This window comes from Rattus norvegicus, chromosome 4, assembly GCF_021556685.1.
Source record: "Rattus norvegicus strain SHRSP/BbbUtx chromosome 4, alternate assembly SHRSP_T2T, whole genome shotgun sequence".
NCBI classification, from domain to species: Eukaryota; Metazoa; Chordata; class Mammalia; order Rodentia; family Muridae; genus Rattus; species Rattus norvegicus.
Window position 1 is genome coordinate 112,208,013 of NC_141537.1, and position 72,089 is coordinate 112,280,101.

At 38.8% G+C, this 72,089-nt stretch overlaps 1 long non-coding RNA gene and 1 pseudogene across 1 annotated transcript; both read left to right on the forward strand.

The window, feature by feature from the left end:
• Positions 1-8,524: 8,524 nt before the first annotated feature.
• Positions 8,525-29,101, forward strand: Stxbp3-ps1 (syntaxin binding protein 3, pseudogene 1; annotated as a pseudogene).
• A 15,704-nt stretch (positions 29,102-44,805) lies between these two features.
• LOC102556090 (uncharacterized) lies at positions 44,806-50,882 on the forward strand. Its single transcript, XR_015687240.1, has 4 exons — positions 44,806-44,896; positions 45,506-45,589; positions 49,319-49,368; positions 50,499-50,882. It is a non-coding gene; the product is annotated as an uncharacterized LOC102556090 (long non-coding RNA).
• Positions 50,883-72,089: the final 21,207 nt, after the last annotated feature.

Below are 72,089 nucleotides of genomic sequence, written 5' to 3' on the forward strand. Positions count from 1 at the left end.
TTCCTATTTAAAACAACTTCAGGGACAAAGATGGAGAAGAGACTGAAGGAAAGGAGTTCCAACGACTGGCCCAAATTGGGATCCAGCTCAAGGGGAGGCTCCAAGGCCTGACACTATTACTGATATTATGCTGTTCTTACAGTCAGGAGCATAGCATGGCTGTCTTCTGGGAGGCACAACAAGCATCTTAAAACTCAAATGCCAATAGTTGCACCCAACCAATGGACAGAATCTGGTAACTCCTAAGGTTCAATTAGGAAAAGGCTGGAAGAAGCTGAGGAGGAGGAAGGCAACCCCATAGGAAGACCAGAAGTCTCAACTAACCTGGACCCCCAAGATATCTCAGACACTGAGCTACCAACCAGACAGCATACACTAGCTGATATGAGAACCCCAACACATATATATGTGGCCTGGTCTGGCCTCAGTGAGAGCAGATGCACCTAACCCTGGAGAGACTTGTTATAGGGGGTAGAGAGGACTTGTGGGATGTGGGTGGGGACATCCTTTTGGAGAAAGGGGAGGAGGAATGGGATAGGGAACTAATGGAGGGCAGACTGGAACAAGGATAGAGACTGGATTGTAAAAAATATTAAGGAATAATAATTTTTTTTAAAAAAAAGATGAAGCAGAAACTGAAGAAATCACCAACAAATAACTGGTCCAACTAAAAATCCATCCTCTAGGGGAAACACCAGTCCCTAACATTGTTAATAATACTCTGTTATGCTTGGAGACAGGAGCCTAGCATAAGAATCTTTGAGAGGTTATATTGAGTAGCAGACACAGATATCCACAGTCAAACATTGGATGGAGGTCCACAGACTCTTATGGAAGAATTGGGAGAATCACTGTATCAGCAAATAGGGTGGGCGCATACCCCACTGCCCCCTGGGCTGGAATGAGGACACCCAGGACATACGCAACAGATGTGCAGCTCAGTCTCCATGTGTGTCCCACAACAACTTGATCAGAAGCTCTCCATAAAGTTGTAGCCTGTCCGTGGTGTAACTTCCGCAACAGGCTGTCTTATCTGGCCTCTGTGGGAGAGGATGTGCCTAATTTGGAATAGGCTTAATGAGCCAGGGTAGGGGGTATACCCAGGGTGGGGGGACCCTCTCAGAGGAGAAAGGGAGGAGGAATAGGATTGGGTCTCAGTGAGGGGTGTCCGGTAGGGAGGCAGTGCTTAGGATAAAAATTAATTTACTAATTAAATAATTTGGCCTCAGTGGGAAAGTGAGGTGCCTAATCTGGCAGACTTGATGTGACCAGCTGGGGCAGGGTCCCAGTGGGTCTCATTTACTCAGAAGAGAAGATGAAAAGGAATGGAGAAATGGGTCTCAGTGAGAAGGCACTGGCAGGAGAGTAGCTCTTGGGATATAAATTAATTAATTAAGGAAGGAAGTAATGAAAATACTGTTATGAGATAGCACATAGTTTTCTATTTTTATTTAACACTGTTATTGCTATATTACCTTAAATAAAATTTGAAAACCTAAAATTAAATTGCTAAATAATACAATATTTAAAAATCCTTGATATTCAATTTGCAAGAAACTAATTAAACTTTAACATGGACTGACCCATGGCGCCAGCTGCATTTGTAGCAGAGGATGGCCTTGTTGGACACCAATGGGAGGAGAAGCCCTTGGTCCTGACAAGGCTGGACCTCCCAGTGTAAGGGAATGTCAGGGAGGGAAAGGTGGGTGGTTGGGGAGTGGGAACACCCTCATAGAAGAAAGGGAGGGTTGGGACAGGGGGGTTTATGGACAAGATACCAGGAAAGGGACTAACATTTGAAATGTAAATAAAAAAATCTAATAAAAGAAATTAAAAATAAAGATATCCAGAGCCATCAACAATGAACGCTGCTAATATTGTCAGTCTAGGGATAGGGATGTTCATTAATATTAAAAACTTTATATTAAACTTTATATTAATAAAAAACTTATTAGTTTCGAGGTGATTGTGTATTTTATGATTTTTTTTTACAATTTGTTCTTTTGATTTCTATGAAGAAATTCTTTCTTTTAATTTTGCTTCATTTATGTTGCCCATTTTCAGCTTTTAGAGTTAATTTAAGATTTACTAAAACTTCATAGGAATTTATTATTTTTTTAAAAAATCACACACTATATCTTCCCAGTTTATTTTTAAATCATTATAAATTATTGAAGAGAAAAATGTTACCTAGTATTTTCAACGCTGCGAACATTTTTGCTCCTTTCCTGTTTGATTCTTTGGTTAGTCATTTCCCACTATGAGCAATCACACTACCATTTGCCTATTTATTTATTTATTTATTTATTTATTTATTTATTTATTTGTACTTTTTAGTGTAAGTACAAAATTCATTCTAAACCCTACTTTGGTTAAATAGTATGCCGTATATATGCCTGTTATTCTTAATGTTTAATTTAATTATAATTTACTGACATATACTTTACCAGGTCATGACACATTAGCTTCATCCTGTATTTAATTACTGCTTTATAATGGTGCTTTTGTGTGCCTTCTATTCTATGTCATTGATCTGTCTTTCTATTTTTGCATCAGATTTTAATATTTAGTCAGGGCCAATCATCTTAGTTTTCATTTAATTTCCAATATTTCTTTATTCATTTATTTATCTGTTCAGACATATTGTAGGGTAATTTTATTAGGCCCTTATTTGTCTTGCATTTTTACCTAGAGGCTTATAAGCTCTTTATATTGATCCTCAATATTCTAGAATATTAGAATGTAAATCCTTCAAATTAATTTAATTATCTTAACAAGTGCAATAAGAGAGTATACCTCATCTATACTTCTGAAAGGGGAGCTAAGGTCATCTGCATTAAAGGTAAATTGAATATATATGAGTTCTGCTCATAGTAAAGACAGAATACTATGGATAGCATGTTCCTCTTGCCTGGCAAACACAAAAATAGATAAAACATTTAAAACTACACTTAGAAAGAGGATATTAAGCATGATTAAAGCATATGAAGTATTTAAAACATTCAATGTTCTATCAGTAAAGTGTGTGTGTGTGTGTGTGTGTGTGTGTGTGTGTGTGTGTGTGTGTGTGTTTGTATACATGGAGATGCCCATTCAGGTTGAAGCCAGATGTCAACCTCATATGTCATTCTTCATGAGCAGATCACCAGTTTGCTGATACAGTGATTCTGGTTCACCTAGAACTTGTCATTTAATGTGGGCTAGTTGGCTAGCAAACCCTAACGAGCTTTGGATCTCTGCCTTTTCATGTTTTTCACAATGATAGCTTTATTGTAGGGCCTAAGGATCAAAATCAGTTCTCCATGATTTAATGCAAGTGCTTTTTTGACTCCCAAGGCCCCAAATAGGATCATAATTAATAACGGATTATATACTTAAGGAGAACTTACTATCTGGAAGTTTAATCTTAATTGACAGCCTGATGTCCTTTACAATGACCTACAGGAAAAACCCTACACGGGTGCTGATCAGGATGTCCCTAAGGAGACGTAAGTGAGGAAAACTTACCCTGAATAGGAGTTGTACCATTTAGTGGCCTAGTGTCTTGGGCTGAATAAAATGGAGAAAGGTTGTTGAATGACTACTGAGGACCAGGCTCAGTCATCTGTGCGTTCCAGACAATGAGAGGACTGGATCTGCGAGAAGTCAGGTTCAGGCAATGAAGCAAGTACAAGCTGACAAGTTACTCATTGCTCTCCTGAAGCTGCACTCAGAGACAGCTTGTAGCTTCACTTCTCTCCCCACCTCCCAGTTTCTCTTCCATTCCCTCTCAGGTTTTCTTTCTTGTTCTGAATTCTCCTCAGACTTTTATTGGTTACACATGTCTTTGGTACACAATAGTACACAATCCATCTACAAACCGCAAGCTTACCAATCCTCCTGCCCTCTCGTATCCCCCTTTTCTGAGGCATCAAGTTTCTACAGGGTTAGGCACATCCTCTCCCACTGAGGCCAGACAAGGCAGTCCTCTGCTACATATGTGCTGGGGAACCACAGACCTGCCCATGTATGCTCTTTGGTTGGTGGCTTAGTTTCTGTGAGCTCCCAAGGGTCTGGGTTAGTTGATACTGTTGGTCTTCCTATGGGATGCCATTCCCTTCAGTTTCTTCAATTCTTCTCCTAACTCTTCTACAGGGATTCCTGACCTTAGTCCAATGGTTTACTCTAAGCATCTGTCACAGTCTGCTGCTAGTAGAGTTTCTCAGGAGACAGCCATGCTAGGCTCCTGTCTGCAATAAAAACCTGGTATCAGTACTAATGTCCATATTTGTTGCCCATTCATGGGATAAATCCCAATTTGGCCAGTCACTAGATGGCCTTTTCTTAATCTCTGCACCATTTTTGTCCTTGTATTTCTTTTAGTCAGGTACAATTCTAACTCAAAAATCTTAAAGGTGAGTTGGTGACTCCTTTGTCTACTGGGGGCCCTGCCTATCTACTGGAGGTGGTCTCTTCAAGTTCTACCTCCACACTAATGGACTTCGGCTTAGGTCATCCACATTGATTACTGGGAGCCTCTCATATTCCAGTTCGCCTGAACTTTCTAGAAGTTTCCCCCACTCTCCACCCCCCACAGCTGCATATTTCCCTTCATTCTCCTGACCCCTCTGGGCTTCCTCCCTGTGTCTCCACCCATACCTTTTCCTGCCCTCCTTTTCTCTCCCTTTCCCACATAGGTCTCTCCTTCTCTCTGCCTCCCTTAGTTATTTTGTTACTCACTCTAAGTGGGATTGAAACACTTCTTATGGTCTGTGGGTTATATCATGAGTATTCTGTACTTTTGGACTAATATCCATTTATCAATAAATACATATCATGCATATCATTTTTGGTCTGGATTACTTCATTCAGGATGATATTTTTCAGTTCCATTCATTTGCCTTCAAAATTCATGATGCCCTCATTTTTAAAGGCTAAATATCATTTCTTTGTGTAAATGAACCACATTTTCTGTTGAATGACATCCACATTGTTTCTAGCTTTTGATTATTTTGAATAAGACTAAATGAGCATATTAAATTACATGACCTTGTGGTATGTTGGAGCAACTTTTGGGTATATGCACAGGGGCAGTGTAGCTGAGTCTTCAGATAAAATTATTTCCAAATTTCCCAGGAACTACCAGACTGACTTCCAGAGTCAATACCCCTCACCAGCAAAGGAGGGGTATTTCTCTTTCTCAGCATCCTTGCTAGCATGTGTTGTCACTTAAATTTTTGACCTCAGCCATTTTGATTGGTATAAAGTAGAATCTCAAGGTACTTTTGATTTCCATTACCCTGATGACTAAGGATGCTGAACATTTCTTTAAGTGCCTCTCAGCCATTCGGGAGTTCTCTGTTGAGAATCCTCTGTTTAGCTCTGTAGAAAAACTTGAAGTAATCCCACTACAATCAGGGACAAAACAATAGTACCCACTCTCTCCTTATCTATTTAATATGATACTTGAAGGTCTACCTAGAAAAATTAGTCAACAAAAGGAGATCAAGGGGATAAAGATTTGAAAGGAAAAAAATCAAGCTATCACTATTTTTGGATGATATGATAATATATATTTGTGACCCCCAAAATTGTTCCAGAAAACTACAGCTAATAAACAACTTCATGAAAATGAGTGGATAAAAGTCAACTCAATCAAATGAGTAACCTTCCTTTATATAAATGATAAATGGTCTGAGAAAGAAATTAGGGAAACAACTGCCTTCACAATAGCCACAAATAACACAAAATATCTTGGTGTAACTAACCAAGCAAATGAAATATCTGTATGACAAGAACTTCAAGTCTCTGAAGGAAGAACTTGAAGACCTCAGAAGATTGAAATGATCTCCCATGCTCATGGATTAGTAGGATTAACATAGTGAAAAGGGCTATCTTACCAAAATGATAATCTACAGATTCAAGGCAATCCCCATCAAAATTCAAACAGATTTTTCATAGACGTAGAAAGAACGGTTCTCAACTTCACATGGACAAACACAAACCAAAAACAGGATAGCCAAAACAGTCATCAAAAATAAAAGAACTTCTGGGAGAATTATTATAGCTGACCTCAAGCTATATTGCAGAGCAATAGTGATTAAACTCACATGGTATTGGTACAGAGACAGACAGGTTCATCAATGGACTCAAATCAAAGACCCAGAAATAAACCCCCATGCCTATTAACAAAGAAGCCAGAACCTTACAGTGGGGAAAAAAGAAAACATCTCCAATAAATGGTGCTGGTCTAACTAGCCATTTGTCTGTAGAAGAATGCAAACTGATCCACATCTATCACCTTGTACAAAGCTTAAGGTCAAGTGGATCAAGGACCTCAATATAAAACAAGGTACATTAAACTATTAAAAGAGAAAGTGGGGAAAAGCCTGAAATGCATTGGCACAGGGGAAATTTGCCTCAACAGACACAAGTGGCTCAGACTCTAAGATCAACAAGTGACAAATGGGATCTCATAAAACTAAAAATCTCCTGTATGGCAAAAAACACTGTCAATAGGACAAAATGGAATCCTACAAGTTGGAAAAAGATCTTCACAAACCCTACATCTGATAGAGGGATAATATCCAAAATATATAAAGAACTCAAGAAGTTAGACTCCAAGAAACAAGTAACCTAATTACACATTAACTTAAATCTCAGAGAAACCTCCAACTCACAGGTCAGAACGGTGCTAAACAAGTCAAGGTAATATTAACAGTTTTAACTTGTCTATGTTTGCAAAATCTTGAGTAAAATCATCCAAATATCTATTTCTACAATACTTTTTAAAGGTTTTCCCATATGCAATATTAATTCCTCTTGTAGCTTCTCCAAGGTCTCTTTCACAAGTTCAAATTCTATCTCTTAGAACTTGTTCTCCAATTTCCTTAGGCAGGCAATGACAGGGGGTCAAATCATTATGTTCCAACCTTTCCAGGAGGATCAGTTCAATTATCCAATAGACCTATTTCTTCCTCTATCTTGCCCCTTATATTTTCTATGGGTATCCCTGTCCTTAGTGACTAAGACCCAAAGTCTTGAATTCCATTAAATATGAAAACTTCAGGTTTCTCAAAAATATTTCCGCCTTCAAACATTTCCTGGTGCAACTTAATCATCATGAGTTGACTAAAATTTCTCATAAAACAAGTAAGGCAGTCAGTCTCCACAAGGCATCAGAACCCCTTGTCCCATTATGCCTGAGTTGACTGCAGTAATGGTCAGGACCAGTACAGTTTGTTCCTAATAGACATCAGAACACTTTTCTTTTCTATTAATGGCTCTACTCCCTTTTCCAGATAATAGAAAGACTCTACTAGCCATCTGTCTGTAGAAGAATACAAACTGATCCACATCTATCTCCTTTTACAAAGCTCAAGTTCAAGTGGATCAAGGACCTCAATATAAAACAAGATACATTAATCTATTAAAAGAGAAAGTGGGAAAAAGCCTGAAATACATTGGCACATTTTACCAGATTTATATTCGAAGACAAACATAGTATAGAAAAAGGCAAAACAAACAAGCATACAAGAAAGAACAATGCCATCTGGAAAAATCAGAAATTCATTAATCAGATTGATGATGCCCCTGCATCTGAAACTGTTACGCAGCCACATTCACAACCATGTTGCACCTAACATTTATTCTTCTCTACTTCTGGATTAGGACGAGCCACTCCATGTCCTTACCTGTAAGAGTGTCCTAGTGTAATGGATTGTGTTCCTATGAACTGTGAGCAGGAATAAACACTTCCCTCCTTAACTGCGTTCTTCTGAACTATGGGTAGGAATGACCCACCCCTGCCCTCCTTAATGTGCTATTCTCAAGTGTTTTAGTACAGCAGCTAGAGAAGTAATTAATAGCAGTACCAAACTTGAGATGGCATGGAAACTCTTCAAAATAAACACCCAGAGGAAAGAAATTAAATTTGGCAATGTTTCAAGTGCTGTGAGAAAATGTTGCCTGACAGTGAGTGCAGAATCGAAGTCTGTGAAGAACTGAGGACAGACACTTTTGTAGCTCAGTTCATTTTAAATATTAGCAAGACTATACTGATGCACTATACAATTACATTGCTTTAAAACTAGAAAGAAAAGAATTAAGCAACTAAAACCAACCAACCATCTAACCAACAAAACCAAATCAAAACCACAACTCAACATTAAATTACCCATTAGGCAACATATGTGTCTCTTTCCCTTAAGGGACTTTGGACAAATTATTTTTAGAAAACAATATGATTTTTTGATATTTAATGTCAACTCAGCATTGTTTTCTCATGAAATGCTTTACAATGTAAAGACTAGCAGAGGACCACAGTTTCAAATGCCTAAGGTTATGACATCTGCTGAAGCTTCTGATAGGCAATAAGTAAGACATCAGCTTCTGTTCCTTATGTCACTAGCATTTCACTCTGGTCTCCCTTAAGTTCCATAAGCCTTGTAGTGACCTTCAAAAAATTCAAATGAGACACAGAGCGAGTATTGTACCAAAGAGAGTTTACTGTACTGTACAACACTTAGTGGGGTAAAGTTGGGCGATGGCCTTTGGCTCCATTGTGCTGATTTGCATTTTGGGGAGGCTTTATTTGACTTCCAAACTTCTAGAACAGACAGCTTTATTTGAGGGAGGGTATGTTATTGTTCTCCAGGTGATTGACTGGCCCACATGGATTAACTGCTAAGGGGGTGATTGTATTTCTTATTCTTTACTAGAAAAGTTCTAGATAGACATTAATTTTATTATTTTTCTGGACAGTATAGAATACTATGTCTCCATTCAGACACCATTCTCTTGCTCAATAATTAACGTCCTACATTTCTGCTCCTGGATTTATAAGTGCTGAATGTGAAAAAGTGATCCATCCTCAGTGACCTCTAAAACTACTCAACTAGCTGCAAATCACTGATGCCTTTACAGACTGTTAAGCATATATTTAGTGTCAGAGGTAGGGAAGGCTTGTGCAAATTATTTTCTTCCGACTATCTTTAGAACATATCTTTTTGCAGTTTGTGTTAGACTGGAAGAAGGTGTTGCAAACTTGGCAGTTTGGGTAATTTTGGTAATAAGGTTTACGTTTATTTGGTCTTAAATGTGTTACGGAATAGACTTGTGAATTAAAAGCTTCTGGTTTAGGAACAGCTAAAGGCACACATTGTTAAGTGGACAATTTTTCCAGCTAATGATACTGCAGAATTACATGTTCACATGTGCAAGAATGATCCCTGTTACCATTTCTCACCAGTTATAAAATTTAACCAAAAATGAACTGAGGACATAACTCTGAGATGTGCAGTTCTGAATCTGTAGGGATCACATAGGGGAAATACTTCAACCCTTGCAAATGGGCAAGAATGTCTTTGGAAAAAATTCAAAACCATAGGATGCAAAAGGAAAAATAAAATAATGAAGTTATAAAAAATAAAGAAAAAAACTTTATTTTCATCAAGGGCAAGATTCAAAAGGAGGCTCAAATAACCTGTTTAATGGGAGAAAGTATTTGTAACCTATGCAGCTCAGAGTAGACTAATATTCAGAATCTATAAGAAATGCAAAGTTCAGTAGCAGAAAATATTTTAAGTATCTTGATTTCCAAAAAATTGGATGGTAGTTCTAAACAGACATTTCTAAAAAGAACAACTTGCAACTTCAAGACTCTGAAGAAAGAAATTGAAAAATCCTCAGAAGATGGAAAGATCTCCCATGCTCATGGATTGGCAGGATCAATATAGTAAAAATGGCCATTTTACCAAAAGCAATCTACAGATTCAATGCAATCCCCATCAAAATACCAATCCAATTCTTCAAAAAGTTAGACAGAACAATTTGCAAATTCATCTGGAATAACAAAAAACCCAGGATAGCTAAAACTATCCTCAACAATAAAAGGACTTCAGGGGGAATCACTATCCCTGAACTCAAGCAGTATTACAGAGCAATAGTGATAAAAACTGCATGGTATTGGTACAGAGACAGACAGATAGACCAATGGAATAGAATTGAAGACCCAGAAATGAACCCACACACCTATGGTCACTTGATTTTTGACAAAGGAGCCAAAACCATCCAATGGAAAAAAGATAGCATTTTCAGCAAATGGTGCTGGTTCAACTGGAGGTCAACATGTAGAAGAATGCAGATCGATCCATGCTTATCACCCTGTACAAAGCTTAAGTCCAAGTGGATCATGGACCTCCACATCAAACCAGATACACTCAAACTAATAGAAGAAAAACTAGGGAAGCATCTGGAACACATGGGCACTGGGAAAAATTTCCTGAACAAAACACCAATGGCTTATGCACTAAGATCAAGAATCGACAAATGGGATCTCATAAAACTGCAAAGCTTCTGTAAGGCAAGGACACTGTGGTTAGGACAAAACGGCAACCAACAGATTGGGAAAAGATCTTTACCAATCCTAAAACAGATAGAGGTCTTATATCCAAAATATACAAAGAACTCAAGAAGTTAGACCGCAGGGAGACAAATAACCCTATTAAAAAATGGGGTTCAGAGCTAAACAAAGAATTCACAGCTGAGGAATGCTGAATAGCTGAGAAACACCTAAAGAAATGTTCAACATCTTTAGTCATAAGGGAAATGCAAATCAAAACAACCCTGAGATTTCACCTCACACCAGTGAGAATGGCTAAGATCAAAAACTCAGGTGACAGCAGATGCTGGCGAGGATGTGGAGAAAGAGGAACACTCCTCCATTGTTGGTGGGATTGCAGACTGGTACAACCATTCTGGAAATAAATCTGGATGTTCCTCAGAAAATTGGACATTGAACTGCCTGAGGATCCAGCTATACCTCTCTTGGGCATATACTCAAAAGATGCCCCAACATATAAAAAAGACACGTGCTCCACTATGTTCATAGCAGCCTTATTTATAATAGCCAGAAGCTGGAAAAACCCAGATGCCCTTCAACAGAGGAATGGATACAGAAAATGTGGTACATCTACACAATGGAATATTACTCAGCTATCAAAAACAATGACTTTATGAAATTCGTAGGCAAATGGTTGGAACTGGAAAATATCATCCTGAGTGAGGTAACCCAATCACAGAGAAACACACATGGTATGCACTCATTGATAAGTGGCTATTAACCCAAATGCTTGAATTACCCTAGATGCCTAGAACAAATGAAACTCAAGACGGATGATCAAAATGTGAATGCCTCACTCCTTCTTTAAAAGGGGAACAAGAATACCCTTGGCAGGGAATAGAGAGGCAAAGATTAAAACAGACACAGAAGGAACACTCATTCAGAGCCTGCCCCACATGTGGCCCATACATATACAGACAAGATGGATGAAGCAAAGAAGTGCAGGCCGACAGGAGCCGGATGTAGATCGCTCCTGAGAGACACAGCCAGAATACAGCAAATACAGAGGTGAATGCCAGCAGCAAACCACTGATCTGAGAACGGGACCCCGTTGAAGGAATCAGAGAAAGAACTTGAAGAACTTGAAGGAGCTCGAGACCCCTTATGAACAACAATGACAAGCAACCAGAGCTTCCAGGGACTAAGCCACTACCTAAAGACTATACATGGACTGACCCTGGACTCTGGACTCTGACCTCATAGGTAGCAATGAATATCCTAGTAAGATCACCAGTGGAAGGGGAAGCCCTTGGTCCTCCTAAGACTGAACCCCCAGTGAACGTGATTGGTGGGGGGAGGGCGGCAATTGGGGGAGGATGGGGAGGGGAACACCCATAAAGAAGGGGAGGGGGAGGGATTAGGAGGATGATTGCCCGGAAACCGGGAAAGGGAATAACATTCGAAATGTAAATAAGAAATACTCAAGTTAATAAAAAAAGGAATAAATAGGTTTCAGATGTTTTCTGCTCAAAAAAAAAGAAGGCATAGAAATGACAAATAGGTTTACAAAGATGTTGAACATCAGTAGTCATCAGGAAATTGAAAATTTTGAGAAAGGAGATATAACAGTGAATAGGGAAGGAGGGACAGAAAGGACAATGTGGGGAATGGAGTTAAAATACTAGCTGTACTTGATGAGAATGTCATTGTGAAGCCTGCCATTTATACAGTGGATACCCTATTACAGTGTTTGCAAAAGGAAGGAGAGATTACTCAGGGGTTGAAAGTGATTAATGTTCTCTCAGAAGTTTATTTCCTAATACCCACGTTGGATGTCTCATAACCAAGTATAACTTTATCTCTATGGGAGCTTATGGGCTTTTCCACCATCCATAAGAAAAAACATACATGCAGCTCACCCATGAGACACAATGCCACATACACACAAGCACACTCAGGTAAAAATAATAAGAATGATACCTTAGAAAAATACCTTAAAACTCTACAATGTGGCACAGTAAGACGACTCAATAACTAAAGCCAGATGACCTGAGTTTAATCCCTGGATCGACATGTTGTAAAGAGAGAACTGAGTTTTAAAAAAATGTCTTCTGATATCTGTACATATACTGTATCAAGTGCACATGACAATGATGATGATCATGATGATGACAGCAACAACAATAATTTCGTAAAGATTTAAAATCCCATAATGAAATATTATTTTATCAAAGTGAGAATAGGCATTATCAAAAGGACTAAAAGTTATAAGTGCTGGTGAGATGTGAATAAAAAGGAATTCTTGTGCACCTAATGAGAATATGAATTACCACAGTCATGCAAAACATACTGAACTTCTTGAATAAAATGAGGAGTTGATCTATCTTATACTCCAGAAATCCCATGATTCTATTCAGTATGTATCCAAAGGACATACAATCATATCAAGAAGGCATTTGCAGTTCGGTATAATATATAATTACATTGAAATTAGCTAAGCAAGTATAAGTGGATAGGTTAATAAGGGAAAAGTGGTACATACGTACTGTGGAATACTATGTAGCCACAAAACAGAATGAAGTCCCATCACTATGACAGCATGGTTGCAGCAAGAAGATCCAACAGAAAAAAACCAATTATTTCAAAGAAACTGAGACTCTAGAGATGGTTGCCAGGAAGTGGGTAGAATCAGGTCTGGGAGTAGATGGCCAGCTGTTGACTAATGTGTGCTCATCAGTGGGTAGACAGAACTGGGAAGTTGTAGTATACTATTCCACCATAGGTAGAAATAGTTTGTAAATGTGCGTTTCCAAATTATAGGTGGAAGAGACCTGAAAGTTTTTGTTGATCCTCTGGTGTTCATCTAATCTGGGCTTGAAAGTGCATATTTCAATACTTTTCTGGAAGTTGTGAAATTCCTTGCTAAATATGCAATCGTGGGGCTAAAATGATGTCTCTGTGGTTAAGAGCACTTGACAACCATATCGGGTAGCTCACAACTCGCCGTAAACTCCAATTCAAGGGGATCCAACTCCTACTTCAAGTCTCCACAAGTGCCTTCACAGATGTAGCAGACGCTTGCTCACACATATAGATGAGTAAAAATATTTTTAAAACCTTTATAACATAAAGATGCATGTTTAAGTCATGTGCGTCCCTAAGGCCCAGTATGAACCAGAATATTCCAGCTGACTCAAAGTAGAGACAGAGTGATGATGATGATGATAACGATGTTGATGTTCTTGTTGTTGTTTTTGTTGTGGTTGTTGATGTTGATGATGATGATATTGATGATATATGTCTTTTAATCATGTGATTATATTTGGGTGATTTTGTCGGTTTTTGGATCCCACTCTGTGTGTAGTTGTTAGTCTGTTTCAATTAGTACACTTACAGATATCCCTACCGTCTTAGATTTAGGAAAGCAGAGATATTTCAGCTTGTGAAAGTCTCATGTGTTTCAGTGTGTTATCTTCTTAGTGAGATCCTAATGCTAGGAAGCCTTAGCTTCTAAGGTGGTAACAGAAATCAGGAGTTCCACAGGGAACACCCTCCTTTAGTGCCCAGAATTTCCACTCAGCAGCTGGATAAATTATGGTCACTTTGTATTCCTGTTTTATATAAAATGAAATAGCATTTTTATTTACATCCTGGTGCTCAACTGAGGATGTATAGACACAAATAAATACTAAGACCAGTGAGTGTCACTGGTAAGAAAAATGTCTTAGGGAATCTATGCTGTTAGTACAGATACCTGGACAGTTAGATAGAAAAAGACTTCTAAATCTCCCACAACGGTTTATACTTAATGCTTCCTACTGGGCAGACTCTCATGCCTCAGTCTCCATTGCTCTCCTATTGCTGTCTCAACATTGGCTGTGAAGGTGCTGCCAGGGTTCAGTGTTCTTGGTAACTTACCATAATTCTGTCTCTGTTTTTCTTTTATCCTTGTTTCCTTCTACAAGGAAAGTCTGGGTAGAGAAACAATAAGGATGGTATGCAAAAGGAAAGATGCAGGCGGTAAAAGAAACAATCCCATCCTGGCCAGACATTTACTCATTGAAAGTGATTTTAATCGGGTTATTTGAGAAGTAGCCTACAGTGGCCAGAAGACTTTCTTATTTTCTTCTAAATATGTGTCTAGTGGAGAATCGATTTGCTGAGAGTGAGGAAGTATAGTCTAGCAATGTAACCAATATGGAATGATTTCTCTGTACACTTAAAAATGATGTATCGTATACTTAGTTATGTGTATGTACCTGGGAGGTGGTGTCTCAGGTGTACTTGTGAGTGCAGGTATTTAAAGAGGCCAGAAGAGGCAATCGGGTCCCTTGGAGCTGGAACTATAAAAGGTTGGGAGTTACCTGACGTAGATACTAGAGACTGAATTCAGGTCCCCTGGAGAAGTAAGCGCAGCTGAGCTATGTCTGCAGCTCCTCTGTCCTCCTTTAAAACATCACGGGTAATAACAGCTCATGAAATGTATGGACATAGTATGCGTCTACATCTAAATCAATTTCGGTTTGTAACTCTGAATAATTAGAACACACTGAGAGTTCTGCTATTTGTTTGCCTTTGTATTTCAGCACTTACATATTTATTACCACAAAAGTGTGAAGGTTTTATTTTCTTAATTATAAGTGGTTCTTATGTTTGCCTATGTGTTGACACATTTGACCGTTTTTTATGATTACTACATTTGACTTGGAGGCAGCATGAATAGTGTGATGGGAGAATAGTAAATTAGGAAATAAGATGTGCAGCTTGGTCCTTTTCGTCACCTAGTGTCTGTTGACTGACAGTTTAATAGGAAATCCTGGCAGAGCCTGCCCTGGATCAGGAGACCGTGTCAGCTGCTTGGCTCTAACACCTGATATATAACTCCACAATGGAGATATTTATTTGTATGTGGGCAAAGCTCTAAAATTCCATTTTGTTTGGTTTTATTTAGTTCTCTTTTCTAACACGAAATCATACATGTGCACAATGGCACAATGTGTACATACAGAGCAAAAATGATACAGAATCTCTGTAGATGTGCAGGACCTAACAGCGATGTAAGGAAACATGCGTCACCAGGAATTCTGTTATAGTAGTTTGCATTTGTTATGTTTAGATTCATTAAGTCCTTATTAAAGATAAAATCTTGTAAAATTAGGGGAAATAACATTATTAACAATGCAAATTATCCTGTTTTTACAACACTAATATTTAGGTTGCTTTGGTTCTAGTTATCCATTCTACTTCTACCTCCTATTCTTTTGTAAATTTGATATTTGGCAAGAGTACCCTGTTTTCATGGTTCATAATTAAAAGCAGAAATCTTCTGTTCCATGAATAATTATTCTGTTTCAATTGAGAAAAAAATTAAAATGTCTCTGCCTTTTTATTTTAGAGTTTTCATTAGGATTTCCTTTTGTCTTTCAATTAAATGATAAAAATGTATTTCATCTTGAGCAACAATAGAATTTAGATGTTCTCTCAAACTTTGTGTGAGTATGATTGGCAGTTTAGGATTTTTATATTGTCAAATTTTCTTTCAATTTTCTCATTAGTTTAATAAGCATTCAGGTACACAGGAGCTAAATTACATTGTAGAAATTTTAACTCAACTTTTAATATCTTTATGACATGTTATTAGTAAAAGAAAATAAAAACCAAATAGCCAACGATATCTTAATATTAAATAGAAAAGAATTATCATCCATAATCTTACTACCTACAAAAGACTGCTGTCAAATTCTCTATGCAAATAATGCTCAGCATGGACACATGTACATACATACACACAGACACACACACACAGACACACAAAGACACACAGACACACATAGACACACACAGACACACAGACACACACACACACACACACACACACACACACACACACACACCATCTCCAAAATCTAACAGAGGTCTTTTCATGGATAGCTTGTAACTGAGGAATTCTGAAATATTCTATTACATAGAAACTCCATAACAATTTCTCCTCCTTTCTTATGTTTTGAAGAACAAAGTGTTCTCGTATTACCTCCAACAGTAGTAGTTGAGGGTACATTACATGTTTTAAAGACTTAATAACGGAGTGCTTTATTCAATCTTTAAACAGCAGGGCCTCTTTGATGGAGGGTGACAAGATTATCATAAGAGACATATGGAAAAAACTGTACTTGAGGAAAAGGAAATGAGACTGATTAGCTTATCACTAAGAATAAATGTTCCAGACACATGCCAAACTAGACAAGGATACAAGATCCATCTCCTGCCTGTGCCTTTGCTTTGTCCTGTTTGTGTTTCCCATAGTCAGCAAGAAGTAGAAGTATTAAGCCAGGCATGTTGGCTCACAGGGTTATTTCCCAGAAAATAGAAGTAGAGGCACAGACAGACAAATCTCTTTGAGTTTGAGGTCAGCCAGATCTACATAGCAAATTCTTGGCTAGTCATGGTTACAAAGTAAGGTTCTATCTAAAAAATGTAAATATAGTATAACAACATGTAAGTGCACTGAATGAGTGTGTGTATATAGCTCACATAAAATTGAATAGGCATATTTTAATTTTCTCCACTTTGCCATCATTATTCTTAATTTCCTAGAACTCCTAATTTTCAAACTAAACTAACTGGCAGATATGTGTATATGGCAACAGATATAACATTTATAAAGCCTAGTAGTCTGTGCACGTCCAAGTATCTGCTTACAGTCTGAGAAGGTATCTGTCATAGGTAGTAGGAGCAACTCTGAGTTCGATTCTATACATCATCAGGTTCCCTGGGTGATTCCATGAACTCTGGGCTTCCCTACCTACATAGCACACAGATTATTTTTCTCAAAACTAATTAGAACACAATTCTAGAGTTTTAAAATACAGTAAAATGCTTATATAATTCAATACTACTCTGTGACCACTGATTAACTAATATGACATTATATGGATTTTTGTGATTTCCTGTGTGAGATCCCTCTTCATCTCCAAGATTTAATCACACAATGGATTTCAGACTGCCATCTCCTTGCTCCTTTGTCTATATCTTAACACCTATATACTTGCTCCTGGACAATATATTATTTACGTTGTTTTAAATTTTACTAGTTTTAAAGTTCTGTGTGTGCATATTATTATAAGATCCACTCTTTAGTTTTACACTGCTTAAAACTCATTTACGAACACAATTTAAATGCAGGACGGTGAGCAAATGTACACGGTAATTATTACTTTCCTGTTGCTTAAGATGTAATTATCTCATGGTATTCTGGCTGTCTCACTTTAGGGAGGCTGGAATCCAGTAGAAGTTCATTCAATCCACAAGGATGGATATCGTGGCAGTTAGTTTCAACATGGATCTGAAGACCTAGGGTATTCTTGGAGGGTTTCTGGTCCTCAGTCTACAGTTAAAGCCCAGAAAACTAGGCAATATTGGCAAGCATTTCTTTCCTTCAAGACTTTTTATCTGAGCTGCCAGTAGAAGGTGCCACTCACATTTAGGGCAGGTCTTCCTGCTTCAACTAATCTAATCAAGAAAACCCTTCCGAAGAGTGCTCAGCAACTTTTGCTTTCAGTTGATTTCAGATACAGCCAGCATTAGTTGTCACACAGACCCGCTGCCCTAGCTACTCTTGTGATCACCACATAATGCACACAATATTTTTCCTAATGAATAGACAATTGACTCAAACTGTGTTTGTCTGTTTTTTGTAATTGCCTACCGTTGAAATACTAGTCTTTATAGGATATGCATATTCAATGTTCCTTAGTATTATCATATGTGTCTGAGTGTTTATTGTAATTTATACATTGATCATTAGTGTTTATCTTCCCATTGCTTTATGTTATTTGCTACCATTTAGCGTCTTGGGTGCTTAAACATTGCTCTATGGGTAGATCCACAGTGATTTGTCGTGTGTGCCTCATTTGGCAGTACTGGAGACATGGAGATATTGCAGCTTATTAGAGTATACATTTTGTGCTGCAGGTTCCAAATGCCAGGTATTGATCTGAAGGGATTAGAGGTTTTCCTCCTATGTTTCTTTTGGTTTAGTCCAGTCTTCACTGATATCCTCCTAATATTTCTTTTTTTTTTTTACTTTTTTATTAGATATATTTCTTTACTTACATTTCAAATGTTATTCCCTTTCCCGGTTTCCTGTCCATAAGCCTCCATCCTGCTTACCTGTATTCTCCACATACACCCCCCTTACTGCCTTCCCCCATATTCCCCTGCACTGGGGGTTCAACCTTGGCAGGACAAAGGCCTTCCCCTTCCACTGGGGCCCCATCAAGGCTATTCTCTGCTACATATGCAGTTGGAGCCCTGGGTCAGTCCATGTATAGTCTTTCAGTAGTGGTTTAGTCCCTGGAAGCTCTGGTTGGTTGGCATTGCTGTTTTTATGGGATTGCAAGCCCCTTCAACTCTTTCAATACTTCTTCCAATTCCCCCCAAAGGGCGTCCTATTCTCAGTTCAGTGGTTTGCTGCTGACATTGACCTCTGTATTGGAAATGCTCTAGAAGTGTCTCTCAGGAGAGATCTACATCCAGTCCTTTTCAGCATGCATTTCTCAGCTTCATCAATCTTATAAATTTTGGTGGCTGGGACAGGCTCTGAATGGCCATTCCTTGAGTCACTGCTCTAAACTTTGCTTCCATATCCCCTCCTATGGATATATTTTTCCCCTTTTAAAAAGGAGTAGGAGCATTCACATTTTGGTCATCATTCTTCTTGAGCTTCCTATAGTCTGTGGATTGCATCTTGGATAATTTGAGCTTTTTGGCTAATATCCACTTCTCAATGAATGCATACCAAGTGTGTTTTTCTTTGATTGAGTTACCTCCATCAGGATGATATTTTCTAGTTCATTCCAATTGTCTATGAATTTCACGAAGTCATTGTTTTTGATAGCTGAATAGTATTCCATTGTGTAGATGTACCACTTTTTTAAATCCATTCCTCTGTTGAAAGGCATCTGGGTTCTTTCCAGCTTCTGGCTATTATGAATAAGGCTGCTATGAGCATAGTGAAGCATGTGTCTTTGTTGTATGTTGGAGCATCATTTGGGTATATGCCCAGGAGGGCTATATTTGGGTCCTCAGGTAGTGTAATGTTCAATTTTCTGAAGAACCTCCAGACTGATTTCCAGAGTGGTTGTACCAGTTTGCAATACCACCAACATGGAGGACTGTCTCCATTCTCCACATTGTCACCAGTATCTGCTGTCACCTGAGTTTTTTATCTTAGTCATTCTGACTGGTATGAGGTGGAATCTCAGGGTTGTTTTGATTTTCATTTCCCTGATGATTAAGGATGGTCAACATTTCTTTTGGTGATTTTTGGCCATTAAATAATGCTCAGCTGAGAATGTTTTGTTTAATAGGGTTCTTTGGTTCTCTGGAGTCTAACTTCTTGAGTTCTGTGTCTATCTTAGATATTAGCCCTCTATCAGATGTAGGATTGGTAAAGATCTTTTCCCAATCTCTTGGTTGCTGTTTTGTCCTAATGACCATGTCTTTTGCCTTACAGAAGCTTTGCAGTTTTATGAGGTCTCATTTGTCGATTCTTGATCTTAGACCATAAGCCACTGGTGTTTTGTTTGGGATATTTTCCCCAGTGCTTGAGACTCTTCCCCACTCTTTCTTCTATTAGTTTGAGTGTACGTGGTTTGATGTGGAGGTCCTTGATCCACTTGGGCTTAAGCTTTGTACATGGTGATAAGAATGGATCGATTTCCATTCTTCTACATCCTGACCTTCAGTTCAACCAGCACCATTTGTAGAACATGCTATCTTTCTTCGATTGGATGGTTCTGGCTCCTTTGTCAAAAATCAAGTGACCATAGGTGTGTGGGTTCATTACTGGGTCTTCAATTCTGTTCCACTGATCTATCTGCCTATCTCTGTACCAATACCATACATCCAGTTTTTATGACTATTGCTCTGTAATACTGCTTGAACTCAGGGATGGTGATTTCCCCAGAAGTTCTTTTATTATTGAGTATAGTTTTCACTATCCTGGGTTTTTTGTTATTCCAAATGAATTTGCAAATTGCTCTTTCTATCTCTATAAAGAATTGAGATGGAATTTTGATGGGGATTCCATTGAATCTGTAGATTGCTTTTGGCAAAATGGCCATCTTTACTACATTAATTCTGCCAATACATGAGCAAGGAAGATCTTTCCATTTTCTGAGATCTTCTTCAATTTCTTTCTCCAGAGACTTGAAGTTCTTGTCATAAGATCTTTAACTTGCTTGGTTAAAGTCAGACTAAGATATTTTATATTATTTGGGACAATTGTAAAGGGTGTCATTTCCCTAATTTCTCTCTTGGCCTGTTTATCCTTTGAGAGGAAGGCTACTGATTTGTTTGAGTTAATTGTATACCCCGACACTTTGCTGAAGTTGTTGAACAGGAGAAGTAGTTCTCTGGTGGAACTTTTGGGGTCACTTATTTACACTATCATATCAACTGCAAATAGTGATATTTTGAATTTTTCCTTTCCAATTTGTATCCCTTTGACCTCCTTTATCTGTCCGATTACTCTGGATATGATGTCGAGTACTATATTGAATAAATAGGGAGAGAGTGGGCAGCCTTTTCTAGTCCCTGATTTTAGTGGGATTGCTTCAAATTTCTCTCCATTTATTTTGATGTTAGCTACTGATTTGCTGTATATTGACTTTACTTTGTTTAGATATAGGCCTTCAACTCCTGATCTCTCCAGGACTTTTATCATGAAGGGGTGCTTAATTTTGTCAAATGCTTTCTCAGTGTCTAATGAAATGACCATGTGGTTCTTATCTTTGTGTTTGTTTATATAGTGGATTACATAGATGGATTTCCGTATATTAAACCATCCCTGCATTCCTGGGATGAAGCCTATTTTATCATGATGGATGATCCTTTTCATGTGTTCTTGGATTCAGTTTGCAAGAATTTTATTGAGTATTTTTGTGTCAATGTTCAAAAGAGAAATTGGTTTGAAGTTCTATTTCTTTGTGGGTCTTTGTGTGGTTTCAATATAAGAGTAATTGTGGATTCATTGAAGGAATTCGGTAGTGCTCCATCTGTTTCAATTTTGTGAAATAGTTTAGACAGTATTGGTATGAGGTCTTCTGTGAAGGTCTGATAGAGTTCTGCAATAAACCTATCTGGTCCTGGGCTCTTTTTGGTTGGGAGAGTTTTAATAATTTCTTCTATTTCTTTAGGAGTTATGGGGTTGTTGGGATGGTTTATTTGTTCCTAATTTAACTTTGGTACCTTGTATCTGTCTAGAAAATTGTCTATTTCCTCCAGGTTTTCCAGTTTTGTTGAATATAGGCTTTTGTAGTAGGATCTGAAGATTTTTAAAAATTTCTTCAGATTCTTCAGATGTCTCGCTTTTCATTTCTGATTTTGTTAATTTGGAAACACTCTCTGTGACCTCTGGTTAGTGTGGCTAAAGGTTTATCTATCTTGTTGATTTTCTCAAAGAAACAGCTCCTGTTTTTGTTGATTCTATGTATAGCTCAGACACACTTGAAATCAGAGCACCTGGTCTCAGGAAAGGCTGAAAGAAGACAGGAAAACAGTTCTACAGGAGTGCTTACACAGAGGCCTACAGCAGGGGCAAGTCACTCTCAGAAACAGCAAGACAAGCAAACACCAGAGACAACCCAATGGCTAGAGGCAAGTGCAGGAACCTAATCAACAGACACCAAGACTAATTGGCATCATCAGAGCCCAGTTGTCCCACCAAAGAAAATACTGTATATCCATACATAGCAGAAAAGCAAGATTTAGATGCAAAATCACATTTTTTATTATGATGGAGGACTTTAAGAAAGACATATAGAACTTCCTTAAAGAAATGCAAGAAAACACAAGTAAAGAAGTAGAAGTCCTTAGAGAGAAAACATAAAAATTCCTGAAAGAATTACAGGAAAACACAACTAAAACAGTGAATGAATTGAAAATGGAAATAGCAACAAGACAGAAAGCACAAAGGGGGACAACCCTGGATATAGAAAACCTAAGGAAGAGACAATGCGCCATAGATACAAGCATCACCCACAGAATGCAAGAGTTAGAAGAGAGAATCTCAGGGGCCAAAGATACCATAGAAAACATAGACACAACTGTCAAAGGTAATGTAAAATGCAAAAAGCTCCTAGCCCAAAACATACAGGAAATCCAGGACACAAGGAGAAGATCAAACCTAAGGATAATAGGTATAGTAGAAAGTGAAGGCTCCCAACTTAAAGGGCCAGTAAATATCTTCAACAAAATTATAGAAGAAAACTTCCCTAACTTAAAGAAAGAGATGCCCATAAATATATAGGAAGTCTACAGAACTCCAAGTAGATTAGAGCAGAAGAGAAATTCATCCTGTCAAATAATAGTTAAAAGACCAAATGCACGAAGCATAGAAAGAATATTGCAAACAGTAAGGGCAAAAGGTCAAGTGACATATAAAGGCAGAACTATAAGAATTACACCAGACTTCTCACCAGAGACTGTGAAAGCCAGGTGATCCTGGACCAATATCACAGAGACTCCAAGAGTACACAAATGCTAGCCCAAGTTACTGTATCGAGTAAAACTCTCAATTAACATAAATGTAGAATTCAAGATATTCCATGACAAAACCAAATTTGCACAATATCTTTCTACAAATCCATCCCTACAAAGGATAATACATGGAAAACTCCAACACACAGAGAGAAACTACACCATATAGAAAGCAAGAATATAATTTCCTTCCACTGAAACCAAAGAGAGATAAACAAACATAATTCCATCTCTAACAATGAAAGTAACAGTAAGCAACAATCACTATTCCTTAATATCTCTCAACATCAATGGACTCAATTCTCCTATAAAAAGATATAGACTAACAGAAAGGATATGTAAGAGAACCCAGCATTTTGCTGCATGCAGGAAACATACCTCAGAAACAAAGGCAGACACTACCTCAGAGTAAATGGCTGGAAAACAACTTTCCAAGCAAATGGCCCAAAGAAACAGCTGGAATTGCCATTCTAATATCAAATAAAATTGACTTTCAATTAAAAGTCATTAAAAAAAGATAAGGAAGGACACTTTATATTCATCAAAGGAAAAATCCACCACATGAACTCTCAATCCTAAGTATCATTGCTCCAAATGCAAGGGCACCTACATTCATTAAAGAAACCTTACTAAAGCTCAAAGCACACATTCAACCTCACATGCTAATAGTAGATTTCAACACACCACTCTCATCAATGGACAGTTCATGGAAATAGAAATTAAACAGAGACACAGAGAAACTAACAGAAGTTATGAACCAAATGTATTTAACAGATATTTATAGAACATCCCATCCTAAATCAAAAGGAAATACCTTCTTCACAAGACTTCATGGAACCTTCTCCAAAATTGACAATATAATCAGTCACAAAAGAGTCCTCAACAGGTACAGGAAGATAGCAATAACCCCATGCATCTTATCAGATCACCATGCACTAAGTAAGACAGGTCTTCAATAACAACAATAATGACAGAAAGCCCACATATACATGGAAGTTGACCAATGTTCTACTCTACAACTTGGTCAAGGAAGGAATAAAGATAGAAATTAAATACTTCTTTGAATTTAATGAAAGTGAAGATACAACATTCCCAAATTTATGGGACACAATGAAAGTGTTACTAAGAGGAAAACTCATAGCTCTGAGTGTCTGCAAAAAGAAGTAGGAGAGAGCATATGTCAGTATCTTGACAGTAAACATAAAGCTCTAGAACAAGAAGAAATAAATAAACCTAAGAGGAGTAGAAAGCAGGAAATAAACTCAGGGCTGAAATCAACCAAGCAGAAACAATAAGAACTAATATTTCTTTGTAGAATGGGACTGCTAAATTGCTTTGGTGAGATACTTTCTCACAGCAATGACAAAAGTAACTGATGACTGATTAAGCCTCTTCTTCTGATTTTGCACACAAAGTGCCTATTATAAAATTCTTCATAATATTCTTGACAGACCTTCTCACTGTTTCCCCAAATCCAATATTCTAGTCTCATCCCAGTTCCACAGCAGAACACCCCTGACAGTCTTCTTTGCTCCCATCTCCTGTGAATCCTAAAGATTTTCTCATTATAACCTTCATCCTACCACACATCACTTGGTCAAAAACCCAACCCAAGCAGTCAACCCATGACAACATGAGTGACACTTTTTTTCAGAGCAGGTAAGCTGGAAGCAAATTAACACCTTTCCTGATGTTCCTGAACTCTAATCCCCTATTTTCATCCTGAGCTTTGTAGTAGTAAATCCTCTGTCATCTTCATTTTTTGTTTAACTCTATCCCCAGTGGTTGGGCAGTGAAATACACCCTGGTTCTTGGTTAAGCTGAGATTTGAAACCCTGGTGACCCTGAAAGGGATGATAAGTGTTTTCCTAAGCTGGCCCATAGCTCTCCATAGATTTGTGACCATAAAGAAGGAGATGCATATTAAAGTGCAAGAAGCACCAAGAACACCAAAGAGAATGAATCTGAAAAGAAATTCCTCTTACCACATAGTAATTAAAACACAAGCCATATAGAACAAAGAAAGAATATTAAAGGCTGCAAGGATAAAGATTAATTAACCTAAAGGCAGATCTATTTGAATTACATTAAACTTGTTGGTGAAGACATTAAAAGCCAAAAGGACTGATAAGATGACTTCAGATTCTAACAGATCACAGATGCTTTCCTATACTACTATACCCAACAAAACTTCCAATCACTATAAATGGAGAATACAAGATATTGCATAATAAAGTCAAATTACAACAATATCTGCATGCAGCCCCATAGAAGATACTTAAAAAGTCAATCTAAGGAGATTAACTATATCCATGAAAACACAGAAAATAAATACTTTCACACCAACCCCAGCAATATCAAAACAAAGGAAGTGGAAGCACATACTACAAACATCACCCCCTTCCTCACGTGTATCATCATAAACAAAATCACAGGAATTAACCATCATTGGTATTGATATCTCTCGATGTCAATGATCTCAATTTCCCAATAAAAAGACAAAAACTATCAGAATGTATGCAGAAACAGGATCCGTCCTTCTGCTGTTACCAAGAAACACACTACAAATTCAAGAACAATTATAATTTCAGGATAATGAGCTGAAAAAAAGATATTGCTAAAAATGGAGCTAAGAAGAAAGCTCTTGTAAATATTTTAATATCTACTATAATAGACTTCAAACCAAAACTAATCAATAGAGATATGGTAAGGACTCTACTTATTTATCAAAGAAAAAAAGTATCCAAGATGACATTTCAAATCTTTACATGGATGCCACAAACATAAGGGTACCCAAGATTGTAAGAAATACCACTATGTCTTACATGACATCTTGGTCCTCATACACTGATAGTGGGAGTCATAAATACCCAACTCTCACCAAACAGTTCATCCAGAAACAACAACAACAACAACAAAAACTAAACAGAGAAATACTGGAGTTAATAGAAGTGATAAACTGAATGGGCCTGACAGACATTTACAGGACATTTCAGTCAACTAAAAAGAATTTACCTATTTATATATAAAATGGAACTTTGCCCAAAGTTGACCACATGCTTGCACACAAAGCAACTCTAAACAGATCAAGAAAGAAAGAAAGAAAGAAAGAAAGTAAGAAAGAAACTCACTGAATCTTATCATATTACCATAGATTGAAACTAGATATCACCAGCAACAGAGAAAACGGGAACAACAGAAATCTTAAAAACTCATGGAACCTGGATAACTTTCTACTGAGTGAAAAATGGGTCAGGACAGAAATAAAGAAATTGAACACTTTCTAGAATTCAACAAAAGGAAACACACATCACAGTCAATCTTATGGCACACAATAAAAGTGATGCTAAGAGGAAAATTCATGGCTCTACGTACCTGCATTAAAAATAAATGCTAGCAACTTAACACACACCTAAAAGCTCTAGAACAAAAAGAAGTGATCATACCCAAGAGAAGAGCAGAAGACAGAAAAAAATCAAATTAAAGGCTGAGATCAATAAAATAGAAACAAGAGGGGAAGGGGCCTCACTGGGATGTGAGACGAAGGGCCCTCCCCTGAGAGCAGCTTTCAGGGCCAAAGTAGGTTGCAAGTGGGAGGTGGGCTAAAGAGCGTCAAGTGGAGGAAACTATAAACAACAGTGTTCAGTGACTGCAGGAGCCAAGGCAAATGGAAGATAATGTTATTGGATGAGTTCACTACCAAGCTTCTGTCTTTGTGCTGAAGAATAACAGACCCGATAGAAGAGGGTGTGGTGGTTATAGAGAATATAAGAATTGTGAACCTGTCAGACAAATAAAAGCTCTTTATCTCTCCAACACCAAAATCTAAATTGAGTTTCTTTCGTGATGTTGGAAGTAAATCTGAGAAAAAATACAAAGCATCATGTGTATACTTCACTGACTTTTGTCCTGTCAGTATCTTTAACACTATGTTCATAGCAGCCTTATTTATAATAGCCAGAAGGTGGAAACAACACAGATGTCCTTCAACAGAGGAATGGATACAGGAAATGTGGTACATTTCCACAATGGAGAACTACTCACCTATTAAAACCAATGACTTCATGATATTCATAGGCAAATGGATGGAACTAGAAAATATCATCCTGAGTGAGGTAACCCAATCACAACAAACCACACATGGTATTCACTCGCTGATAAGTGGATCTTAGCTCAAAAGCTTGTAATACCCAAGATACAATTCACAGACCACATGAAGCTCAAGAAGAAAGAAGACCAAGACCAAATTTTGGATGTTTCTTAGAAGGGGGAACAAAATACAGGAGGAAATATGGAGACAAAGAGTAGAGCAGAGACTGCAGGAAAAGCCAACATGAGACTGCCCCACCTGGGCATCCATCCCATATATGGTCACCAAATCCAGACAATATTGCAGATGCCAAGAAGTGCATGCTGATAAAAGCTGTCTCCTGAGAGGCTCAGACAGAGGATGACAAATACAGAGGCAGATGTTCACAGCTAACCATTGAACTGAGACCCGGGTCCCCAATGGAGGAGTTAAGACAGGACTGAGGTAGCTGAAGGGATTTGCAACACCATAGGAAGAACAACAGTATCAATCAACCAGACCCCCCAGAGCTCCCAGGGACTAAATCACCAACCAAAGAGTATATATGGAGCGACCCATGGCTACAGCTGCATATGTAGCAGTGATGGGCTTTGTCAAGCATTGGTGGGAGGAGAGGCTATTGGTCCTGTGAAGGCTTGAGGCATCAGCTAGGTGAATGTCAGGGCAGGGAGGTAGGAAGGAATGGGTGAGTGGGTAAGGGGAGCAACCTCACAGAAGCAGGTGGAAATAGAGGGTTTCTGGAGGAGAAAGAGGAAGGGGATAAAAATTGAAATGTAAATTAAAAAATCCAATAAAAAAGAATAAAAAATTGGTAAGGAAATAAGTATTTCCTTTATTCCACGTGAATCTCAGGTTTATACTCTTGACATATCAGATGCATTCTAGTACTGTTGCAGTCCAGACCCTAGTAATGCCAGCAGAAAAGAAGCAATCATGGAAGCAATGGCTGAGCAGATTGTGACAGTGTGTGCCACTCTGGATGGAAATCCTGGAATGGGGTAGAAGAGTAAGCCTTTAGATAACGTCAGTAAGCTTGCACAGCTGATTGAGAAAAAGTTTGAAGACTATTACAGAATTGATGATAAAGGCCTAATAAAGGGTAAAACTCAGTCACAGATCTTAATAATAATAATTGACCCTGTGTCCACTGTCCTGCATGAACTGATCTTTCAGGCAATGGCATATGACCTACTACCAATTGAGAATGACACATACAAGTACAAAACAGATGGCAAAGAGGAGGCAGTTCCTGAAGAAGATGCTGACCTCTGGGTGCTGCGGGTTCGGCACCAACACACCATGGTTTTGTTGGATGAAATTCTAAAGCTTATGAAGGGCATTTCCCAACAGAGAAACCTACAGAGGGGAAGACATCACTTTGCGCTCCTACTCAGCTGATGAAAAAGATGCTGCACTTCCGTAAACACATCTCAAAGCAAGTCGTCCATCTTAGCGTAGCTGAAGACCGCATGAATAAGTTTAAGCTGATTATTGAGAAGTTCTGCAAAACTGAGCAGGGCCTGGCACTTGCTCCTCCCAGAGCGGCTCAACAAAAACCATGACAACTGCAACTAAATATGGGCAGTCCTACTCTACATCTTCCATAGTAATGGAACCACTGAAGAAAATCTGGACAGACTGATCCACAATGTAAAGACAGAAGATGATGGTGATATGATTTGTAACTGGAGTCGCCTTGATGTTCTCATTGTTTCCCCATCCCAACAAGCCAAACCACTAAGAAAAGATTGGTCTGCAAAAGAGACTTTTTAGCTTTCTCTATGGACACATTTTATCAAAGATATCTTGGAGGATGCTATTGATAATAGATTAGATTCCAAAAAAAAAAAAAAAAGGCCATATTGTTCCCGAGGCCCAGCAGAATGGAATGGCCCTGGAGCTGCAAGTGCCTGCCAGAAACCCAGAGCTATTTAGAGGTGGACCAGGAAAATGGGTGGAGGCTGATTACTTTTGTAATAGGAGCAATTACATACTCTGAGATGAGTTGTGCTTACGAAGTTTCTCAGGCACATAAATCCTGTGAGGTTATTATTGGTTTCATACATATTTTAACACCTAGAAAGCTGCTGGATGATATAAATATGCTGAATAAATCAAAGGATAAAGTTTCCTTTCTTAAGGATGAGTAGCTTTTTTATTGTTTAAAGGTTTTGTTAACAGATTCAGCTAAAGAAGATGTTGCTGCTGTCATTTAAGCAGTGTAAATAGTGTATAGATGACGTGGTTTTCAAGTGAACATCTTAAGGAAGTTCACGTGTTATTGGGTTTGCCATTTCTAATAATTTAAATACTGTTGCTGCTTTGTACAAGATATGACATTAAAGGGCTTTGTAATCAGGATGTTTCTACCTTCGGACAGAATTTGTTACAAAGTATGGGTAGTTACTCACTGAAAACATGCTGAAATACAGTGTTGACTGCAAAATGATTTTGAATGAAGAAATTATAAAAGTAAAAACTGTAAACGTATGTATAATATAATTATTTCTTATAAATGCAGTTTCTTAAGACCAAAATTAATAATTTTATGTATAAAATAATTACAGTTATTAATATAATGATTTCATTGTGCATATTACTCACAAGATAATTCTAAAGAACACAGTTTTATATGTTTGAGATCATGTCTGTTTAAGTTTGAAACCAAAAATTATCATAAACATTCCGAGAGAAAATAAATATATTGTTCACTTATAGATAAATAAAATTAAACAAAACAATATAATGAATCAATGCAACAGAGTTGGTTCTTTGAGAATATCAACAAGACAAACACTTATCAAAATTAACTAAAATGTGGAGATAGAATATCTAACTTAACAAATCAACAACAAAAAGGGAGACATAACAAACACTGAAGTATCATAAGGATATACTTTAAAAATCTACACCTCACCAGATTGGAATATTGAAGAGAAATTAATAGTTCCTTCAATATGTATCACTTGCCAAAGTTAAACAAGATTAGACAAACAATTTATATCGGCCTATAATACCTAGTGCAATAGAAACAGTAAATAACGTCTTCCAACTGAAAAAATTACTGAGGTCTAAATGTAGATTTCTCCCAGAATTACAAAGAAGACTTAGCACAAATACTCGTCAAATTATTCCCCAAATTAGAAACAGCAGAAACATTGTCCAATTCAATTATTAAGGTCACAATTACCCTGATACCCAAACCACATAAGGACTCAACAAAGAAAGAGAATTACAGACCAATTCCCCTATGAACATGGAAGCCAAAAGGCTAAGTAAAATACTTGCAAAGCAAATCCAAGAACACATCAAGAAGATTTTGGTGGATACCAAGACCAGAAGGCTTAATCTCAGTGACTTGGGGATGGTTCAAAATACAAAACTCAATAACCATAATCCACAATAAAAACAATCTGAAAGAAAAAAGAACAATGATCATCACAACAGATGCAGAGAAGACATTTGCATGTGTCTTCTAGCACTTGATGATGACATCTACCAGAGACATATAAGATATAATGGGCATACCTAAACCCAAGAAAGGCACATTTCAGCAAATATGGTGAACATCAAATCAAATGAAGAGAAACTCAGAACAATTCTGTTAAACTCAAGAACAAGATAAGGTTCTGTGCTTTCCCTATCTATTAATATGGAATTAATTTTTAATAGGATTATTTTGTTCTCTGGCGTCTAACTCCTTGAGTTCTTTGTACATATTAGAGATATTAGCCCACTCTTGGATGTAGGATTGGTAAAGATCTTTTCCCACTCCGTTGGTTGCTGTTTTGTGCTATGACAGTGTCCTTTGCCTTACAGAAGCTTTTCCATATATGTTTAATATGATAGTTTAATTTTGCTGAAAGAGATCAAGGGGATACAAATTGTGAAGAAGTCAAAGTATCATTATTTTCTGATGATTTGTGAGTATACATAAGAACTCTAAAATTCCACCAGGGTATTCCGAAAGCTGATAAATGTCTTCAGCAATTCCAATTCTGAATATTTGGGGGAAAAGGAGCCTAGTGTATTTAGTCAGTTTTAGGGATTTCCTGAAGCTATTGATTTGTTTAACTTCTGAAAAAGTTGGATCCTCCCTGAAGAATGAAATATTCTTATCTTCTCCTAGAACATTGTATGTATTATAAAGTTTTTCTTCTCAGGGAAAATTACACTTGGCTACACAGTATGGCTATGTCTCAAGGGGAAAGAATGAAGGAAAGAAAAAGAAAGAAAGAAAGAAAGAAAGAAGGAAAGAAAGAAGGAAAGGAAGAGAGAAAGAAAGAAAGAAATGGCAACAAAATGTGGTTTTAACTGTGATTGTTTATGCTTATTCTCTTCTATTTTGCCATTTGTTTTATTAACTTCATTTTGCAGAAGCATATTTTCAATTTTTTAAAAGATTTATTTCATAGTTAAAATGGAATAAAGCATTTGGTCCTGAATAGTTGTGCTTATTTAGATAAATTTGTGTTTTTTCTCTTTGCTGGATTGCGTTTTGAAAAGTTCTTTAAAACTATTTACTTGTTAACCTGTTCAATATGGTTAATGCATTTTGATTTTAGAAAATCTGCATTGGTTTTCTTTAAACCAACTTATTCACCATATCATTTTTCTGACACTTCCAACTATTCATGGTATGCTATTACTTAGCATTTTACCTTTGACAGTCCTTCTTCCTGGCTCTATTTCTAGTCTTTCATCTGTACTTCTAGTTTGTATTCTAAGTTTACTGCTCTTGCCTGCTCGTGAGTTTGGAATTTTACCTCCAGTGGTGCTGCACTTTAATATTTAGAATTGAATTCATGTACACTTAACAGGATTAGCTGCTGTTTCTATTCCCTGGAAGCACTGCCTATTATGATGTCTTTAAATAAAATTGCCCATGTGAGATTTTTTTAATAGAATGCATAAATGTGATGAATTGGGACAAAATAAATGCTCCTATAAGATGAGTATGAATTTTTTAATTCTCAGGAGAGATTGATTTTATACAATTAAATGCCTAGATTTTTAAAAGCAATTTTCCTTATTGCACCTTTGTATTTATTGTTGTTTACACTATATTTAGCTCCAAAGGAAGATGTGTCTAAATGTTTCCTCAGGGAAGTCCTGTTACATTTCTTAATGTGACATATCTCCTGACAGTTTTCTTCCGTGTCCAATGCAACACTTAAAGGAAAACACAATGTTTAAGGTCTTAGATAAGTTCACAGGAAGGAAAGAACTTAAACTTGAAGGATTGTTTTAAGAGCCTGAACTAATAATGCTATCAACATGTAGTGAAAGATTAATAACACTCAGTATGGAGCAAATCAATATTAAAGACATATTTTATGTGTATAATTCAATGAAGGGTGATTCTGTTCATATGGGAATTTCTGTTTAGAAAGATAGGTGAGAGAATTAGTAACATTTCTCTTGGAATAAAAACAGCTGTGTATATATAACAAAACAAAACATGGCAAAAAAACAAACAAAATATGCTCTACCATACTACAAGGACACTTGATCCACTATGTGAACAGGGATTTTATTTGTAATAGTCAGAAGCTGAAAACAATCCAGATGTCCCTCAGCCAAAGAATAGATACAGAAAATTTCATTTACAGAATGGAATACTATTCAGCTATTAAGAACAAGGACTTCATGAATTTCACAGGCAAATGAAAATAGAAAATATAATCCTAAATGAGGTAACTCAGACCAAAAAGCACATGCCCTGTATTTTCTCACTGAGAAGTGGACATTAGACATAAATTACAGGATACCCATGACATACCCCCACAGACCCAAAGAAGCTAAACAAGAAGGAAGACCCCAGTGAGGAGGCTTCAATCTCACTTAGAAAGGGAAATAAAGTAGTCATAGGAGGCAAAGGGAGAAGTGTAACTGGATGGGGGAAGAAGGGGGTTGGTTAGGATCAGGTGTGGGGAGAGACAAGCGGGAGGGTCAGGGGCCAGGAGAATGAACAGAATTCTTCAGTTCATTCAGCTGGGGAGAGTCAGGGAGAAGATTTAGAAAGTCCCAGAGACCTGTAATGGGGGAGGCTTCCAGAAGTCAATGCAGGTGACCTTAGCCAAGATGCCCCATAGTAGGGATATGGAAATTGAAGAGACCTCCTGCAGCCAGGCAGGACCCTTAATGGATATCCACCCACTCACAAAACTTTGAGTCCAAAATTAATCCTGTCTTTAAAGAAAAGGAAAGAAAAACAGTGCAGGAACACAGATAGAACAGAGACTGGAGGAATGGTTCAGTTTGAGATCCACCCCATGGACAAATACCAGTCTCTGACACTATCAATGATACTCTGCTATGTCTACAGACAGGAGCCTAGCATAAGTGGGAGGCACTACCCAGCAGCTGAGTAAAACAGATAAAAGACTCACAGTCAAATATTTTATGGAGATCAGGGACACCTATGGAAGAGTTAGGGGAAGGATTAAAGGCCCTGAAAGAGATAGGAACTCCACAGGAAGACCAACAGAGCCAACTAACCCTTGGGAGCTCTCAGAGACTGAGCTACTAAGGAAAGAGCATACACAGGCGGCCTTCTCCTGCATCAGTGGGAGAGAATGTGCCTAACCCTGCAAAGACTTGCAGAGGTAGGAGATACTGGGGGCGGACACTATGAGGGGTAGGGGTAGGCAGAAGAATCCTGGGATGAGGGTACTGAGAGGGGCCTGCAGCTATTGAGATATAAATAAATAATAGAAAAAACAAAAACAATCAAAATTCCCAAACAAACCAGGAGCCTAAATTCAATAATCACAGAAATGACTCTTGTTATATTCTGGTAATGTTAGAAGCCAGTCCCAGATTCCTACTAAAGATGAAGGAATTTCACATTAGTATATGTACAGGAAGTAGATCGAATGAGGACTACATTAGAGTCTATTTGTCACAACCAATTCTGACTGATTCCATCATTGATTTTACTGAGAGTGTTTCATATGGCCCATCTGTAGTAAAACAAAACAAAACAAAACAAAACAACACCAAAAATAACCGGCAGAGAGAGACAGAGAGAGAGAGAGAGAGAGAGAGAGAGAGAGAGAGAGAGAGAGAGAGGATTTGAAGCAGTCTGTAAACGTTGGCTAAAATGGTAGAATGGGGATTTCCCCTTAACACACCATTATAAAACTTCAGCTTGATTTGCCTACATAGATGCCACAATAGTTACAGCTGTCTAGACACACTGGCCACAATGTGCTTGTCCCTTACTGTCCATAACCACACCTACTGCCATCTTCCCGGTTCTCCTCCTGGAATCTGCAGATTGATCCTATCCTTTCACTCCTGATTGCAACAAGATTAGCAAATTGTTAATCTCCTCTGTGTTCATAGAAAATAGGATAAAGCTCAAGTCCTCATTTCGTCTGTCACTGTCAGAGCGCTTTATCATGCATCAGCCTCCTGCTACCAGAGGAAACTGCATTTAGACTGATCATTCAAGCTACCCAGAGAAGCATGACCTGCACAAATCCTGGCCTCAGCCTTGAATGGTTTTAGCTAAGTAGTTTATAGTGGTCAAAATAACCCCAAATGCCTATTCATCTTTTGGCATATTTGCACAGCTTGAAAACAACACTACCAAAACCAGTAACTCTTTTGTCAATGGTCATGCCTCTAAAGGCAAGACTTTGACCTAGATTTCACAGTGAGACATCCTTGTTAAAATGATAAACACAAAAAACAGTGTTGTCTGGGTCCTTTCTGACAACCCAGAGCCTTGTTCTGTTTTCCCACTGTCACTTGCACAAACGGTATAAGCAGTCTAAACTTATTGCTCTCCCAATTGCAATTACTTAGAGGCTTAATTCTATTGGGATATTAGTTGAAGGTACAGTAAAGTGCTATTATTGCCAAATGACCTGCATTTAACTAGAATAAAGAAAAATCTGGTTGGCTGGAGATGTAGCACAGTTGATAAGGCTTGCTTAGCACACATAGGGATCTGTGCTCCATTTTTGGTAACATATTTGATATTATAAACTATAAAACAAACAAAAAACAAAAAAAACATGCTTTTAAAGCAAATAAACAAGTAAATAAATTGTACTGGCTGGTTTTGTTTGTCAGCTTGCACAAGCTGGAGTTATCACAGAGAAAAGAGCCTCCCATGAGGAAATGTCTCCACGAGATCAGTTGTAAGGCATTTTCTCAATTAGTGATCAGTGGTGGAGGGCCCAGTCCATTGCAGTTGGTGTCACTCCTGGACTGGTAGTCCTGCATTCTATAAGAAAGCAAGCTGAGCAATCTAGGGGAAGAAAGTCAGTAAATAACACCCCTCCATGGCCTCTGCACCAGCTCCTGCATTATGACCTGCTTGAGTTCCAGTCCTGACTTCCTTTGGTGACAAACAGCAATGTGAAAGTATAAGCTGGATAAACCTTTTCCTCCCCACACTTGCTTCTTCTCATAATGTTTTATGCAGGAATAGAAAACCTGACTAAGCCCGCAGCAGCTCTCTGCTCCCAGACCCGGTGAGAGAGAGACCCAACCGCCTGGTCAGGTGGGCACTCCTGAGGCTGCAGAGCGGAAGAGACCACCAACACTGCTCACCCCTGCCCACATCCCTGGCCCAAGAGGAAACTGTATAAGGCCTCTGGGCTCCCGTGGGGGAGGGCCCAGGAGCAGCAGGACCCCTGCCTGAGACACCAACGGAACCTGAAAGAAACAGACCGGATAAACAGTTCTCTGCACCCAAATCCCGTGGGAGGGAGAGCTAAACCTTCAGAGAGGCAGACAAGCCTGGGAAACCAGAAGAGACTGCACTCTGCACACACATCTCAGACGCCAGAGGAAAAAGCCAAAGACCATCTGGAACCCTGGTGCACTGAAGCACCCGGAAGGGGCGGCACAGGTCTTCCTGGTTGCTGCCGCTGCAGAGAGCCCGTGGGCAGCACCCCACGAGCGAACTTGAGCCTCAGGACCACAGGTAAGACCAAATTTTCTGCTGCAAGAAAGCTGCCTGGTGAACTCAAGACACAGGCCCACAGGAACAGCTGAAGACCTGTAGAGAGGAAAAACTACACGCCCGAAACAGAACACTCTGTCCCCATAACTGACTGAAAGAGAGGAAAACAGGTCTACAGCACTCCTGACACACAGGCTTATAGGACAGTCTAGCCACTGTCAGAAAATAGCAGAACAAAGTAACACTAGAGACAATCTGATGGCGAGAGGCAAGCACAGGAACACAAGCAACAGAAACCAAGACTACATGGCATCATCGGAGCCCAATTCTCCCACCAAAGCAAACACGGAATATCCAAACACACCAGAAAAGCAAGATCTAGTTTCAAAATCATATTTGATCATTTTGCTGGAGGACTTCAAGAAAGACATGAAGAACTCCCTTAGAGAACAAGTAGAAGCCTACAGAGAGGAATCGCAAAAATGCCGGAAAGAATCGCAAAAATCCCTGAAAGAATTCCAGGAAAACAAAAATAAACAAGTAGAAGCCCATAGAGAGGAGACACAAAAATCCCTGAAAGAATTCCAGGAAAACACAATCAAACAGTTGAAGGAATTAAAAATGGAAATAGAAGCAATCAAGAAAGAACACATGGAAACAACCCTAGATATAGAAAACCAAAAGAAGAGACAAGGAGCTGTAGATACAAGCTTCACCAACAGAATACAAGAGATGGAAGAGAGAATCTCAGGAGCAGAAGATTCCATAGAAATCATTGACTCAACTGTCAAAGATAATGTAAAGCGGAAAAAGCTACTGGTACAAAACATACAGGAAATCCAGGACTCAATGAGAAGATCAAACCTAAGGATAATAGGTATAGAAGAGAGTGAAGACTCCCAGCTCAAAGGACCAGTAAATATCTTCAACAAAATCATAGAAGAAAACTTCCCTAACCTAAAAAAAGAGATACCCATAGACATACAAGAAGCCTACAGAACTCCAAATAGATTGGACCAGAAAAGAAACACCTCCCGACACATAATTGTCAAAACACCAAACGCACAAAATAAAGAAAGAATATTAAAAGCAGTAAGGGAAAAAGGTCAAGTAACATATAAAGGGAGACCTATCAGAATCACACCAGACTTCTCGCCAGAAACTATGAAGGCCAGAAGATCCTGGACTGATGTCATACAGACCCTAAGAGAACACAAATGCCAGCCCAGGTTACTGTATCCAGCAAAACTCTAAATTAACATTGATGGAGAAACCAAGATATTCCATGACAAAACCAAATTTACACAATATCTTTCCACAAATCCAGCACTACAAAGGATAATAAATGGTAAAGCCCAACATAAGGAGGCAAGCTATACCCTAGAAGAAGCAAGAAACTAATCGTCTTGGCAACAAAACAAAGAGAATGAAAGCACACAAACATAACCTCACATCCAAATATGAATATAAAGGGAAACAATAATCACTATTCCTTAATATCTCTCAATATCAATGGCCTCAACTCCCCAATAAAAAGACATAGATTAACAAACTGGATACGCAACGAGGACCCTGCATTCTGCTGCCTACAGGAAACACACCTCAGAGACAAAGACAGACACTACCTCAGAGTGAAAGGCTGGAAAACAACTTTCCAAGCAAATGGTCAGAAGAAGCAAGCTGGAGTAGCCATTCTAATATCAAATAAAATCAATTGCCAACTAAAAGTCATCAAAAAAGATAAGGAAGGACACTTCATATTCATCAAAGGAAAAATCCACCAAGATGAACTCTCAATCCTAAATATCTATGCCCCAAATACAAGGGCACCTACATACGTAAAAGAAACCTTACTAAAGCTCAAAACACACATTGCACCTCACACAATATAGTGGGAGATTTCAACACCCCACTGTCATCAATGGAGAGATCATGGAAACAGAAATTAAACAGTGATGTCGACAGACTAAGAGAAGTCATGAGCCAAATGGACTTAACGGATATTTATAGAACATTATATCCTAAAGCAAAAGGATATACCTTCTTCTCAGCTCCTCATGGTACTTTCTCCAAAATTGACCATATAATTGGTCAAAAAACGGGCCTCAACAGGTACAGAAAGATAGAAATAATCCCATGCGTGCTATCGGACCACCACGGCCTAAAACTGGTCTTCAATAACAATAAGGGAAGAATGCCCACATATACGTGGAAATTGAACAATGCTCTACTCAATGATAACCTGGTCAAGGAAGAAATAAAGAAAGAAATTAAAAATTTTTTAGAATTTAATGAAAATGAAGATACAACATACTCAAACTTATGGGACACAATGAAAGCTGTGCTAAGAGGAAAACTCATAGCGCTGAGTGCCTGCAGAAAGAAACAGGAAAGAGCATATGTCAGCAGCTTGACAGCACACCTAAAAGCTCTAGAACAAAAAGAAGCAAATACACCCAGGAGGAGTAGAAGGCTGGGAATAATCAAACTCAGAGCTGAAATCAACCAAGTAGAAACAAAAAGGACCATAGAAAGAATCAACAGAACCAAAAGTTGGTTCTTTGAGAAAATCAACAAGATAGATAAACCCTTAGCCAGACTAACGAGAGGACACAGAGAGTGCGTCCAAATTAACAAATTCAGAAATGAAAAGGGAGACATAACTACAGATTCAGAGGAAATTCAAAAAATCATCAGATCTTACTATAAAAACCTATATTCAACAAAATTTGAAAATCTTCAGGAAATGGACAATTTCCTAGACAAATACCAGGTATCTAAGTTAAATCAGGAACAGATAAACCAGTTAAACAACCCCATAACTCCTAAGGAAATAGAAGCAGTCATTAAAGGTCTCCCAACTAAAAAAGAGCCCAGGTCCAGACGGGTTTAGTGCAGAATTCTATCAAACCTTCATAGAAGACCTCATACCAATATTATCCAAACTATTCCACAAAATTGAAACAAATGGAGCCCTACCGAATTCCTTCTACGAAGCCACAATTACTCTTATACCTAAACCACACAAAGACACAACAAAGAAAGAGAATTTCAGACCAATTTCCCTTATGAATATCGACGCAAAAATACTCAATAATATTCTGGCAAACCGAATTCAAGAGCACATCAAAACAATCATCCACCATGATCAAGTAGGCTTCATCCCAGGCATGCAGGGATGGTTTAATATACGGAAAACCATCAACGTGATCCATTATATAAACAAACTGAAAGAACAGAACCACATGATCATTTCATTAGATGCTGAGAAAGCATTTGACAAAATTCAACACCCCTTCATGATAAAAGTCCTGGAAAGAATAGGAATTCAAGGCCCATACCTAAACATAGTAAAAGCCATATACAGCAAACCAGTTGCTAACATTAAACTAAATGGAGAGAAACTTGAAGCAATCCCACTAAAATCAGGGACTAGACAAGGCTGCCCACTCTCTCCCTACTTATTCAATATAGTTCTTGAAGTTCTAGCCAGAGCAATCAGACAACAAAAGGAGATCAAGGGGATACAGATCGGAAAAGAAGAGGTCAAAATATCACTATTTGCAGATGACATGATAGTATATTTAAGTGATCCCAAAAGTTCCACCAGAGAACTACTAAAGCTGATAAACAACTTCAGCAAAGTGGCTGGGTATAAAATTAACTCAAATAAATCAGTTGCCTTCCTCTATACAAAAGAGAAACAAGCCGAGAAAGAAATTAGGGAAACGACACCCTTCATAATAGACCCAAATAATATAAAGTACCTCGGTGTGACTTTAACCAAGCAAGTAAAAGATCTGTACAATAAGAACATCAAGACACTGAGGAAAGAAATTGAAGAAGACCTCAGAAGATGGAAAGATCTCCCATGCTCATGGATTGGCAGGATTAATATAGTAAAAATGGCCATTTTACCAAAAGCAATCTACAGATTCAATGCAATCCCCATCAAAATACCAATCCAATTCTTCAAAGAGTTAGACAGAACAATTTGCAAATTCATCTGGAATAACAAAAAACCCAGGATAGCTAAAGCTATCCTCAATAATAAAAGGACTTCAGGGGGAATCACTATCCCTGAACTCAAGCAGTATTACAGAGCAATAGTGATAAAAACTGCATGGTACTGGTACAGAGACAGACAGATAGACCAATGGAATAGAATTGAAGACCCAGAAATGAACCCACACACATATGGTCACTTGATTTTTGACAAAGGAGCCAAAACCATCCAATGGAAAAAAGATAGCATTTTCAGCAAATGGTGCTGGTTCAACTGGAGGTCAACATGTAGAAGAATGCAGATCGATCCATGCTTATCACCCTGTACAAAGCTTAAGTCCAAGTGGATCAAGGAACTCCACATCAAACCAGATACACTCAAACTAATAGAAGAAAAACTAGGGAAGCATCTGGAACACATGGGCACTGGAAAAAATTTCCTGAACAAAACACCAATGTCTTATGCTCTAAGATCAAGAATCGACAAATGGGATCTCATAAAACTGCAAAGCTCCTGTAAGGCAAAGGACACTGTGGTTAGGACAAAACGGCAACCAACAGATTGGGAAAAGATCTTTACCAATCCTACAACAGATAGAGGTCTTATATCCAAAATATACAAAGAACTCAAGAAGTTAGACCGCAGGGAAACAAATAACCCTATTAAAAAATGGGGTTCAGAGCTAAACAAAGAATTCACAGCTGAGGAATGCCGAATGGCTGAGAAACACCTAAAGAAATGTTCAACATCTTTAGTCATAAGGGAAATGCAAATCAAAACAACCCTGAGATTTCACCTCACACCAGTGAGAATGGCTAAGATCAAAAACTCAGGTGACAGCAGATGCTGGCGAGGATGTGGAGAAAGAGGAACACTCCTCCATTGTTGGTGGGATTGCAGACTGGTAAAACCATTCTGGAAATCAGTCTGGAGGTTCCTCAGAAAATTGGACATTGAACTGCCTGAGGATCCAGCTATACCTCTCTTGGGCATATACCCAAAAGATGCCTCTACATATAAAAGAGACACGTGCTCCAGTATGTTCATCGCAGCCTTATTTATAATAGCCAGAAACTGGAAAGAACCCAGATGCCCTTCAACAGAGGAATGGATACAGAAAATGTGGTACATCTACACAATGGAATATTACTCAGCTATCAAAAACAACGAGTTTATGAAATTCGTAGGCAAATGGTTGGAACTGGAAAATATCATCCTGAGTGAGCTAACCCAATCAGAGAAAGACATACATGGTATGCACTCATTGATAAGTGGCTATTAGCCCAAATGCTTGAATTACCCTAGATCCCTAGAACAAACGAAACTCAAGACGGATGATCAAAATGTGAATGCTTCACTCCTTCTTTAAATGAGGAAAAAGAATACCCTTGGCAGGGAAGTGAGAGGCAAAGATTAAAACAGAGACTGAAGGAACACCCATTCAGAGCCTGCCCCACATGTGGCCCATACATATACAGCCACCCAATTAGACAAGATGGATGAAGCAAAGAAGTGCAGACCGACAGGAGTCGGATGTAGATCTCTCCTGAGAGACACAGCCAGAATACAGCAAATACAGAGGCGAATGCCAGCAGCAAACCACTGAACTGAGAATAGGTCCCCTATTGAAGGAATCTGAGAAAGAACTGGAAGAGCTTGAAGGGGCTCGAGACCCCAAAAGTACAACAATGCCAAGCAACCAGAGCTTCCAGGGACTAAGCCACTACCTAAAGACTATACATGGACTGACCCTGGACTCTGACCCCATAGGTAGCAATGAATATCCTAGTAAGAGCACCAGTGGAAGGGGAAGCCCTGGGTCCTGCTAAGACTGAACCCCCAGTGAACTAGTCTATGGGGGGAGGGCGGCAATGGGGGGAGGGTTGGGAGGGTAACACCCATAAGGAAGGTGAGGGGGGAGGGGGATGTTTGCCCGGAAACCGGAAAAGGGAATAACACTCGAAATGTATATAAGAAATACTCAAGTTAATAAAAAAAAAAAAAAGAAAAGAAAAAAAAAAGAAAACCTGACTAAAACATAAATGATTGTTTAATTTTATGTAAAAATTTTATTTATATATTTCATGTAAATGTATGTATATATCTGTGTGGACATGTGTACTAAGGTGCATATAAATGCCAGAGGATAATATGGAATTGGTTCTCTCCTTCCTCCTCATGAATCCTGTGAATCTAATTGAAGTTGTCAGGCTACATAGCAAGTGCCTTTCCTCACTTTGCCCTCTCTCTTGAATGAAAGAAACAACACTGTTTACAAAAACCTTAAATGGAGAATTTTAAATAATGTGACCTCTAAATAAGGGAATAGATTCTATATGGGAATTCTTCAAAGTCTACCAAATCAATTTTCTTACAACAGTGTTAAGTAGCTATTACCTATTATTCACATTGGGAATATTTATTACATGTCAGGCTTTGTAGACTTAAGTAAGGGCTTCCACTGTATTGATACACTACAGTCTTTATCCTTGTTACAGCTCACGAAATTTAAGTTTAAGTAAATAAATTTATAAAGGCCATATAGCAGCAGCCTCTACAGAATTCTCCTGTGTTGAAATAAGCTATGTCTTACTGTTGACATCCACAAGTGAGAAAAGTTTCCCACATAACACACATAACAGAGCCTTGGAATCCTGACACAAGCTTGCTCCTGGCAAGCTGCTTGAACCCACCCAGAACAATATTTTAGGCTTTCTTTGTCTGCATTAATTTAGAAAACTGTGTTAAAAGAACTGTGTCATTTTTCATGTACAATTGTGATGTAAACTATTATAAGTTATTAATGCTGCTGATAACAAGTCTAAAATACTGGGCTGTCTTTCTAAATTCACCGGTAGAGGTGAGAAAATCATGACAACCTTATTGAGTGGAAGCCAGATCAAAATCTGTCATTTATGAGAGTACACATTTGACTCTAAGGAAGTATCAATTTGAAATGTGTTGCTACTTATAAACCTGTACATTCAGAATTGTTTGGTTTCTTAACTGTTAATTGAGATGCAATTTCATTTGCATAATATAAGACTAGCATGGTAATTAACACTCTTCTTACTAATTGCCACCCAATTAACCTGCTTTCACTGTCTTCTTGGTGAAAGGGCAGCATCCAAATATTACATTTGCAACCTAGTTGCCGCATAAGGCTATGATTACCTTTTATGGCTTATAAAATTTATAATTAATGGCATTGCAACTAGACCTGGCCTCAACCTTATAACTCAAAACAGGTCTATTAGGCAATTATTTAATAACTAATTAAGTTTTTGCCATCACAGTAAATCAACTTAAAACGCCTCGCTTCTAATGTAGATTTAACATGTTAAGAGAGACTCTTGAATGATCAGGAGCAGAGTCAACCACCCCTTTCAGATTGTCCCTTGATGGTTTCTTCAGGAACATCTATCCACCATAGCTCAATTCCCATCCTAAGGTCGAAGCCTCTTTTTCCTCATTTTAGAGGCAGGACTTTGACAAAGAAAGCATCTTATTTTTTTTTTGAGCAGGAATTGATAATTTCAAGTTCTGTTTCCAGCCCAGACTCTGCTTATGATCTGTTCTGAGCCATTTTTCCTAACCTCCTACCCTTGCCTCTTTGCTGTGTTTCCCCCAGAAAGACCTGGCACAGAAAGGACAAGACCTTCATCCTTATTTTTCAATCTGGATTTGGATTGCTATATTACAGACAGTTTAGGACTTCACTGAAGGAGGAGTCCTAAGCTTTTGAAATCCATGGAGCTATCTATTATCTTACAAAATGCTGATTAGTGGTATCAGAAGATATAATCCTAAATTCCCTGTAATGGAAAAAAAATTTAGAGATGAAACCATTGCAAAATCAAACACACAGTTGTAGGTTCAAATCCTACTGGTGAGGAGGATCATAGACAGAAATAGTAACAACTGAAGATACTGATACTTAACCCTCACACATTCTTCCCACTGTAAATCTGTATCATAATGGATAATGTTTTTCTGTACATTAGTATGGGTGCATATGGGATAACAAACTTTTCTATGTGCAATTCTATCATGTTCACTTTTAGAAATAAACTCTGCCGCATTTAGTTATTGATTGATCAATTTAATACAAATTTATTTAGTTTTAGATACTATAGTAGGTTTTAAGAACCCAGTGTTTAAAAATAAAAGATACAGAACTATGGTAAAAAAATTGGGAATCCAGACATTAAACAAATTATTGCCAGTGAAAATGAAATACATGTTGGAGAATCAGATGATGGAAGACTCTGTCAGGCTTCATAGCTCCAGAGAAAAGAGTGACTAGAGACCATGGCACAAGTTTAAAGCTTGGAGGAATGGTGAAGAGCCGTGGGAGACCCTGGCATTTGGGATATGGGATTTGAATAAGAGATGTCCTGATAAGCTTATGTGTTTGAAAACTAAGTTCTCCTTCTCAGGGAGATCATACATCCCCCTTTGTTGGGGGAGGGGACTGGACACAGGTTGGGGGTAGGGATGGAAACATGAGGGATCAGGCAGGGTAAGGAAAGAGGGAGACAGTATTGAGAGGGGCAACTCTAATAAGTCTATGGGGGGGCTGTCATCTTTGGGATGAGCTACAAAACTAGGGCAGTGGAAAGTCCCAGGAATCTATGGTGGTGATCCTAGCTAAGCCTTCTAGCAATGGGGAATAGGAAGCCTGAACCAGCCGTCTCCTGTAACCAGGCAAGACTTCCAATAGAGGGATTGGGACACCAACCCAGCCACAAATCCTTTTTCCTGCCTGCAAGATGTATTGGGATAAATATGGAGCTGAAATTGAGGGACTGGATAACCAATGATGGGTCCAGATTGAGGCACATGCTATCAGAAGGAGCCCACCCCTGACACTACCAATGATAATGTTTTCATACTTACAGACAGAACCCTAGTATAACTGTCATCAGAGAGGTTTCACCCAACAGTGGATGGAAATAGCTGTAGAGACCCACAGCTAAACATTAGGCAGATCTTGGAGAATCCTGCAAAAGAAAGGTAGGAAGGATTGTAGGAGGCAGAGGGGTCAAGGACATCACAAGAAAACCTACAGAATCAACTAAACTGGCTTTATAAGGGCTCACAGAGACTGAATTATCAACCGGGAAGTTGGGATTGACTTAGGCCTCTGCACATGTGTCACAATCGTATAGCTTGGTCTTCTTGTGGGACTGCTAAGAGTAGAAAGAGGGGCTGTCTTGGCCTCTCTGATGGGACCCTTTGAGACACTTTCCTCCTACTGGACTACCTAGTCTAGCCTCCATAGGAGAACATGTGCCTAGACTGACTGCAACTTGATATGCCAGGGCTGGTTGGTATCTATGGAAGTCTTCCCCTTTTGTGAAGAGAAAGAGAGGAGGAGTGGATGAGGGAAAAAGAAGGAAGAGGGAAAGGATTGGGAGGAAAGGAGTTAGGGAAATCTATGGTTGGGATAGATAATTTAAATTAAACAAAAACAAAAACAAACAAACAAACAAACTAAAACCAGAAACTTGGTTCCCAGTTTCTGTTGGGATTTAGGATCCATGGCCTTGCTGAAGGTAGTAAGTCATTGTTGGTAGAATGGAGATTTTCATAGCCTAATCTTACTGCTCATTTGATTTCTAGCTCTGTTTGTTGCTTAGGATGTGATTTCTCAATTTCCTGCTCCAGCCACCTACTACTTGGTGCCATGCTTCGTTCCGTGCCACGGTGAGCCACAACCAAAAGCAGCTCCTACTTCTCTAGGTCGCTCTGAGTCACAGTGTGTTTTCACAGCTTCTGAAAACTAACCCTCAGGACCGAGGAAGGTAGTTGTGGTGCTGCCACTGAAATGACCACCAAATGACACCCCTGCTGGTGCAGGGACAGTCTAAAGTGGCTTTTATGACCTCAGAGGACATAGCATAGGGAACGAGGTGGAAGTGAGTGATGTGTGGGGACAGCTGAGCATATAAGGTGTTAATTCTCAAGTTTTGGTTGTCTCTCAAATGTTGGGGAAAGTACTTTTAATTTCATTCCATATGTGCTTCGAGCATTTCAAATATGTACATAATGTAATTTGACTATGCCCACTCTCCTGTCTCCTAACTCTGAGACCAAGACCTGCCCTCCAGTTACCTTCATACCTTCATTTCCTTTTTTCTTTATAATCCCCTGAGTCAAGTTAATGCTACATACATGTACATTGGTGTCAGGCCAGCCACTAAGGCTTGGCAATATGTGTAGTCTTTTGCTTGAAGAAAACTTATGTTCCCTCCTTCAAAAGCCATCACTGTCATGAGCTTTCAGCTAGTGGTAGGGTCTTAGGAATGTTTTTCCATTAGAATAGTTTTAGTTCTAATTTTACCATAGTTACAATTACAGAACAATGTTACCTAAGGGCGGGAGGTGGGGGGAGACCAAATGAAAACAATGACAAACCAAACAGTAGAAGGTACTGCTTTCTGTCACTCGTATTCCTATCCCTGGTGATATTCTAATGTCAGAACTTGACTTATGAAGAGTTTCCAAGACTATAGACGGCAATAAATTCATACTGTCGCCGTTGTCTATGAAAGCAAAATCAGAGAAAGCTGAAAGGGATACTTTCAATGTAATTGAAATAATTACTTCACATGGGTTGCTTATAAAAATAAAAACATTGGGGAATCTAGAGACCTATCTTTCCCTGGTACCCTAAAGTAGTACCATGTACATTAAAACAGATGAAAATGAGAAAAAGAGAGGGAAGAAGACAAAAAGAATGGAGGGAAGGGAGAGAAAGGAGACTAAAGCACTCCAGAGCCAATAATTATGATAATAAGGTCTACTTTTCAAAGCCCTTTCCCCTACAGTGCATTTATTCATCACAAATAGCTTCACAGGAAAGTGAGGCGTATAGCTCTGTTCCTAATGGAGAAATAAGGAGAACAACCTGTACCTTTGTGGACGTGCTTCATTTGTTCTAAGCTATGTAGTTTATGCAGAATGAACCACCAAGTAGAGGCTGGAAAGGGCCTGATTGACAGAGGACAAACAGCATCTCTCATCTCATCCAACATGCACACGTAACAAGCTTGTGAACATTTTTATAACCCAGCAAATGTCACTGAAGATATATTTCCTGAGAGTAAGTTATTGTTGTGTTCTTTTTTTTATGAGAAAGAAAGACAGGGAGAAGGGGACAGAAGTAAAGAGAGAGAGAGAGAGAGAGAGAGAGAGAGAGAGAGAGAGAGAGAGAGAGAGAGAGAGAGAGAGACCTTTCCTGGGTCTCCTGCAGTCGGTTCTCCATGTGCATGATGTGGCAGGCATTGTGTGCTTGCGCAGTGTCAGCTGCACGCAACTGTTCAGGAAGAATCTGTTGGAGCTGCAGGGAAGTCAACATATGGAAATTGAAAGTGAGGTTGAAATTATGGAAGGCAGCATGGGAGAGAAACTTGATCTCCACCTACAGTGTTTGAAATGTTGATTGAATTTTGCCTAGAGCCTGGGTTACCTGAGGACTTTGCAGTTCTGAAAGCTGATGACTTTCTTTAGTGTTTCAGCCAAGTTCTCTTGGGTTTCCTTTTATTTTTTCCCTCAAAAGAGGCAGAAGCAATAGACAGTAACAGTACTGACCAGAGCAAGAGGTTAGATTTCTTAGAACCAAGGGACAGAAACAGCAAGTCTCATAATAGAGATGAGTGTTTATTGTTCTTTTTTTTTTCTTGAGTTCAAGCGTTTTACAAATCATGAATCCTGATCTGGCTCGGTGTTCTGGTCAGGAAACTTTCCTTCTGCTTCTTTTTTACCATCTGAGATCTCCGTCCTCAAAGATAAGTCACAGTCCAAGGTGCACTGTAGCCAGCACAGCTTAGCTTGTTACAGAGACTGGAAAAAGAGCGCAATGGTAGATAGAGGCATAAGACTCTGGGTTCACTTCAAGAATGAACAATTTTTCTTTTTCCCTGTTGCTGCTTATGTATTATTTAGGTATGTAGTGGCTACAGGTAACAATGCAAGCAGAGCTTCATCAAAGCTTGTCTTCTGTGCTGTTGCTTTAGTAGGCATTACCCATTGGATATTTCTAACTTCTACAATAACCCGAGGGCTCCGGGAAAGGGTAATGTCAGTGTTTCACAGGTGAAGAAACTGAAGTTTGGCAAATAATGGTGCTTGCATTAGGACCTGGTTCTTCTGACTTCTGCTTCACTGCTCATTCTCTTGTGGAAGTGCTTCTCAGTGAGGGCTCATCTTCCTTGTCAATTGACTAGATTCTAAATCACCTCAGACTAGTAAGGTACTCGTCTGGGTATATCTGTGCAAATCATTCCAGAGTGGATTAACTGAACATGTATAAATCCAGCTCCTGGACTAGATGGGGAGGGTAAGGTAGAATAAAAAGGTAAAGGAGAGATCCAAGAGTTTATACCTTCAGAAATGCATAACACTCTCTTCTTCTGCTTCCTTGATCAGCTTTGATGTGAACCTTTCTGTCCACCACATCTTCCTACTAGTATGACATACTGCTCACATACACTAGTTCATCAACTGTGAACAGAACCTTTTGAAACCATGAATTCAAATAAACTCTTCCTCTTTAAGTTGTGTCTGTCAGTATCATCACAGTGGTGGGAAAGGAACTAGGGCAGCAGCTAGGGATGTTTTGCCACGGCCATCCCCTCTTGTATCCACTAAGAATGATAGAAAGTTAGGGAGACACTGTGCTTGTCACAACTGGTTGAGATTTGTTGCCGCACCTAGTGGGCAGTGGTCACCATAAGTGAAATGATAGTTTTCCCTAATGAAATATGAATTAGGCCAACATTTAGAAACCCCATACCAGGACACTGAAAGGGAAGTATTGATTTCCTATGACTGTGAACCCAGAAAATGTAACCCAAGCTTTCTTTCATGAGTGAGAAGTGTGAGGTAGCAGGCATATGAGTCCATTGAGAGGCCCTGATACCGTGAAACAAGTATCCTTTGTGTTTTCTGTGTTGTGTATGCACCTAGATTATCACTTTTGTAATTAGAGACAACTTAGATTTTACAACTCTGTTGATGACATAGTGAGTAAGGTAGTAGGCACTGGTAAAGTTTATACCAGTGGCTCTCAACTTTCCTAATGTGAGGTTCCTCATGGTGTGATGAACCCTGAAATTATTTTTGTTGCTACTTCTTTCTTATATTTTTCTTATTATAACTTGTAATGTAAATATCTGTGTTTTCTGATAGTCATAAGTGTCCCCTCTGGAAGGATTTTTCTACCCACAAAGGAGTTTCTGATCCATCAGTTGAGAATCACTCATTTATACTGAAAGCACATCTCTGAAGCTAACCATGTTAACCCTGGGCTAGTCCTAGACTTAACTATAATGATACTAATTATATTATTATAATATTATATCAATTTTATAATTGCATATAAATAATTGTTATACTATACAAATATTATAATATTATTTATCTACCTCACAGGTTATCATGGAGAGTCAACTATACAGAATCTATAAAACATGTGATCCAGGGTATGCTTTTGATAAAAGAGATTATTTTATTGTTCACTAATCTAGCTTTGGTCTATTTAGAAGAAAACATAAATTGGCACATTTGTTCCGTATCATATTGTCACCTATATTAATGTTTATGTCTCCTAAGTTACGATTAATTTCCTGGTTTCAGAACTTTGTTCCCTCCTTCCTACTAGGTATATTACTAAGAAATATTGCAATATTGCTATATTGGCATTAGAAGGACTTTTATTTTTTACTTTAAAAGTATTGCTGGACCTGATAAATATTGTTTAAGGTCTTACAAGTACCTGAGTCTAAGAAGGAATTCTGATAAAATTCTGCAATTCTTTTCCTCTTTTGGAAATTGAGAATCTTAATGTGGCCAACACAAGATTTCCCCTTAAAGCAGAGACTTCAGGGCTTCCTGCTTTCAAGGTTCTTATTTAACACATCAATGCCTTGTGAAGGTCTCCCTTAAATCATCTGCAGTTATAAACAAAGATAAAAATGATAGGAGAATATATACACTTAATTGAAACTGGCACTCTGACTCACTCCTGACCTTGAAGGAGTCATGGCCTGGGGGGAATTTTATATGGAGCATAGAGCAGGCTTACAAAGCAAGTGTCACTTAAGCCAAAATATTGTATGTAAAAGAGCAGAGAGAACTGGTAAGTTATTGGCATTTGATTGGGGTCTTAGTGAGGGAGATAAGTGTTGAAGTTCCCTGACAAAGAAAAGAATCCCTGAGGGTGTGGTGCTGGGGAGCTTGGAGCCCTGGGAAGCTGGGCTGTCCAAATCTAGAAATCTTGTCCTGAGATCAGCAGGAGTAGGATCTCAAGCATTGCCATGGGCCTGCATGTCCCTGTACACATAGACTTATGCTGCATACCAGAGAAGGTCAAATAGTTAGGTAGCCAGGTTAAACATTTTGTCCCCTTGCAAGGTCAAAGCCCCCGGAATTCCACCTTATGTAAATTAGGCATCTAAGTACCACAGCTCTGGCCAATGTTCAATAAATACACTCCCCCTGAAACTCTACACCCACTCCCCAAAAGTTTAAATAGCAATTGTTCCCCCCAATTAATTGAGCTGCTTAATGAAGCCTGCCATCTGAGAGTCTGTTCTTGTCATTCTCACCGCAGCCTGAGCTGTCCATCACCTCGGCCATTCCTACCTGATTTTCCACTGGTCTGATCAAGGGCAAGCCTGCTGTTAAGGGAGAGGGAGCAGAGTCAAATATGGGAGAACAGCAATGACAGTCAGAAGATATTCTGCTAGATGTGCCCAAATGAACTGCGGAAAATGTATTAGCTTGAATACATGATTGGGTTCCAACCTACAGCCTATGTAACAAATCCAGGTTTGGTGTTAAACGTTTTCAAGCCCAGTGCTGAGGAGGCAAATCAAGAAGATCCATGGGACTTCTTAGTTCATTAGCATAGTCAGGCTGGAGAATTCTGTATTGGCCTCAAAACAAAACTGTAAACAGTTTCTGAAATACATGATGTTGACCCCTCCAGGAATCCAACATGTGAATATGTACCTACAGACACATACACATTCAAACATGTACACACACTCACACACATCCCATAGGCACACAAAGATATTCTTTTGCAGGTTGAGTTAACAATCAACTTGACTGAAGAGAGACAAGAAGAGAAGAGAGGAGTAAGAAACATGGGAAAAGGAAGAAGAGAGGGATATATGGAAGGTAGCTAAATAGCAATGAAGGAAGACTAGAGGAGAGGGGAGAAGATGGACAAGAATTGGATGGGAGAGGGGAAGATAGCAGAAGAGAAGAGAGATGATGGGAGAAAAAAAGGAGAGGAAGATAGCTATGAGGAGAGGAGAAGAGGGAATGGGAGGGGAGGGAATGGAAAGAGAGGGGAGAGGAGGACAAAGGAGAAGAAAGGAGGGGAGGAGAACAGTAGGGAGGGGACAAACTATAGGGCAGAGAAGATAAAAATAGGAGTAGTGAGAAGAGATAAAAGTAGAAGGGAAGGAGCCTGGGGGCTTTCACCAGCCTCTCACCCACCGACTCATGTCAAGAATAGGCCAAGTACTAGCTTCCTGCCTCAGCTCATGGTTAGGCCAATTTCCATTCTCCACCCAGAGTTCTTGGGAGGAACAGGCACATTCTTGGGGAAAAAAAAAACAGATTGTACTGACTGATAGTCACCTGACCCTCTGGTCCCAAATAAAGTTTGAATGCATGTCATACTCTTGGGAGCCAATAGAGTCAAAGGTCAATATGCTTAGCCAGTAAGTTTAAACTCTAACCTTGCTGATCTAACAGTACCCCTAAAAGTATAAAAACTGCTTGTTATAGCCATTCTAGTCACTCACCACGAGGGGCTGATTGAGGGTCGATCCTGATGTGGCAGAAAAATAAACCTCTTACGTTTGCATCTAATTCCATTCTCCTGTCTGACTTGGGGAAGGAGAGTGTCTCCTGGTAGGTAAGACTCACTTTGAGCCTTACAGGAGAAATAAGATGAAGTTCCGAGGAGGGGAGGAAAGTGATTCCGGAAAAAGGAAGGTTTTCCCAAGAGCAGTGTTAACTCATTAAAATATGTGAAAACATATTATAATATCTTATTTATAAGCAATTTTAACTCTTCAAAATTTTATTATTTTCTTGGTGAAAATACTAAAAAAAATGTTTCCTGCTTTAGAAGTAAAGACAAAACAAAGGAACAAACAAACAAAATGACAGAAAAAAACAAGGAAAAGAAATGCATCATGCATTGAGTCCTGAAAACAGCCTCCAATGGAAGTGATTTGACTGATGCTCAGTATCTCTCTACTTCCTCGTGATATAATTTTTAGATTAAATTAATTTTCAATTAGATTTGAGAGGATAGCCTGATATAGAGTTGCATTCAGGGGAAAACTATTGAGCATCTAATCATCTAGTATAGTATATAATGAGTATTGTGGACAGAAAGAATAGAGGAATATGGATGCTGCCTCTACACAAGTACAGAGCATAGACGGACACACAGGCACACATACACACAACACATATACATGCATGCATATGTTTACATTCATGCACCAAGAAATTGTGTTGTGAAAAATATCTTGACAAGCGTGTACAAGGGTCTGTAGGCATGTTTGCATATTGTGGCCTACTGTGAATTCCAAGGCAGGGGTAGGAGCAGGGGCCAGTATGTTCGTTAGTCAGGGAATCAGGTTCAAAATTGTCAGTGGTCTTAAAAATTATACTATATGGGTAATCTCAAGAACTTTTACCTTGGTATTCTGATGGAAAGTTCAGAGTTCTTTCCTTCTGTCTCTCATGTGTGTATGCATTGTGCACACATGCATTGTGTGTGTGTGTGTGTGTGTGTGTGTGCTCGCCTGTGAAAGACAGAGGTGAGGTTGACATTGACTGTATTTTTCCCTACTGACATTTCTTTCTTTTTTTGGGGGGGGGGTGTCTCTAAACTAAATGGGAAACACACCATTTACCTAGACTTGCATGTCAGTGAGTCCCTGTGATCTGTCTGTCTCCAAGTCACCAGTTAGGTTGGCAGGAACCCACTACCATGTCTGGATTTTATGTGGCTATCAAGGATCTAAACTCAGGTCCCCAGGCTTTCATAGGAAACACTTTATCTATTGAGCCAGCTTCCCAGCCTCTAAGGATTTTGTTGTTGGTGGTGGTGGTGATGGTAGTGATATGGTGGTGGTGGGTATTTTTTTTTTCTTAGCTTTCTTAAAATTGTTGTTTCAAAATCTCAGTGTACTTCCTAAACCCTCTTCTCCAGTGGTAATACTGCTTGTACCTCCAGGAGTCCCTTTCTTCCTAGGCTACTTCAAAACCTTTGTCCCTTTGTTTTTTCCATCCATAAGAAAACAAAGGTCCACTCAACACCACACTTAAACTCAGAGCTTCCTTCAGCAGCCACAGAGGGAAGCCTCTTTTGGATGCATTTTCAAGGCAGTTGTGATACCTTGAGGAGAGTTTGACAAAGGTCAAAGCAGGTAATCTTCTAGCTGTTAATGGGTTTCAAAGAATGACAGTGACTTCACTTATGCTCATGTGCACTTTGGTTTAATTTTTAATGAGAATGTTCCAGTGCCTAATTGTTTATCATATCCACATTTAATTAATAAATATTTGTGAACTTTACTAAAATTTAGCTAAATAATCTATCATAACAGTGTTCTACAGCACAGCAGTGCTGTGCAAGTTTCAATACTGTCATTAAATTAAACAAAAAATTCGAATTCCTGATATGTTTTCATTTTAAAACAAAGATTTATAAAAAAAGATATTTACTTAAACAAATCTCTGGGGTCTCTGTGAAGAATATTTCAGACCTTGACGTCACATGCCTCTGGAGAAGTCACGTGCCCCTGGAGGCATTTTTTTTCCATCTTCTTTAGAAGATTTTTTTTCTTTTTTTGTGAGACTCACCACAAAAATGTTTTTATCTCTTTTGTAGGAAATGGGTGTTAGGTTTTTCTCAGAAAATCTTGCTTCCTGCTTCTAAGTTCCACTCCCTTCTCTTTCTATTCATGTAGCCTGACTGGATACTGCTTACTCCATAGCTATTTTTACTGGGAAAGATAAAACTGTGAACACAAATCTCTCAGAAAGTAGGTTGAAAGACATTTCTTAACTTAAGGATGGGAAGCTTTTAGATGGAAGGGCTTTGAAGTTTCTGAGTCTAGACTGTCTTCTGATCCAATGAGCTGGGGAAAAAGATCAGGCTATTGTCTCAATATCAAATGTCAGTTTAGGATTCAAATCTACTGCAGGAAGAATTGATTGAAAATTAGTAACACGAAGGAAACAAGTAAAATTGTATTGCAGTAAAAGATTAATGGGTTTGTTGATCTCATTTACCACATGGATATACTAAGTCACAGGCAGGCTCCTACAAGTAGCTGGGTCACTTGGCTCTGTGAAAGGATGAGGCAAAAACTAAGAAGAAATCCTTTAGCCCACTGATGTCTGAGATGACTTTGTTGGTAGAGCCTCTCCTTCTCATTTTTGGTTACAAGTAATTCAAGTAATTATTAGCCTTTATTCACCTTGAAGAACATGAGAGAATGCTCATGAAAGAGATTTGTCAAAAATAAAAGTGCATCTTCTTTGCAGGGAAGAGTATCTGACAAAAGCAGCTTAATGGATGGAGGACTTGTATTAGTTCTTAGTGTGTGGGCAAAGCCCATCATGGTGTGCAAGTCATGACTGCAGGAGCTTCATAAAATTGCACAGGCTGAGGGACAAGAAGCAGATGGGTTCTGATGCTCAGATCGCTTTCTCAGACTGAAATCTAGGATGCTAACCCATGGAATGGTATCACCCGCACTCACAATGGGTCTTCCTTATCAATTATTTAATCGCAAAGGCATGCCCTCAGGCATCCTGTCAAGCAGACAGTAATGGTTATCAATGTTTTCATTCCCTTGTTGAATAGCTTTTGTTATCAGTAAAAACAGCTTTCCTCTTATGCAAGAATCCTAAGGGTCACGTATTAGAGTGTTAATAAAAGGTAAGGTACTTTTACAACACCAGAGGTTTGGGGAGTATGAGAGGCTCAAGAGAACAAATAATCCACTCATATTCACAGGGGATTTTAGAGGGTTAGAAGTGCAATAAAGTCCTACGTAAGGAAGACTCCTGGTTTAGAGAATAGGCGCTCTGGCATGGGTAGGGACCATGCTAGTTGGGTGGGTCAATCAACTAATCAAAAGACCATTTGTGGGATGGCAGGCTTTCTTTGAGCCAAAATGACAAGACTGGCAGAATAATTGGTCCTTTTAACAAGATCTTATTCCTTTTCAGAGTCCCTGCCCCAAGCATGGTTGTTTACCTGGGGTCTCATGAGTCTGTTCACTACTCTAAATTCTTCAGAAAAGTCTAAGGTTTTTCGTCTTCCAGGCTCTTCTAAGCTTTTCCATAACAAGTCATGCTTCTCTAGCACTTCCGGTTTCCTTACTCCTCTGAAGCTTCCTTTCTCACCATGTGCTTGTCAATCATGCACCTGACCTCCATGTCAACTCAAACAGCATAACTTTTTTGCCTTGTTCTTTCCCTTCTACGGACAGCTGGTGAGATTTACAGTTTGCCTGTCCTGGGGATTTTTCTTTTTAAATTCCAATAAAATATCCCTTGAGATTCTGTTCAATTCTATTCTTAAATTCATGTATGAATGAGACTAAAAACTGCAAAAGAAGAAACTGATTCCCCCTGTATTATCTGTCAACCACGAAGAGACCCTAAAACCCTAATAAAAAGAGAAAGATTACATAAAAGTGCTTACTACCATGGTGTGTTATGCCTCTGGTTATTCTGTTTCTACCACAGCTCTAACACTTCTAAACAAACTTTTATCCACAATGAAGAGGCAGATTTATCCTCAAAGGAAGTAGGAGAGGCTGGAAGTATTTTTAGTTTTAAGATCTTACCTTTTTATAGCAGAATTTTGTGGCATTTTCATGTACTTGCACTGTCCTTGATCGACTTGTCTTCTTGGGATTGATTCCTTAGTGGTGTCCTTAGACTTGCAGCTCTGAATAAAGATACTGCATATAAGTGCATTCTGGGTCACAGACCCTGTCATTCTGTTCTAGTAGCTGCATTGTCATCGGCTGCTTTGATAAGTCTACGGCATCTATGGTTGCTCTTCAGAGACCCCTTGGCTTGCTCAGTGTGCTCGCTGAAGTATAGCCCTTTATAATTGACCATCAGTGATCTTCACTCTGTTCTTCTTGCATTTCATGGAACTTCAATTTGTACCTATTAACATGTCACATTATTCAGTACTTGGAAAGCTTTGATTCTGCAATTAAACCAGTGGCCACAGTTCCTTGCTTACTGCCATTTTGTCTTTGCCAAACATTGTCTCTTGCACAATACTAATATGAGCAGCTATTAAAATACAGTCCAGATATACAGATGCCCATTAACCCCTTCAACATTCCTCATCCAATCTCACAGACTAAACGAAAATGCTCTGACCACTGTCAGATAAAACTCAAATGCTTTGTGTTTACAGACGTGTCCTATCAATACCATTGCATTTAAACACTAAACATCGCACAGCCATGAGAACCACAGAATTAAGACGCAGGTGAATAGGTTGACTTGAAGCTAGTTTCATAAGATTAAGTTCATGTACCATCAAGAATAGCTTGGATACTTTTCTCTTAAAAAATGATCTATATACATTGATCACACATTAAGTGAGTGTTCTCCTTAGAGCCTAGTATTTTTATCATTTTAGTGTTTGATTTCAGGTTTTCTTTCTTTCTAGTTGAGAGTGGAGTCATAAGTTGGGATGGTTTGTAATAATGGCATAATTTGAATGCAGAAGTATAAATCTGCATTTTTCAAGTGTGTTACTTTGCTATGCAAAGATACGGATGATACAGGAGTTAGAGAACAATGGATTAATATTCCTTCTAGCAGTATCTGGAGATGTTTAGCTGGGTAAATTACTTGTCTTAGTGCTATACTGCATTAAAAAGAACTCATGTTTCAAATGTACCTCACCTGTTGATCTGATGCTTTTACAATTAAATCCTAACATGTCCTTAACCAGTATGTTTTGTTTTATTCTTTTGAGACTTATCCTTTCTATGTTCTGAATGAGAAATGTCCTCCACACTCTTGAGCATTTAAGCATATCATCTCTAGTTGATGACACTGTTTTGGGATGTGTAGGACATGTGTTTTCTTTAGAGGAATATGTAATGAGGGTTTTGAGAGGTTACAGCTTTGATTACTGCTAGTTTGTTCTATTTCATATTTGTAATTCAAAACCTGAGCTCTTAGATACCTGCCTCTACTGCCATGCCTGTGGCTTGTTTCCATGCCCACAATCCTTCCGTAAGAGTCCCCAGTTCCATCTACTCTTTGGCTGTGGGTCTCTGCATCCATTTGAGTCAGCTGCTGGATGGAGTCTCTCAGAGGACAGCCATGCAAGACTCCTGTCTGCAAGCATAACAGAGCATCATTAATAAGGATTAATGCTTATGCATGGGATGGGTCTCAGGTTGGGCTGGTTATTGGTTGGCTGCTCCATTAGTCTCTGCTCCATCCCCGACCCTTCCTTTTCTTGTAGATAGGATAAATTTTGAGGCAAAAGTTTTGTGGGAAGATTAGTGTCCTTATCACTCCACTGCAGTTATGCATGGCTACAGGAGATGGTCTTTTCAGGTTCCATATCCCCAGTACTGTGAGTCACAGTTCATAGTCACCTCCATTGATTCTTTTGTGCTTCTTCTCCAATTCAAGGTCTTTATCCTGTCCTGGAGATGCCCTTCCCTCCCACCTCCCCACACCTGCCAGTTGCGGATGCCCCTTAGCTGAAGAATGGATAAAGAAAATGTGGTACATCTAAATAATGGACTATAATTCAACTACTAAATAGAAAGATATCATGAATTTTGCAGGCAAAAGAATGGAACTCGAGAATCTCATCCTGAGTGTGGTAACCCTGACCCAAGAGGACAAACATGATATGTCCTCACTTATAGGTGGATATTACCCATAAAAATACAGAATACCCATGCTACACTTCATAGACTCATAGAAGTTAAATAAGAAGAAAGGTACAAGCATGAATCCTTGAATCTCACTTAGAATGTGGAATAAAATACTGATAGAAGGCAGATGGAGGGAGGGAACTAAGGGATATGGTATGAAGGGGTCTGGGGTCTTCAGGATCACGTGTGGAGAGAGTCATGAGGGATGTCCAGATAGCCATGAGAATGATTAGAAATCTGAAAATGTATTTCAAATGGCTAATGTGCTGAAGACTGGGGTAGCCCAATGAGTGGCAATATAGAAAGATAGAGAACACATTTAGAGGTAGAAATAAATAGAAGATCATGAATTTATTTCTAATTCAACAACTTGAAAGGTTAATATAATTCTGAGTAATGTCAGTTAATTCCTGTTACAAGAAAAGAGTTAAGCTAGAGCACTGAATTCCTCTTGATTACTAATTTTCTACATGAATGTTCCCTACCTTTATCACATAGATTACACCACTCTTACTTTCCTCTATTGATACATCTAAAAGACTCTCTCCATAGTCCTAATGTGCTGAATGTCTTCAGATCTCTTTATTTTTAATACATTATTCTTCAACTTATATGTAACCCAAACACTAACATTTTTCTTGTGTTTCAGTTATAATACCTTGTACTCATTTGATAATAGTTTCAAGGTTAAATAAGAATACAAGAAGTCAGCATAGATTTAAAATGTATATAGACGTAAGGCATGAAAGGAAAAGAGAAACTGAGGTATAGAAAGGGTCTAAAAAGATGATCATTGGGGAGCAGAAGATAATGTGTCTGGGGAGAGAGAGAACAACTGGATGGTTTCTCAGCTATGTAGAATTTAGGTTTATTTTTGCTTGTGAGTCTACTCTTTAACAGCTGAGCCATCTCTCCAGCTCAATAACAACAAAAACAACAGAAAATCCATAGACACACGGAATCGGAACAACTCTCTACTCAATGATAACTTGGTCAGGAAAGAAATAAAGGAAGAAATTAAAGGCTGTTTAGAACTTAATGAAAATAAAGGCACAACGAACTCAAGCTTATGGTACACAATAAAAGCAGTGGTAAGAGGAAAACATAGCTCAGAGTGCCTCCAGAAAGTAACTGGAGAGAGCATACACTAGCAGCATGACAGCACATCTGAAAGCTCTAGAACAAAAAGAAGCAAATACACCCAAGAGGAGGAGACAACAGGAAATAATCAGACCATATGAAGCTCAAGAAGAAGGAAGACCAAAGTGTGGATACTTTAATTCTTTGTAAAAAGGGAACAAAATACCCACAGAATGTAAAGGGTGGGAGGGACTTGGGAGGAAGTGAGAAAGGGGAACGGGAAAGGGGGGACAAGATCAGGTATGGGAGGAGATAGGGATGATATACAGAAGGTCAGGAATTTTAACAGAGGTATGTAGCAACGGGGGATGGGGAACTGGCAGTGACCACCAGCATGTCCCAGATGCCAGGAAAGCAAGAGTCTCCCAGGACCCAACTGGGATGAGATTAGCTAAAATGTCCAATAAAGGGGAAGGGAACCTGAAGAGACCATATCCAGAGGTTAGGCAAGGGCCCCCTGGTTGAGAGATTGGGCCACCTAACCATCTCCAATATTTTAACCCAGAATTGCTCCCCTGTAAAGGAAATACAGGGACAAAGAGAGGAGCAGACACTGAAGGAAAGGCCATCCAAAGACTGCATCACCTGGAGATCCATCTCATGTACAGACACCAAACCCAGGCACTATTTGAGATGTAAAATATCCTTGTAGACAGGAGCCTGATATAGCTGTCTCCTGAGAGGCTCTGCCAGAACCTGACAAATACAGATGAGGATGCTCGAGCCAACCATTGCACTAAGCACAGGAATCCCAATGGAGGAGTAAGAGAAAAGATTGAAGGAGCTGAAGGGGTTTGCAATCCCGTAGGAAGAACAGCAACATCAACCAACCAGACCCTCCCAGAGTTTCCAGGGACTAAAGTACCAACCAAAAAGTACACATGGAGGGAGCCATGGCTCCAGCTGCACATGTAGCAGAGAATGGCATTATTTGGCATCAATGAGAGGAGAGACCCTTGGTCCTGTAAAGGATCGATGCCCGAGTGTAAGGGAATGCCAGAGCAGTGAGGTGGAAGTAGGTGGGTGCTTGAGGGAGCACTGTCATAGAAGCAGGGTGAGGGTGGATGGGATAGAGGGTTTGCAGATGGGAAACCGGGAAAGCAGATTACATTTGAAATGTAAATAAATAAAACATCCAGTAAAAAGGGAAAACAAAAAAAAAAACATTTAGATTTAACTATGGAGACCACTGGAAAGCACAAAGAGACTTTCCAAAGGAAATAAGAACAGTAGAATGGAAAAGGAGGGTTATGAGAGTCAAATAGGAACAAAGTACAAGCATATCTATATAAAAAAGACATCAAACCCATTATGGTATCTGCTAACTGACAACATAGTTAGTACAAATGAAAATATGAGTACATAGAAAGCCATGACTATAGGTACAGCTTAAAGCTCTCATATTCTCCGAACCATCTACTGGGAAATGTTGAAATTCAAAAATTAGCAGAAGAGTTCATGTTTTCAAACATCTTGTTAATAAACCAAGGCAGCACAGCTTGCCCACAAGGCTTCCATGTTCAGAGTAGTAGATGTTGGATTCATATGGAGTCATGGAGTCATTAAAGGGCCCAGATCACTGTGGGTTGTTCTGGTAGAGAGCAGTTTCAAGAAAAAAAAAAGTGCTATAACCTATGTTTAAAATAAAGACAAAAGCTTAAGTTCATGGGGAATGGGGAAGGAAAACTGATTTTGTGTGTGTGTGTGTGTGTGTGTGTGTGTGTCTGTGTGTTTCTCAGTATGAAGTCTAACATAGCAGTGAGAGTATTCTTAGTCAAAGAACTACTTCTGACAATTTCGTTTAATCTCACTGGCATTGCTCTTAGTCCCTAAGAAGAACCATTAAGATCTCATTTTGAATATCACCTCCACCTTTACAAATAATGCCTTGACAAATTTTAGTTTTCTGTATTTTCTTTCCATGCTGGACAGTGAGTGATTGTCTTTAGGGAACAGTCATTTCACTTTGACATCCCAAGCAACTAACATGTAGAACCCAGACATTACTTTCAAAGGTTTTGATTAAAAGGCAGTCCAGGACTTCGCTACTATTCTTTTTCACAGATTGCTTATACTTTTCATTTTTTACGATAAAATATTTTATGACAATTGTAATTTAAATTGTTTTGTCCTCCTAGTGAGAAGTAGGACTAAATGAATTCCAGTTGATTCTTGGTCCTTAAGCTGTTTTATCCCACATTGAGAAATTGCATTTTTTTCTCAGAGCATTGATTGTTTTTCTTAATTGTCTGTGATGGATTTGATGTTAACCCTCCTGTGAAGGCATGATTGCTCAGACCACTTAAAATTATAAATCGCAACATGGAATGCCTAACTTCAAAGTTGCAGAGAGTTAATAACTAAGGGTTTTGTTATGGTATATCAGTTATTAACTGCGATATCTCAAAACACTTGTTTGTTTAAAAATCTGTTTTGGAGATGGTTACATAATTTTGTATCAAATGAATATCATACTAGTTTAAATTGGGAGATTTTTACCCAATAATTTTATTTACTAACAGTAGCATTTTTCTATACTTCATATCCTAGTAAGCAAAACAATATCCTCAATGTGTTATTTTCTATCCTACTACACAAACACACATACACTATGTATAAATATATGTTATCTAGGAACACACACACACACACACACACACACACACACACACTGTGGATTTTTTTAATCTGAAAACTCAATATACTGTTTTATATCCAGCTTATATTTGTTTGTTTGAACTACTTTACTACACCTGTCTTGGCCACGTACATAATCGATAACTGAAAAAAAAATGGAGCTATGTCTTGGGTCAAAATCAAGGAATTTGAAAATTACCCTGCCTATGGCCTTAAGTGCACCCCCTAGCATGACAGAGATTGCTCCCTACACGAGGTTTATGGCTGCCATTCTTGATCAAATAGTAGTTAGTAAGAGATGCAAAAGGAACAAGGAGGAGAATGACAAATGATAACCAATAAACTCCTTTGTCCTCTACACACGTTGTAGAAGCATATGCACATGCATGCAAGAGCACATATAAGGCACACATACACTTAAGACACACATGCATTCCATACATGCAGAAAATATGGTGTAGTTTGATGGGATAGTGTTGAGATATGTATTAGATAGGACTTAAGAAAGTACTGGAATCATTGATAGATAGTTCAGTTGGCAGCAGCTATGATGTCATATATCATAGCACTGAAAGAAGTGGGGAAAGGTGCAGAGAGGATATCTCAGTACCAGTTCATAGTTTAGCACAACTGATGACACAGAGAATCAAGCATTTCTTCTTTTCCTGTCAGGGTGATACGTTAATTTTTTCTTAATGTTGGCAAATTTTATGGCTTCAATTTTAACTATTACCGAAAGGCCACATAATAAAGGCTCCATCACATGTTTATACTACCACAGGGAGATTGTGGGTGGTTCAAGAGGCAGGGCCTAATGGAATGCAGACTTCTGTTTACTCTCAGTCTAAAGGAGCTGGTAGCTCTCTCCACCATGTGCTCCTGTCATGACAGGCATCACATGAACCAAGTAATATAAAGTAGCAGCCATGGGTTCAAAGGCAAGTGGTCATGGTTACAGTTTGGTTTTTAGAGGCATTTTACCATATTGACAGAAAGCTAATAGAGGGAATTGTTACTGAGGAATGGCACTGTTGATACTATCCTGGATCACCATGGAATTCCTTTATGGGCTAAGTTAGTGACAATGTAAATAGGACTAGAGAAGCCTAGGAAGTTAGCATGTCCTTTGTTGAAGTTGTAAAACACTGTAAATGCAAATGTGGAAAGAAAAGGTAGGCTTACAAGGTATTTGACAGGAAAACTCTGCTGGAAATTAGAGTCCAGGCTACATGTGTTATATTCTCAACAAGACATTGTTTCCATTTCTTATAGCCTGATACTTAGTGGGAGGCTCTGCTTAAAGACAATGAATTAATTAGGACAGAGCTATTTAAAGGACTATCATATTTTCAATGGCAGCATGGGCATTATTGGGTGCATTTAGCCAGTTGCCCTCACAGCTTTTTTTTAACCAAGTTATTATTTAATATTCAAATTAAATTTAAATAGTAAATAAAAGATGTTAACATTCCTTGAAAAGGTACAAGCGGGAGAATGAGGAAATGACTTTTATTCTTTCTCTTACCATTTGGCATCCCTTTTCCATATGCTTTTTTTCTCCCCTCCAGATATAAGACAATTTGGGATTTAGCATTAGGACTCTGTTCTTAACCATTTGCTTTTGACATTTACATTCATTTTGGAAAAATATATTTTCTATGTACCATGTTAAGTTCTTGTACCATCCAGGGCTGTGCACACCAGGAAAGCCAATTAGTGCCTCTCACAATGGCCCATGAAAAGTGGCTTACAGGAAAGCCTGCCATACATGTCTCCACAGGACTCTCCTAAATCTCCTCTAGTAATCTGCACCTCTCACTTGAAAGAAGTGAGTAAAGTCGACACTTTTATTTCAGAGTGCAGCTTCCCTAATTGTGCCATCAGAAGAAATCTTGGAAGCATGAGACAAATGGGCGAGTAATGTGAAGGGAAGCTGATTAATTCCGGAACATTCAATGAGTTCATTTCACAACTGGTTTTCTACTTAATACAAAAGTGCAAAGGAACAGCCTGATCTCCATGAGCAGATAACCATCTTTTTCAAAACTCAAAAAGCCCTAGGTGCCACAGGAACCTGTGCCAATCTCATTACTTAGAATTTGTTTTAGAGTGTAAATTACTCTGGGCAAGGGTAGATGGTCTTTGCCCTTCTATCAGGGAAGATTATTAAATGTGGATGCATTTAAGAGATTTCATGGGTGGGAGCAGACAGTTATCACAGAAGGGAGGAAGAAAGGAAATTTAGTTAGGGAAACATCCATCCACGAATACTTAAATGGATCACAAATGTTTTCCATCATATTAATTATATTCTTTTTTCCAGAGAATCCTTAATTGATTTTCTTGTTTAAGTAGCAAGACTAGAGCTTTAGCAATACTTTGCATGATTCCCTGTTTACAAGTAAAGTTATGGTTTATCAAATAGCAATTCTTGACTTGCTTTTCTATTGAGATTGGTAAAGGGGCACAGGGAAACAACAGATCAAGGTTTAGGATTTTCTCTGGGAAATGTTACCTAGAAAGAATTGAGTTCTCCCCTCCCGATTTCTGTTTGTTTTAGTGAGCTAAGATTTTTGAAGACTTTGTCTCATTTATAATGAGCTTTTTTAAAAATAAAGGAATGTGAAGTATTTGGTTACCATTACTCCTTTTAAAAATATCTTGTCCTATTGATTTTGTAGATGTCTATGGTTATGATTTAACAATTAAAAGAATATTTAAATCGACTGGAGAGATTGGTCAGCCATTAAGAGCACACGTTGCCCTTGCATTGGACCCAATTTATGTTCCCATGACCCACATAGGGTGGCTCACAACTATGTATAACTCCAATTCCAAGGGGTAGCTTCTCTCTCTGTCTCTGTCTCTGTCTCTGTCTCTGTCTCTGTCTCTGTCTCTCTCTCTCTCTCTCTCTCTCTCTCTCTCTCTCACACACACACACACACACACACACACGCACACAAACATGCACACACACATAAATAAATAAACAAGCATAAATAAATAAATCCAAAAACTAATACTCAGAATTAGGGTTAGTATTGGGTTTTATTACCATGAAGAAACATCAAAACCACAGAAACTCCTATGAATAAAGTCATTTAATTGGGGCTTGTTGGTTTACAGTTTCAGAGATATAGTGCAATTATTATCCTGATGGAAAGTATGTTAGCATCCCGGCAGACATATTGGTACTGGAGTAGGATCCAAGAGTTCTACATCTCGATCAGAAGGCATCAGAAGGAGACTGTGTGCCACATGAGGCACAGCTTGATCATATAAGACCTCAAAGTCCCTGCCCCCACAAGGACATACTTCCATTAATAAATCTATTCCTAGTCTACTAAGGCTACATTTCCTAATAGTGACACATACTATGACCAAGCATTCAAACCTATGAGTCTATGGGGCCCATTTCTATTAAACTACCATATTCCACTCCCTCACTTCCTTAGACTTGTGGCTATAACATAATTCGGAAATGCATTCAGTCCAACTCTAAAATCCTCATAATCTATAACAGTTTAAAGAGCTTAAAGTCACTCATAAGGTTCATGCAATCTTTTAACTTTAGTATTCTGTAAAATAAAAATAAAAAAGCCGATCTCATACTTCCAACTCATAAAGTCAATGAATATGCATTTGTGTTACAAATGGAGCACAATGAACAAATACTGGACCAAAGCAAGTCTAAAAACTACCTGGGCAAATTCCAAACTCTGAATTTCCCTGTCTGATGTCAAAAGGTAGTTCAAATCTTGAGATCTTTTCAGCTTTGTTGACAGTAACACAGTTCTTTCTCCTTACCCTGTTCCACCGCCTGTCAGCAGCTTTCTCTGGCATGTATCTCACAGCTCCAACACCTTGGGGTCTGGGTTTCACCTACATGACTTCACACAGTGCCTCTTTGGGCCTCCATTGAGGAGAACCCTACTACACACCTGGTTTCAGGGGCTTTTCTTAGACTTAGGGGAAAATTACATAACCTCTTTTTTTCTACTTGACCCTAAAACCAGAACCATATAGACAAAGCTACCAAGTTCTGCTGCATATTTAAGCTTGGCTGTCCTGGAACTTGCTTTGTGGCCCAGAGTGTCTGTGAAATCAGAGATCTGTTTCCCTCTGTCTCCTGAGTGCTCGGATTAAAGGCAGGTACCACCTTTCCTGGACTTAAACTGTTCTTTAAATTTCTTTTTGCAAGATAGAAGAAGCTTAGCTGGGAGGGCTCTTGCCCTGAAGTCACCACACCATTTATTCCATTTAATATTTTCAATCTGTTTATTTCCTTGAACACAGTAGTTAGCTCAAGTCTACTTCCTGGTTACCTTCTTTCCACGGGAACCATACATTTTGAATTTTTGCCTTGTTCCTTTTCATCAAAAAGCTCTTGGTAATACTGAACACTAACAATTGTATGACAGAGTCTATTCTAGGCTGTTCTTTAGATTTTTTATTTTTTGCCAATGCAATTAATCTAAATCTCTTCATTTTAGTGTCAAGAAGAATTTTTTGTAAAGGGACAAAAAGCAGCCCCATTCATCACCAAAATATTATAAGAATAATTTCTAGGCAGCATTCCTCTTCTCTGACACCTCGTGAGCCAGGCCCCCACAGTTCAAATCACCCCTAAGACCTAGATCCACCAAGCATTGCTTTAAAAAAAATTCCACTGCTTTAAAACCCACATTCCTTGACAGTTATGTCGATGTTTTCTGTGGTATCTTCTGCCCCTGAGATTCTCTCTTCTATCTCTTGTATTCTGTTGGTGATGCTTGTATCTAGGGCTCCTTGTCTCTTCCTTAGGTTTTCTATATCCAGGGTTGTCTCCCTTTGTGCTTTCTTTATTGTTTCCATTTCCATTTTCAATTCGTTCACCTGTTTAGTTGTATTTTCCTATAATTCTTTCAGGGATTTTTGTGTTTCCTCTCTAAGGGCTTCTACTTGTTTACTTGTGCTTTCCTGCATTTCTTTAAGGGAGTTCTTTATGGCTTTCTTAAAGTCCTCCATCATTATCAAAAAAATGTGATTTTAAATCGAAATCATGCTTCTCTGGTGTGTTTGGATAGCCAGTGTTTTCTTTGTTGGGAGAACTGGGCTCTGATGATGTCAAGTAGTGTTGGTGTCTGTTGCTTAGGTTCCTGAGCTTGCTTCTAGCCATTGGGTTGTCTCTGGTATTTGCTTGTCTTGCTGTTTCAGAGAGCAACCTTAGCTTGTTTTAGGACTCTGTGTCAGCACTCCTGTAGAACTGTTTTCCTGTTTTCTTTCAGCATTTCCTGAGAACAGGTGCTCTGATCTCAGCTGTGGTGGTGCTCCTGAAGACTGTCTTCCAGCTCTAGGTGAGGACAGGAATCAAGGGGTCCTGCCCCTTATTGCTTGCGTTGGTCCTTGCATCCCATGGGCACAGTTGGTACTATGTGATTCCCTATTGGGTCTGGACAGTGGGCAGAGGGTTTTCTCCTCTGACTTCTCAGGAGTATCCACACTTCTGAGGTTTCAGCTTATGGGATTTGGGTGCAGGGAGCTCTTTGGCTGGATCAGTTTGGTCCTGGGTGCAGACCAGAGGTCAATGCTAGCAGCAAACCACTGAACTGAGAATAGGACCCCCTTGGGGGGGAATTAAAGGAAGTATTGAAAGAGTTGAAGGAGCTTGCAATTCCATAAAAACAACAATGCCAACCAACCAGAGCTTCCAGGGACTAAAGCACTACCGAAAGACGATACATGGACTGACCCAAGGCTCCAACTGCATATGTAGCAGAGAATAGCCTTGTTGGGGCCCCAGAGGAAAGGGAAGCCCTTGGTCCTGCCAAGGTTGGACCCCAGTGGTGGGGAATATGAGCGGGCAGTAAGGGGGATGTATATGGGGAATGCCTGTATGGGGAAGGGGGAGGAGAGGGAATGGGGGCTTATGGACAGGAAACCCGGAAGGAGAATAACCTTTGAAATGTAAATAAAGAAATATATCTAATAAAAATTTAAGAAGAAACTTGCATTACTCCAAACAAGATCATGATCAGCCATATCACAGCAATACCTCAGTCCTTGGGAACAACTTCTGTCTTAGGGTTTCCACTGCTGTGAAGAGACACCATGACCATGGTAAATCTTACCAAGGAAAACATTTAGTTGTGGCTTGCATTTTCAGAGATTTAGTTCATTATCATCATGGTGGGAAGTATGACAGCTTCCAGGCAAACATGATACTAAAGAGGGAGCTGAGTGTTCTCAATCTTAGCTCAATTAACAGTTAGCACAAGGAGGTCACTTGCTACACTGGACATATTTTGAATATAAAATCTCAAAATCTCTGTGCCCACAATGACAGACTTCTTCCAACTTGACTATGTCTCATAAAACTCAGGAAGGTAGAATATGCATTTGACATGGCACTAGAAAGAGCTAGAAGAATCAGAAATTTGAAGTCATCCTTGGATACAAAGATTATTTGATGATCATGGAATTTATGAAACCCGGTACAAAAATATTGATATTTAAAATAAGCATTATGAAAAGAAACTAAGAATCCCTATTCTTATAATTTTCCTATGTAGAAATGTATGCTTAAGGGATTGCTTTTTTCCCTATGTTTTATGAAGCAGGTACTTAGTACATTTATTTTATTTCCTTTATTTTTTGAAATATATATTGATTCATATTTACATATGTGTATGGATGTATGCCTGCATGAATTTAAATGCACACAGTGCCTGGGATCCCAGAAGAGGGCATTGTTTCTCTTAGAATTTGAGTCAGACACAGTTGTGAGCCACTTCATGTGGGTTCTGGGAACTCAGCCAAAGTCTTCTGTAATAGCAGTCAACAGTAAGAACTGTTAAGTCATTGTTTCAGTGCTCTCCCATTTATTTATTTTATTTTTATATATAAATATTTTAATATTTCCCTGAATATTTCATATATGTATACAGTGGATTTTTTTAAATAAAACCCACACCTACTCCCTATCTTTCAACTCTTCTTATGCCACTCACTAGTCACAGCAGTTGTGACTGCATGTACAAGACATGTACAAGACCCAGCCAGCCCAGCATGGGTGGGAAGAGGCTCACAAAGTCCCAACCCAAGTTAAGGCTATTGATAACTGATTTCTGCTGATAGAGGGCAAACCATTTACTGGTAGATTCCCCATACTGTAGTGGACGGCCCTATTTCCATGCACATTCTACTACCAGGAAATAGATTCAGGAGATTTTTTTTTAATAAAGAATTTTCTGTATGAAATTCAGACAGGCTTTAAACTTGCATCAATCTCACAACTTCTCTAGTGCTGAGATTACAGATGTGTGCTAACATTCCTGGCTTCCACTTGGAATAAAGCAAACTGAATCTAACTAAGTACTAGATAGAAAGCCCTAAACACTGTGTCTTCCCCAGTTCCTATGTCATAAGTTATTGCTGTCTGCTTGAAGTTTCCATATCTGGCCCTCTTTCCATTTAATAGGTTTCTAGCAGAACCATAGTTTCTGCTCATGTGCAGTTTATATCTGAGCATAGTCAAATGATCCGATTGATAACTCACCTCTCTCCAGACCTACTGATCCTTGACCAACAGAATGGAATGTTTAACTAAAATATAGACTGTTCTGGGACCATGCTTCCGCGACCTGAAAGAGCCAACCTGTCAGCATTGTTTAGGAATAATAATTGGATTTATGACTTGGGACAGGACTATTTCAATGGTATAGTCTTGTCGAGCAGCTCATTCTCAGAGACCTCCACTAGGAGCTGACTTTGGGGTTCCTGGTCAGAATTGGTTTGCAAGTACAACAGTGATAATATGGGACTTAAAGAGTATTTCTCGTGCAACCCAAATAGACAGAAGCAGGGGTGGGGAACGCCTATCTGAGCTCCCTGGACCTCCATCTCTGGCTGTTGCTGAACTATGTTTTTGGCTAGTGATAAAATATGAGTCCTGTGATTACTTACAGCAATCAAACACTTAAAGTGGTTAATGTACACTTAGTGCAGCTTGCCCTGGTCTGGACTCTCATCCACATAACCTTCCACTTTACTTCTAATCACCGATGGATTCACACATTTTTGGTTCAAATTTACGTGGAAATCTGATTGGCCCAAATCATTTTTTCTTATTATATGGCATAGGTTATTTGTAAAACTATACCGTGGTTTGGCTGCTCTTAATCAGATCCCATCCTCGCGATCATGACTTTCACCAAGTTTCTAGCTGGCAAAGCAGATCCAGAGATCTCAGAGAGCCAGGTAACTTCACACAGAAAGGTTGTGTTTAAGTTGTTCTGAGAATGGCTTATGTCCTTCCTATGCCATAAATACCTGCACACACACATATGCACATTTTCACCCACACCCACACATAGGCATGAATGTATGCAAGTGTGTGTGAATGCATGTGCATATACCTGCACACATTACCATGTTCGTGCATGAGCATCTGCACATGCACACACACACACACACACACACACACACACACACACACACACACACAGACTCATGCACAGAAGTGTCAAATTTCTTAGCCAGCCCTGAAAATCTTGCATTTTCTGAGTTTTTTGGCACCCAATCAGCATTTTAGACCAACAAATGCATGCATTGAGATCGTTCTGGGCAAGGTGATTATAGTTTGGTAAAGTGGGTTCACAATGAAGATTAGATTAGAGGGCCTCCAGTATTATTTTAGTAAGTTGGGCTACATTGCTTTCCAATCCTGTGTTTTCCTAAACAAATCCAGATTGGTTTACTGAATTGCCAAACACTTGAATGGGTGTTCTCTCCAAGTACACATTTATTATGATTTAATCTTTTATTACAGCATCACGGTTGTGGAAAAAACTCTGGACAAAGACATGGAATAATTCTAATAGAAACGTTACCTTGGATAATGTCAAGAAATTATCAGAAATACAGTTCAGTTTTGGGGGAAGGTATGTTATGCACAAATGAGTTTTGGAGAGGGTATATGGTGGGTACAAAAAAAGTGGAGGTTGTAGAGGTAGCTAGGGAGCCGATGAAATAAAGAACCAAAGAAAAGAGAAAAGAAGAAACACAATTAAAAGATTAATTACTTTATGTCTTGTAGTGATTTGGGTGTACTCCTTAATTCAAATAATATTCACTCAAAATAGACACCATGAGAATGATGTTTCCTTTTCATATTTGTTGATGTAGTTGTTACACAGCTGAGAAAAGTGAACCAGAAAATGTGGGCAGAGATTTTCAATGTCATGTTGAACTGTGGTATAGCACAGATACTTGACCTGAGATACGTTGTCAGGCTTCTGCTCTTCACTATCTGTTTTCAAAGATAAGTTTAATGAACTCGTACGTGTTTCAGTTGCTGGAGATTCTTGACCTGTGAGAAATGAGACACTGTCTTCTGTGTTATGGGTGAATGATAAAAACTACAGACCACTAGAGACTTGGCTTCCAGGACTGCGTGTCCATTATCTACAAAGTCTAGCTGTGTTCATTATTCATCTCTATTCCCCATCATAACTCAGTCAGTTCTCCAACAAATTGCACTCATATATCACTGGGAAACATATCTTATTAATTGAAAATTATATTTAAATTAATTGTTTTTCTTAGAACTAATAATATTTGTTCTAACACTTCCTGCACAATCAAGATATGATATTTTCAACCCTCTTCATTTGAATACAGTTTTGTCTAAAGATCTGAAATATGATCCCACTTTGATCATAACAGACTTCTCAATTTTCCCCCTGAATCCGAGAGATAGGACTCCTATTGGCAAAAACCAGATCTCTTGATTATATTCTACTAAATTGACAAAGCCAAGCTCAAGTGGTTTTCTTGAGAAGTCCCATATTTTCACTCATATGATGATACCATGCCTCAGTTTTCAATCTTGTGTTTCTTCAATGACAATCTTAGATCAGTCTTACCGAATCACAGAAAATCAACCAACAACACACGTGTATAGCATCTATAATATTCCCGATGCATTAAGAAGTATTCTCCAAGATTTCCAAAGAAAGAAATTTATCGCCAAAGAGATAAATTTCAGTAGGCTTGTTTTATGGGCAATAAATCAACCTTGGAAGAGTAGACTGGCCAAAGTCACACAAGGACAAAATAATGAAGCTTGTTTTGACTTCAGCGGCCTCTGTGACACTGAATCCTGTGTGCTAATTAGTAGAGCAGAATCTATTTTCCTACCTACATATTGGCTGATACTGCATTAACTTGTAATAAGAACACACTTAATAGTCTAAAGGGATTGTTTTATTTATATTTGGTCTTTAAAAGTCCCAGCAATAGATGAAGTTCATTACTGGGCTGGAAAGTTCTTGCTCTTACTCGGTCGTCCTTGCTTCTGTGTAAGTGCACAGTTACTGTGTAGGGAAGCTTGCCAAAGTCATCTGCTGAACCAGAGAGATACCATCAGTAGGAAGCTCCCAAATGTTTCCACTATATTACATTTT